The sequence below is a fragment of the Hordeum vulgare genome, chromosome 4H, assembly GCF_904849725.1.
Source record: "Hordeum vulgare subsp. vulgare chromosome 4H, MorexV3_pseudomolecules_assembly, whole genome shotgun sequence".
Lineage (NCBI taxonomy): Eukaryota > Viridiplantae > Streptophyta > Magnoliopsida > Poales > Poaceae > Hordeum > Hordeum vulgare.
In genome coordinates this window covers 68,050,865-68,122,953 of record NC_058521.1, presented here as the reverse complement: position 1 = coordinate 68,122,953, position 72,089 = coordinate 68,050,865, and the positions used below count along the sequence as shown (strand labels likewise).

The 72,089-nt window shown below is 45.1% G+C and overlaps 1 protein-coding gene across 1 annotated transcript; it reads right to left on the bottom strand.

The window, feature by feature from the left end:
* Positions 1-42,623: 42,623 nt before the first annotated feature.
* On the bottom strand, positions 42,624-44,268 carry LOC123447903 (putative pentatricopeptide repeat-containing protein At1g10330). Its single transcript, XM_045124617.1, has one exon. The coding sequence runs from the start codon at positions 44,192-44,194 to the stop codon at positions 42,773-42,775; it is 1,422 nt and encodes a 473-aa protein (XP_044980552.1). The 5' UTR covers positions 44,195-44,268; the 3' UTR covers positions 42,624-42,772.
* Positions 44,269-72,089: the final 27,821 nt, after the last annotated feature.

Here is a 72,089-nt window from a genome sequence, read left to right as displayed (position 1 = left end):
GGAACCAATAAGCATTGTAACCAATATCTTCTACCTTGACCCAAGGAAAAAGAAAACTATTTACACGGGAAAACTCCCAACAAGAAAAAGAAGAAATAAAAATCTTTTGGGGTTTTCTCAAAAGGACACAAAACAAGAAAACAAGAAAACGAAAAGAAACTAGCATGGATAATACAGTGGCAAAGTGTAAACATCGACTAACAAAATGAAAGCATAAGCATGAATGTAAAGTCGGTGAGAACACGTACTCCCCCAAGCTTAGGCTTTTGGCCTAGCTTGGTCTACTCCCAGGGTGGAAAATAACCACCTCCAGGATACTCTGGAGCAGACTGTGGATGCCACTGCTGTGTGAGCTCCTTTGCCTCCCAGTGATAAACTGGCGTCTGGTACTCGACTGGCGGCTCGGGCACGGGCGCCTGTGGTTGGGCCAAGCCCCAATATGCGTAGATGTCCGCGGGCATAATAGTGTACCTGCCTGCATGAAGATCGAACAAAGAAGGAGCGGGCAAAGTAATAGTCTCTCGAGTACCCTGACTAAACACCAGGTTATAAATCATCCGTCTACTAGCATCTCTATCCAGAAAATCATGGCGAACCATGCTGTCATAATCCAGATATCTCTCAGGGAGAAGCATCTCTCCTTCCTCTCCCAGTCTAATGGGTATCTCAAAGTGTCTCGCAAGACGGGTAGCATAGATACCTCCATAGACAACACCCTTGGAACGGTTCAGGTTCAACAGTTGAGCTGCTATAGCGCCCAAGCTATAAGTCTTATCATTATAAAGGCCTTCGTGCAAAACAGCAAGGTCTGAAGAACTAAGTGATCCAGCCTCCCCACGGCCAACCAAACAGTTTCCCACAAATAGTGAGAAGTACCGAAGCACAGGAAAATGTATGCTAGCAATTCTAGCGCGAGACACTCCTCTCTCCTCTCCAACAACAATAGAACCAATGAAATCCTCCAAGTCCCGTGGACGAGGGTCACGGATATCCCCAACATAAGGTAATTTGCATACATTGCAAAAATCATGCAACGTCATGCACTGGGGGACATCGTATATCATGAACTCAACCATGGGAGGATTCTTCCTCGGATAAAAGTTGAAGCTTTGAACGAAAATATTGGTGAGGAGGAGATATTGTGGGCACTTATCTTCAACGAACGCAGTAAGACCTGCATTCTCCACCAAGTAATAAGAGTCTTCATAAAGTCCGGCGGCGCGCAAAAATTCATCACTTGGCCACTTGCATGCTCGAACTTCTGTGACTCGAGGGACTACGTACTTGGGGTGGTTCTTCTCATCCTGCTTGGGGTTACGGCTTGAAGAGCCTCTCAAGAACCTCCTCATCTTTTCCTTTTTCTAGCTCTGAAATTTTTAGAGACTTCGAAAGAAAAGTGAATAAGGATTAACGCAACTTGTAGCAACTACTCCTACTAGTGCCTAGAGACCATATCACGCGCTAAAACTACTTGGGACCAGCTAAAATCAACTTTTATAGCTCAAGAACAGGGTCACCAAGGTAGCAAGAACTCGCGAAGGATAAAGCACTAGAGCAAAAACTAATTGGACCAATGGAAGAGTCACTTACCAAGGAGCAATTTCCCCAAAACAGTTCGGAGAATGGTGCTTTGAGCAAGGAGATCGAAAATCATAGCCAAATGAGCAAGAACACGGGTTTGAGCTACGAAACAATTTTTTCTGGAGGTGGAAGAAGAGGCTGGGAGCTGGAACGAGTGGAGGGGGTTCCTATGGCCCCCACAAGCTTGCACCCCGCCACCAGGGGGTAGGTGGTGGTGGGGCGGCTTGTGGCCCACTGGTCAGGCCCCCTGACCAGCTCTCAGGCTCAGAAATTTTCAAAAATTCCAGAAAAAATCATACTAAATTTTCAGGACCATCGGAGAACTTTTATTTTCGAGGTATTTTTCTCCGGGACGCTAAAACAGAAAACAGGAAAAGCTAAACTAATTCCATCATTTTTCTTCTAAGCAAAAGAAAATGAAGACTCAAAACAGAGGTATGTGACTCTCTGATTCATCCGTTTCATGGTCATCGGAAGAAGTTCGTCAATGGGGTTGATCAAGTCCTTATGACAAAACCTTCTCGAATTGCAAGAGAGAACGGAGAACTTTCGAATAGCCACTAAGTCACCTCAATGGGGATATGGATCTCCCATACAAGCAAATCATACTTCATCTTGACACGAGGAATAGGGCATTCAAAACTCCCAATGAGAATCGATGAAGTCTTTTCGATAGCATTGATGCAATGTGCTGGATATCGTTTCTTCGGAAAGTGCATTGTGTGCTCATTACCGTTGAGATGGAAAGTGACATTGCCTTTGTTGCAATCTATAACAGCCCTGCAGTGTTTAAAAAGGGTCTTCCGAGGATGATAGCCATGACATCGTCCTCGGGAATATCCAAGATAACAAAGTCTGTTAAGATAGTGGTATTAGCAACCACAAACAGGCACATCCTCGCAAATGCCGATAGGGAAAGCAGTTGATTTGTCGGCCATTTGCAGAGAAATTTCAGTGGGTGTCAACTTATCCAACTCAAGTCTACGATAAAGAGAAAGCGACATAACACTAACACCGGCTCCAAGGTCACATAAGGCAGTTCTTACGTAGTTTCCTTTAATGGAGCAAGGTATAGTGGGCACTCCAGGATCACCAAGTTTCTTAGGAGTTCCACCTTTAAAAGTGTAGTTGGCAAGCATGGTGGAGATCTCAAGATCTGGTATCTTCCGTTTATTAGTCACGATATCTTTCATGTACTTGGCATATGGAGACATCTTGAGCATATCAGTTAACCGCATCTGCAGAAAGACGGGTCTTATCATTTCAACGAAGCGCTCAAAATCCTCATCATCCTTTTTCTTGGATGACTTAGGAGGAAAGGGCATAGGTCTCTGAACCCATGGCTCTCTTTCTTTACCATGCTTCCTAGCAGTAAAGTCATTCTTGTCGTATCTCTTAGGTTGTGGATTATCAGGATTAACCGTAGGTTCAATCTCCACATCCTCATCATGGCTAGGTTGAGCATTATTATGAACATCACTGTCCATGTTGTCACCAGGTTCATGTTCATCACCAGATTGTGTTTCTGCATCAGACGCAGAGATATCATTAGGTTCTTCAGGTGTGACAGTATTTGGTGAACTGGCGTGCAGGTTTCTATCATCCTTCTTCTTCTCCTTAGGATGACCTTCAGGATACAAAGGTTCCTGAGTCATTTTTCCTCCTCTAGTAATGACTCTGATAGAGTTGTCATTTAATTCATTGAGCAGGTCATTCTGAGCTTTAAGTACTTGTTCTACCTGAGTAGTAATCATAGAGGCATGTTTACTCAGAAGCTTCAGAGCATTGACATTTCTGTCTACACAAGCACTTAGATGGCTAAGCATACGAGCACTTTGTTCCAAATGTCTCCTAACATAATCATTGAAACTCTATTGTTTGGCAACAAAGTTGTCAAATTCATCAAAGCATAGGCTAGCAGGTTTATCAAAAGGAATATCACTCTCGTCAAACCTACGCAGAGAATTCACTTCTACTACCTGTATCGGGTTATCGAGACCGTGGATCTCTTCGATAGGTGGTAGATTTTTGACATCTTCAGATCTAATGCCTTTCTCTTGCATAGATTTCTTGTCTTCTTGCATATCTTCGGGACTAAGGAATAGAATACCTCTCTTCTTAGGAGTTGTCTTAGGAGGTGGTTCGGGAATAGTCCAAGCATTATCGTTGATCAAGAGGTTATTCAGTAGGGTCTCAGCTTGTTCTACAGTTCGTTCCCTAAAAACACAACCTGAACAACTATCTAGGTAGTCTCTGGAGGCGTCGGTAAGTCTGTTATAGAGGGTATCAAGTATCTCGTTCTTCTTAAGAGGGTGATCAGGCAAAGCATTCTGTAGCTGGACGAGCCTCCCCCAAGCTTGTGGAAGACTCTCTTCTTGGAGTTGAGCAAAGTTGTATATTTCCTGCAAGGCAGCTTGCTTCTTATGGGCAGGGAAATATTTCTCACATAAGTAATATACCATCTCCTCGGGACTACGCACACGTTCAGGAGCAAGAGAGGTGAACTAGGCTTTAGCATCATCCTTTAGAGAGAAAGGAAACAGCTTAAGGATATAGTAGTGGCGGATCTTCTCCTCATTAGTGAAAAGGTTGGCTATCGGTGACAAAGATAGGCAAAGTGGCAAACTTCGGGTCATTTTTCATCCTAGCTTCCCGAGATTTTTCCTTCCACTTGAGAAGTAATTTCTCAGCGTCATAGGCATCCTTACACGCAAGAAAATCCTCAGCTATCTCTCCCTCCATAACGTAACCCTCAGGTATATCAGGCAATTCATATCTAGGAGAGCTAGATCTAGGAGGAGCAGAAGCAAGTTCTATCTCAATAGTATCGGTAGTTTTAGAAGCATCACGAGCATTGGCAGTAACTCTAGCAATATGAGCATCAAGGAACACTCCTAGTGGAACATCAGGCAAAGGAGTATCTCTAACAGTATCAAGCATAACATCATCAGGCATAGTAGCATCTCTAGCATCATCAGGCAAAGCAGTATCAAGCATAGCATCTCTAGCAGTATCAAGCATAGTATCTCTAGCAGTATCAGGCATAGTATCAAGCATAGTATCAGGCATAGCATCATCAGGCAAAGCAGTATCAAGCATAGCACCTCTAGCGGTAGTATCACAAGCATCATCAAGCACAGGCGACAAATCAAGATTTCTAGCAGGAGGTGAAGTCGCAAACTTAGTCATAACTGAAGGTGAATCAAGTGCAGAGCTAGATGGCAATTCCTTACCTCCCCTTGTAGTTGAGGGCAAGACTTTGTTCTTCGGATCCTTCAGATTCTTCATAGTGATCAGCAGATATAAATCCCAAGGGACTCAGAGAATATAGCAATACCTCCCCGGCAACGGCGCCAGAAAAATGTTGACGTCAGCTGTGCTTCCCTGGCAATAGCTCCAGAAAAGTGTTGATCCTGCAATCTCTATTGTTAGCTAGACGAATGCTTATAACAACTAACCTTCTCCTGCAACGGCACCAGAAGAATGCTGATAGCACTCCCCGACAATGAAATTGGAAGAATGTTGTTGATGGCTCACCAACGCGTGGGTTCGCAGCAGCTTTCGAGGGTAGAGTATTCAACCCAATTTGTAGGTACGCCAGTCAGGAGGTGAGAGTATACTCTCAAGTATTAGTACCTGAATTTGTCATATTCAACCACACCTGAAAGATTAGTATCTGCAAGCACAATAGTAATAGCTAAGTAGTAACAGCGAAGTAGCGGGTATCGGCAGTGTAACGAGCAATAGCAGTGGCAAGGAACAGTAGTAGTGACAGCAGTAGCAACTAGCAACAGTAGCAAGCGACAGTAGTAGCAACAGTAGCAGCAGAGCAAGACAAGTAACGGCGGTAGCAACAGTAGTAGCAGCAGATCAAGACAAGTAACAGCAGTAGCAACAGTAGTAGCAGCAGAGCAAGACAAGTAACGGTAGTAGCAACAGTAGGACAAACTCGTAGGCATTGGGTCGGTGATTTGTTTGGATGATATTCATCATGCAACAACTATAACACGGAGAGATAAGTGGCTAGCTCCCGTTCGTCAATGTGATGTAGGCATGCATTCCGTGTGTCGTCGTATTTGCTTAGGGAAAAGAACTTGCATGACATCTATTGTCCATCCCTCCCGTGGCAGCGGGGTCCAAAAGGAAACTACAGGATATTAAGGTTCTCCTTTTAATAAAGAACCGGAACAACGCATTAGCACTTGGTGAACACATGAACTCCTCAAAGTATGGTCATCACTGGGAGTGGTTCCGGTTAGTGTCACTCTGGGGTTGCCAGATCATAACACATAGTAGGTAACTACAACTTGCAAGATCGGATCTAAAACACACATATATTGGTGACAACATAATAATTTTAGATCTGAAATCATGGCACTCGGGCCCTAGTGACAAGCATTAAGCATGGCAAAGTAGTAGCAACATCAAATCTCAGAACATAGTGGATACTAGGGATCAATCCCCATCAAAACTAACTCCATTACATGATAGATCTCATCCTACTCATCACTGTCCAGCGAGCCTACGAATAGATTACTCACGAACGACAAACAACTTCATGGAATTGGAGAGGGGAGAAGGTTGATGATGACGATGGCGACGATTTCCCCTCTCCGGAGCCCAAGACGGACTCCAGATCTGCCCTCCAGATGAAGAACAGGTGGTGGCGGCGCCTCCGTATCGAAAACGCGACGAAAACTTCTCTTTTTACTTTTTCTAGGACGAAAGGCAACTTATAGAGCTGGAGTTGGGGGCGGCAGGTGCCTGTGGGCCCCACAAGCCTGCCCACCGCCACCAGGGGGTGGTGGTGGAGCAGGGGCTTGTGGCCCACTGGCCCACCCCTTGAGGTGGAACTTGGCGCAGATATTTTTGATATTCTCCAAAACTGCTCCCCGTAAATTTTCAGGACGTTTGGAGAACTTTGATTTCTGCACAAAAATAACACCAAGGCAATTGTGCTGAAAATAGCGTCAGTCCAGGTTAGTTCCATTCAAATCATGCAAAATAGAGTCCAAAACAAGGGCAAAAGAGTTTGGAAAAGTAGATACGATGGAGACGTATCAATACCCCACAACAAAATGGGGTAGTTGAAAGAAAGAAGCGCATTGTTGCGGAGATGGCAACATCCATGTTGGATGACTACAAGTCTCCCCACAGCTTTTGGGCTAAAGCCGTGAACACCGCATGTCATGCCTCAAATCGTATCTTCCTTCGCAAGATCTTGGAGAAGACCCCATACGAGCTCATTACAGGAAAAACGCCAAATATCAAGTATTTTCGGGTATTTGGCTGCAAATGTTTCATTCTCAACAAGAAAGAACGGTTAGGAAAATTTCAATCTAAAACAACCGAGGGTATATTTGTTGGATATGGATCAAACTCTCATGCCTATAGGATCTACAACAAATCCACCAGATGCGTTGTAGAAACTTGTGATGCGGTGTTTGATGAATTTAATGGCTCCCATGGGGAGGAAGTTGATCTAAGTGATGCGGGTGAAGAAGATCATTCGCAAGACATTTTGACCATGGGTGTAGGTGCTCTCCTTCCAATGGAAAATGTCTCCTATGCAAATGAAGATGAGGACACAAGCACCACTCATAGTCATACAACTACTACGCCTTTGCCACCATAAGATATCATCCCCCAAGTGGACTCCATAATTCAAGAACAAGAAGATGTTCAACTTCAAGTACAAGAACAAGAACAAGTCCATCATCAAGCACAAGACCAAGAACATGCATATGTCAACATTGATGAAACTGCTGATGGTGATAAACCTCAACAAATGATGCATGAAGATCTTCCTCCACACATTTTGGATCCTTATGTTGAGGATGCTAATGATGGGAACGAAGTTGAACCTCGTGAAACCTTCACCTCCATCATGCCTCGTGTGGCTGGTTGTGTTGACGTTAACCAAATTCTCACTAAGATATCGGAAGGTAGAGTCACTCGTTAACAATTTTCAAACTTTTGTGCTCACTTCTCCTTTGTCTCTAGTGTTGTGCCTCTCAATGCACAAGATGCGTTGATGGACCACGACCGGCTTGTTGCTATGCAAGAAGAGTTGAACATCTTCGAGCGCAACCAAGTGTGGTCTTTAGTCACAACTAAGGAGCACAATGTCATTGGAACAAAATGGATCTTCAAGAACAAACAAGATGAAAATGGTGTTATCATCAGAAATAAGGCAAGGTTAGTGGCACAAGGGTTCTCACAAGTTGAAGGTTTGGACTTTGATGAGACCTTTGCCCCCGTTGCCCGTCTTGAATCAATTCACATTTTACTTGCTTATGTTGCCTTCAGTGGTTTTACTTTACACAAAATGGACGTTAAGAGTGTTTTTCTTAACGATCCTCTACAAGAAGAAGTATATGTAGCACAACCACCTGGTTTTATTGACCCCGATCACAAAGACTATTTGTAGAAACTTCACAAGGCCTTATATGGTCTCAAACAAGCACCTCGTGCTTGGTATAATCATCTTAAGAAGTTTCTACTCGATGATGGTTTTGTGAGAGGGGTGATTGACCCTACTCTCTTCACTAAGAGGGAAAAAGGTGATTTGATCTTGTGTCAAATTTACGTAGATGATATCATTTTTGGTTCCCCTAACATCCATTTATTCAAGAAATTTGCGGATTTCATGACAAAGAACTTTGAGATGCCACTGAATACAGATTTGAAATTCTTTCTCGGTTTTAAAATCCTACAATGTCAAGAAGGAATTCTTATGTCTCAAACTAAGTATGTAAAGGATATTCTTGCAAAGTTCGGCATGAAAAACGCCAGTCCATGCAAGGTACCCATGCCAACCACAACTGCTCTTAACGAAGACACAAATAGTATTCCATTTGACCCATCTATTTACCGCTCTATGATTGGATCATTGCTTTAGCTTTGTGCATCTAGACCAGACATCACGTTAAGTGTAGGAATTTGTGCTAGATTTCAAGCTTCCCCTAAGGAAATACATCATAAGGTTGTTAAGGATATTCTCAGATACCTTGTTCACACCCCAAGGTTGGGTCTATGGTACCCCAAGGATGCCAAGTTTGATCTTATTGGGTACACTGATGCAGATTGGGCCGGAGACAAGGTGGGAAGAAAGTCCACCTCCGGGGCATGTCAGTTTCTTGGACGCTCCTTGGTAAGTTGGTCCTCGAAGAAGAAAAATTGTGTCTTCCTATCCACTACTGAAGCCGAATATATTGCAACCGCAAGCTTTGCAACACAATTGCTATGGATGAGGCAAACTTTGAAGGACTATGGTATGACCTACACACATGTGCCTCTACTATGCGACAATGAAATGGCCATCAAGATTGCTGAAAACCCAAGTGATCACTCTTGCACCAAGCACATTGACATTCGGTATCACTTCCTAAGAGACCATGTGCAAAAGGGTGATATTAACATTGCTCATGTTGGCACGGATATGATATTTTCACCAAACCACTGGATGAACGTATGTTCTATCAACTTAGGCGTGAACTTGGTATCTTGGAGCTTGACATCATGATGTGAAATTTTGCACACATGCATACAGTTATGTCATGTCATGTCTAGATGTAGGCATGTGTTTAGGGGGAGACACTCAATTCATGAGTTCTCTCACCCTATATGATGCATAAACAAACGAAACACTCTCAAAGTTACCATGTCTCACTTTCGTGACTTGGTACTTTAAATGATGGAGTTGTGATGTTAGTCTCAAGGTTAATATCTTCGCAGTGCCAAGTCACATATACTCAAACATGGTGGATCCGTCCACCGCCCTCTCTCTCCGAGAGGTTGGACTATCTTCATCTCTCATGTTTTGTTCGTTAATCTACATCTATATTTTCCCCTCATCTCTACACTCATAATTGGGGCTTTTTCACTCTGATTCGTTTTTCCGTTTTTGTAGTGTGAGTGTAGTCGATCTGTATGACCATATATCAGGTTCTACCTAAGCCTCTCTCATCTTAAAACCCTCTGATATTTCATTTGGTTCGCAAGCTTCTTCCATCCACATAAATGTTGTTGGGCTTGTGGTGGTCTTGGCAGCTTTCGGTCCCTCTCCCTCAAGTTATCGGGCTACCACAGAGATTGTGTTCTGTGTGGATAACCCGGAACTTCCGAGATGTAGCCCGGAACTTCCGGACTTGACCGGAACTTTCAGGCATCGTGGGTTTGAGGCACTTAACAGTGGGGAGGGGTTGCCAAAGGGGCATTCCCCCATTTGTTCCCCTGCCCCTATCCTCCTCTCTTCTTCCTGCGGCGCCCCCTCTCCCATAAATGACTTTCGGCGAGCCGCCGGCCCCCGGAACCTTTGGCCTTACTCCATCCATCGTGCTCGGAGGGCACCCCGTGTGCTCTTCACCATATCCATGGAGAAAGGTAACCTAAGAAATTTCTCTGCCTTCTCTCTGGATTCGCTCCTAGGGATTGTAGTCAAGCTTATGGTATTAGGATAAAAACAATCTCCATGTTTCCTGTACTGCATCCACCATAGATCTGCGACACTTCTTTCCTTTCAAATCCATTGCACGTATTATGCCCGTCCTCTCCTTGGATCCGGATGGAGTCCTGCGACCCGACTGGTGCCCGAAACTTCCGGCCTCACTAGGGTTTCCACGTATACGCATGGGGTGGTACTTCCACTGGTCGGAACTTCCGATCTCTTGAAACTTCCGTTCGCCGGACCTTCCGGCCCACACCAGAAACTTCCGGCCTAAGCAGAGTCCTGGCATATTTTCACGTGATGCGATTCCTTGATTTCCTTTTGAAGTTTATGCACTTATTCTATCCTCTTGCTATTTGTATCACCTCCTTTCAACAGGTGGTTCTGGCTCGCATGCACGACCATCCAAGATGTATGAACGGAAATCCGAAGAGAGGGTCAAGAAGACAAAGGTTGTTTGTGTTAGGTAATGAGAACATGTTTGACTTCCATCCCGAGCCTGATGTTGAGTCCGAAGACCATGACTCCCCTCCTCCTACAGCCTCTCACTCAATGAAGTGTAAGACTACTTCCAAAAAGGGCAAGCCAGTTCACGTTCATCCTCCTCCTCCCGTGCCCATCTCTATGAAATAGTTGCCGGCATCAGAGTGGGTTGCTCAACGCAGGATCAATCCCTTTAATGAAGAACGTGAAATTGTGGCTAACTCCAAGTTCTGGACTTTATTTCAGCAACTCACTTATGATGAGATTTTCAATCAGTTTGTCGACAAGTGTGTCATTCAGAAGAGTATGAACATCACTCATTTTTACAAGACTCCCACAAACACTCCATATTTTGCGGGGGTACAGAGTATGTGTGGCAAGCTCAACCTTCTTCCTCTCATGAATTTTCAGCATGATGTGTCCCCACCTCTTGTGGCTCGGTTTTATGCCACGATGCATTTTGGGACTGATATACAACATACTCTTACATGGATGTCTGGTGATGAGAAGTTCTCTGCCCCGTTCTCTATGTTGGCTCGTCTTTTGGACTATGTTGATCGTGGGTACAAGATCCATGACAAAGGGGTCCTTTAGGTTCATCACTTGGCCGAGTTGTACCCGACTGGTGGACATGTTGGCTTTGTTGGTGACCTTGTGCGCTTCTATGATATCATGCACCGGATCTTTCGTGAAGTGCTTGCTGTCAAGGTGGGTGACAAAAACAAGATTCGTGGTCATCTCATCAACCTCCTTCACTACACTTGTCACAACTTTGATAAGTTCTCCCTACTGATGTGATGGATTTCATATGGCATGAAATGTACAGTGTTGTGATGAACCTCAAGGTGCCGATTTATGCTCCCTATATCACTGCCTTGATTGCTGAGATTGCTCCTGATGCATATGCTGACCGGCGTCTGACTGTTCACTCCAGTGTTAACTTGTTGGTTAAGAAAGGCAAGGCTACCATTGATGAGGGTGATGGTGATGAGGAGGAGGATCTTCATGCTGGAGGTTCACATCACTTTGAACTTCGCTCTCACTCTCATGCTTATCATCGTGAGGAACCTAGTGATTCCGGGTCAAGGAAGAGCAACAAACTTTGGTGGCTTCTCAAGAACATGTTATGTCTCTAGCAAGACATGCACAAGAAGCAGTGGGAGGAGCACAAGTCTAGGAAGGAGTGCATGAAGACCTTAATGATGGCATGCGTGCATCTGGCATGACCCTTGCTCATGGTTCTGAGGCTAATGTGACTCCGTTTGTTAAATACTAGTCCAAGTATGCTCGGTTTGATGTCGATGTTGGAGATGAAGCCTCTTCTCATCGCCCTCACGGCCCAGTGTCTTCTGGAGAGTCGTCCTACGACTGATCTGATTCCCATAGCTAGGGTTGCAGTAGTGCATCCTTTGTTTTTCCTTTTTGCCATCTTGATGACAAAGGGGGAGATGTTGGATTGCTTGATAGGGGTGTTGACTCTTCGTTTTATCATTTGCCTATTTTTATTTGAACCCTTGCTCTTATTTGCTACTATTTGAACCTTAGCTCATTCTTGAACCTTACCGTTGTCTATTTGTTAACTATCTATCCATGTGTGAGCACTTTATGGGTTACAATATGTTGCATGGCATATTCCATATTCCCATCTCATATTGTGAGCGACATCTATCATGAGTGATATATCCACATATGTCTCGTCACATACAAAAATCAAGGTTAGTAAATTATTCTATGTCGCTATGTCTTTCTTGTGTGGGTATCTCAGTGTGAGGGGGGCTACTTCCAATCATGTCTTCGACATTCAAATACAAATCTAAAATAAGGTATAGGTTGCGGGGGAGTTATTTCCTTTCATCAAAACTGCTTTATAGCATGCATACTTTGTGTGTCTACCCTCTCAAGCATTATTTTCATCTATGTCAAAAAGGGGGAGATTGTAAGTGCATCATTGCCCTTAATAGTTTTTGACATCTATGAGAATTTCATTTGTGTTTCTAACCACATGCTCTAGTGTAAATAGCACTGTCAAAATTATAGTGGAGCATGGATGGTTCTTCCCCTCTACTCGGAAAAAGGAAAAAGGTGGAGTGTCATAATTATTTTCTTTCCTTCTTGACTCCCTAGGGCAGCCGCACTATTAAGAGGGGGTGCATCATGAAAACATCTGGAAATCAACTCCACATAAACATGTGATATGGCAAAATCAATTCTCAAAATTGGTTTGAATTAGACGGCGCAAAGTTTATGCCTATGCTGGAGCTTCCGGGACGGCCGGAACTTTCGAGGACCAGAAGGTCCGGGAAGCTTCCGGGCCACCCAGAGAAACTGCTCTTGTGTGCAATCTCTCTGTGTAGGTCAGACCCTGGCCAAAACTTTCATCCCCCGGAACTTCCGGGCCGGCCGGAACTTTCGTCCCCGTTCTAGCAGCTTCCGGGGTACTCCACAGAGGATGCAAACTCTGTGTGTAGCCCGGAACTTGGTCGGAACTTCCGGTGTACAGAACCTCCGGGCATGCCCGGAACTTACAGACTTGGCAGGAATCTGGTCCAACGGCTAAATTCCATCCCCACCTATAAATAGTCTTCTTCTTCCCCACGAAGACTATGACGACTCCATTTCTCTCTCCACCATTTTTAGACCTCGATTTCTTGGAGTTCTCCCTCCTTAGCCAACCAAAGCTCTTGATATTTTAAGGAGTGAAGGAGGAGTGCCTGATCTACACATTCACCAAAGCAAAAGTTGATTCCCCCTTGTTTTCGCGGTGCATCTTGTTACTCTTGGAGGTTGGAGACTCCTAGGCGGTAGGAGTACTCCAGCGAGGAATCGTTCATTGTGATTACCCCCGAAAAGTTTCTGAGGGTTTGGAGACCACCCCAAGGTCTACCACTAGTGGTTGAGAAACGCCTTCGTGGTGTTGCCTCAAGGAGAGAATAGGGTGAGCCTTCGTGGTGTTGGTGTGCCTTCGTGGTAACATCAACCTCTCTAAACGGTGATGTAGTTTCCCTCCAAGGAAGTGAACATCGGCATACATTCTCGCCTCTCGGAGTTGCGGTTATCCCTAACCCTAACTCCCTACTTGTGGTTATTTGTCTTTGTGGTATTAATTGTATTACTTGTATTACTTATGCTTATCTATCTACTTATTTGTTGCCTTGCTTAGTACACATAGCATGACTACCATATTTGCAATTTTTAGGCTCACTTTCATATTCTCCAATATTGCCTAAAATTGCTAAGTAACAATTAAAATTTGTAATTGTGCCTATTCACCCCCCCCCCTCTAGGTCCATCTCGATCCTTTCAGTAGTAGCCTCTCTAGATGCAGACCCTTTGTTTTCCTCTGTTGCAGGTATATCCTTAGTAGTCCTCTTGGGAGCTACTGGCTTCTTAGGCTTAGGTGCTGAAGGTTTGGGTGTAGTCTTTTTAGGCACAACATGAGACATGAGCTTCTTCTTCTTCTTAGCAGGAGGGTTCTCGGTAGGATTTTCTTCCTCCTCTTCATCAGCAACTTCTCATGGATCTTCATACATAGATGTTGGCCTTCCAACAATATGCACTACTCTGTTCCTGGCTCTTTTCTGCACTGGCTTCTTAGCTTGCGTGGAAGAAGGGCTTTCAAGGGTCAGCTTCATCCCTCTCTGAGAAGCGTCTGGAACTCTCACTGAATCTGGTTTGGCATACTCTTTTCTCACAGTCTTTCTGATAGTGACTCTCTATTTTTGCCCCTGGGGAATGCTCTCATCTGGGATAAAATCAGCATCCTCCTCATCAGAATTGAGCTTCTTCCTAGACCTAGTAGCTGCCTTTGGCATATCATGGGAACTAGGAGTACGTGGGTCAGAAGCTGTCCTCTCGGGACTAGTGCCTGAATCCATCTCAGCGCTCGGCTCTCTGAAATCATTCTGACTGTCCTCTGAACCTAACATACTGACAATCACCAAGCAAACAAACTCACCTTGTGAAAAGAATTAGAAAAGCTGGAGTGGATGAGCATCACAAAAATTCAAAAGTTTTTGCAAGTTTGAGATCTGAAAAATTTAAGTCCAACTTTCTGCAAAAAGGGATATTGGTTCCAGCAAGAAAAAAAATTTGAAGCCACCGAGAGTGACAATCTCCTTACCAGAAACATGGCAACCTTTTTGGTTTCACCTCAAAGGAAACTGGTTTCACCGAGACTGTTCTCACTAGCCCAAAACCAAAATCGGTAGGACCGATTTTTCTGACTCGATGACACCGAGATCCGGTTTTGCGGATTGTTAACCCTAAATTTTCCTTCGTTCTCTAATCTATTAGAAGTTTCTTCTGGATAGAGAGGTTTCAATCATGGACTGAAGATAGGCTAACCTATTTGTGCAAGATTTGGAATTTGGAGCGCAAAGAGGGGCCGAAACCTTACCCTAATGCGGTGAAGGTTCCGCTACGACAACGACGGCAGCGATGATTCCCGTCGATGGCGAGGATTCCTACGGCGAGGGCACGTTAGAGACAAAGTACATGTCCTGGGGACTAGGGCACGACGGCGAGGAGGTGCGGGGAGTCAAGTTTGAAGAAGTGATTTCAAATGTCGGGTCGGTAGAATATATACCCCCTGGCATTTTTTGGTGCCACCAAGTTCGATAATTGTGAGCTGACAGTGAAACTCGGTGAGGCCGAGAAGATCCTATCGATGGTACCGAGAATGAAAAACGAGATACCCTAGGCTTCGGTGGGATCAGGCTTTTGGGGTTGGTCACATTGAGATGCTTTTGGGAAGTTTTGGAAGTCAGCCTTGTCGAGATGGATCTCCGAGTGCTCCTCACAAAGAGTGTCCCTAAAATGCTTGCTCAAATTTTCATGATGTAGCATAAATATATTTGAGACAAGAATGCATAGATATATAGAGAGAGGTACTTAGGCATTCTTGTATATTCAATTGGCCAAATAAAATCGAAAGCCAAATATCAATAATTGGATATCCTCGAATGAGAAAAAATATGCATACCAACATGCTCACACAATAAGATGTCAAATAAAACATGGTGAACATGCACAAACACTCTAGTATCTACAAAGCACTTTGGCGATGACAAAGTCATCTATATATGAGTATATTGACTTAGGAGCTGATGTCAGCTGTGCTTCCCTGGCAACGGCGCCAGGAATAGTCGTGTCGACGCACCAGGAATCCTTCTGCTATGGCTACGCCTTAATGGACTTCCTAGGAAAATATGCAAAGGATTTCCCCCGTGGCCTTGGAGCCTCGCGTTGTTGTTCCCTTCAAGCGGAAAGGGTGATGTAGCATAGCGGTGGTAAGTATTTCCCTCAGTTTGAGAACCACGGTATCAATCCAGTGGAGGAGTATCACAAGATCCTGCACAAACACAAAAAGCTTGCTCCCAACGCTATGAAGGGGTTGTCAATCCCTTATATATTGTTTGCCAAGTGAGAACTGAAAACAACATAGTAACAAAGCAAAGTAAAAGCGAAAGTGGAAACGATAGATGTGAATAGACCCGGGGGCCATAGTGTTTACTAGTGGCTTCTCTCATGAAAGCAAGTAGACGGTGGGTGAACAAATTACCGTCGAGCAATTGATAGAACAGCGCAAAGTCGTGACGTCATCTATGGCCATGATTATATCTATAGGCATCACATCCAAAACAAGTAGACCGATACTGTCTGCATCTACTACTATTACTCCACACGTTGACCGCTATCCAGCATGCATCTAGTGTATTAAGTCCAAAAGAACAGAGTAACACCTTAAGCAAGATGACATGATGTAGATGGACAATCTCATATCAACGACAGAGCCCATCTTGTTACCCTTGATGGAAACTACTTAATGTGTGCCTTGCTGCCCTACTATCACTTGGAAAGGTCACCACATGGTAAGAACCCAAAACCAAGCACTTCTCCCATTGCAAGAATCATAGATCTAGTTGGCCAAACAAATCCCAAGACTCGGAGAGACTTACAAGGATATCAAATCATGCATATAAGAAATCAGCAAAGACTCAAATATATATCATAGATAATCTGATCACAAATCCACAATTCATCGGATCTCGACAAACACACCGCGAAAGAAGATTACATCGGATAGATCTCCATGAAGATCATGGAGAACTTTGTATTGAAGATCCAAGAGAGAGAAGAAGCTATCTAGCTACTAACTACGGACCCTTAGGTCTGAAGTGAACTACTCACGAGTCATTGGAGGGGTGATGATGATGATGAAGAAGCCCTCCAACTCCAAAGTCCCCTCCGGCAGGGCGCCGTGAAGGGTCTCCAGATGAGATCTCGTGGAAACGGAAGCTTGCGGTGGCGGAAAAGTATTTTCGTGGCTCCCTTGATTTTTTGCTGTATTTTAGGGAATATATAGGCCAAAGATCTAGGTCAAGGGGCGCTCAGGGAGGCCACAAGCCCTGCCACCGCCGCCTTCCCCTGGTGGCGGAGTGGGGGCTTGTGGGCTCCCTGGAGCCCTCCTGGCTTGGCTCACAGGCCCCCTGATCTTCTTCCGTTCGGGAAAAAATCATTTCGGGGATTTTATTCCGTTTGGCCTCCGTTCCAAAATCAGATCTGAAAAGAGCCAAAAACACACACAAAAACAGGAACTGGCACTTGGCGCTGAATTAATAAGTTAGTCCCAAAAAAGATATAAAAGGTACATAAAACATCCAAAGATGACAAGATAACAACATGAAACCATCAAAAATTATAGATACGTTTGAGACGTATCAAGCATCCCCAAGCTTAACTCCTGCTTGTCCTCGAGTAGGGAAGTGATAAAGAATGAATTTTTGATGCTTTCATGCTACCTAGCATATATGTGCTTTGTAACTCCTCTTATGTGACGTGAATGTTCAGATCCATTAGATTCAAAACAATAGTTTGCTATTGTCGTGGAAACAATAATAATTCAAGCAAACTAGCAAGGTAATCATGAACTTTCAAAATAACAAGGCCAAAAGGAAGTTATCCCTACAAAAGCATATAGTCTGGCTATGCTCTATCATCATTGAACAACGAATTTAAATCATGCAAAACCCTAGTATTGGCCAAGTAATTGTTTCACACCTTTACTTTCTCAAACCTTTTCAACTCTCACGCAATACATGAGCGTGAGCCAGGGTTATAGCACTATAGATGGTGTGGAGTGTGGTGGAGGTTGCAAGACAAAAAAGGAGAAGATAGTCACATTAACTAGGCATATCAATGAGCTGTGCAGATGCTCATCAATAGATATCAATGTGAATGAGTAGGGATTGCCATACAAATGATGCACTAGAGCTAAGAGTGTGTGAAAGCTCTTAAAGAAAACTAGTGGGTGTGCATCCAACTTGCTTGCTCACGAAGACCTAAGGCAATTTTGAGGAAGCCTATCATTGGAATATACAAGCCAAGTTATATAACGAAAATTTCCCACTAGCTATATGGTGGTGACAAAACGAGAGACTCTCAATCATAAAGATCATGGTGCTTAATATGCACAAGTGTGGAAAAAGTGGTAGCATTGTCCCTTCTCTCTTTTTCTCTCAATTTTTTTTGGTGGGCTCTTTGGCCTCTTTTTTTGGTGGGCTTCTTTGGCCTCTTTTATTTCCTCACATGGGACAATGCTTCATTAATGATGATCATCACACTTTCAACTCAAAACTTAGAGCAACGATGACTCTATATGGAATGCCTTCGGTAGTGTACTGTGACAATGATCTAGCATGGCATAGACATTAATAGAAACATCATGCTAGCTATATTACGATCATGCAATGGCAATGTAGACGTGGTGGCACATGTCATGGTGGTAGTTGCATGGCAATATATCTCGGAATGACTTTGAAAAAGCCATAGTAGGTAAGTATGGTGGCTGTTTTGAGGGAGGCTAATGGTGGGTTTTGTGCACCGGCAAAAGTTGCACGGCACTAAGAAAATAGTGATGGTGGAAGGTGAAAGTCCATCTAAACCATGGACTCAACATTAGTCATGAAGAACTCATATACTTGTTGCAAAAATTTTATTAGTAATTGAAACAAAGCATTCAACGCATACTCCTAGGGGAAGGGTTGGTAGGTATAAACCATTGCGCGATCCCGACCGCCACGCAAAGGATGACAATCAATAGACTAATCATGCTCAGATTTCATCACATAGCGGTTCACCATACGTGCATGCTACGAGAATCACTAACTTCAACACAAGTATTTCTAGATCCACAACACCTTACTAGCATGACTTCAATATTACCATAACCACAACTCAAAACTAATTGAGATGAATCAAACTTCTCTAACTATTCAATGCACATGAAGGTGGAAGTTTTCGTATCCCTTTGGATAACTACCCCTTTTGAGACTACTTTCAAAGCATAGATCAACTACCAAGCCACGCACCGCTGCGCTCTAAAAGATATAAGTGAAGCACATAGAGCAAAAGTATCTAGCTCAAAAGATATAAGTGAAGCACATGTGGGCTGAATTGTCTACCAAAAGATATAAGTGAAGCTCGACAAAATAACGGTGTGTGCATGTCTCTCTCTCTAGGTGTGCAGCAAGGATGATTGTGACACAACAAAAATAAAATACTCCTATGATACAAGACGCTCCAAGCAAAAACACATAACATGTGGTGAATAAAAATATAGCCCCAAGTAACGTTACCGATGGATTGAAGACGAGAGAGGGGATGCCTTCCCGGGGCATCCCCAAGCTTAGGGTTTTACGGCATCCTTGAATCTCTTGGGGTGCCTTGGGCATCCCCAAGCTTGAGCTCTTGCCACTCTTTATCTCTTTGTCCATAAGAACTTCACCCAAAACTTGAAAACTTCACAACACGAAACTTAAACAGAAACTCGTGATAACATTAGTATGAGAAAGCAAACCACCACTTCCTTAGGTACTGTAGCAAACTTAAATTCTAATTGTGCTGATGTTGGGTTACTGTATTTTCAATCTTCCATGGCTAATACCCCCCGATACTATCCATAGTTTCATCAAAATAAGCAACCAACACAACAAAAATAGAATATGTTAACAGCAGACCAGTCTGTAGCAATCTGTATATTTCGTATACCTATGTTACCTCAAAAATTCTGCAAAATTACGACAGTCTGAAGAATTTAGGTAGCAATTGGCAGCAAAAAGAATCAACTCAAAATCTCTTACAGAAAAAAAAATGGAAATTATTTTTGTGAGCAGAAAGTTTCTGTCTTTTCCAGCATTGCCAAACGATCATCCCCAAGACTAATCATAACGGTTTTGCTTGGCACAAAGGCAAAAAGAAACACAAAAAACACAATAATAACAGAATTATAAAAGTGTGGAAAACACAAAACAGAAAGAAAAATGATAGATTCGTTGGGTTCCCTCCCAACAAGCGCTTTTGTTTAACGCCCTTAGCTAGGCGAAAAGTGATGAAATCACGTATAGTCATATTTGGTGCTCAAACCATAAGTAGCTTGATCATTTATCATCTTAAGATCTTCATCTTTGTTGGATGACTCACCACTAGCTTTAGGAACAAAAACAGGCTTGACGGTCTTTTTGAGAGTGAGATTTGGAGTATTTTGCATAGCGGCAAAAGCGGAACCCAAGTTGGTTATGACATATTCTAATTTGCCAATTCTAGAAGAATCATTAACTCTAAGTTCCTTCTCCCGTAATTTTTTCAAAAAGTTTCCCACCTTGGATCCGTGCTGAGTAATTTGATTGTGGATCTTTCTATCCAAACCCTCAATAAGTTCAATTGTGGCAATTTTGTTTTCAATAGCGTCAAGCCTTTGCATCACGTGTTCCAAGGTCAAGATAGTTCCATTAACCATGAGCGGGGGTGAGCCTACCAAATTCATGATAGCTCTATAGGAGTCAACAGTATGGCTCCCCAAAAAGTTCCCCCTACAATGGTATCAAGGATATACCTATTCCAAGGAGAAATTCCAACATAGAAACTGCGAAGGAGGACGGTAGTGGATTTCTTACGAGTAGATCTACTTTGAGCATTGCAAATCCTATACCAAGCGTCCTTCAAATTTTCTTCCTCATTTTGCCTGAAATTGAGAACTTCATTTTCAGGGGTGTCGTTTGGAGTGGTGGGTCTAGCCATTCATGGACTATCTCACACACAAACGAGTGGGAAGAGAGAGTGAAACGGGCAAAAGAAAACGGCAAAAGAGAAAGGCAAATGAAAACGGCAAATGTGAAGTGGGGGAGAGGAAAACGAGAGGCAACTGGCAACAAAAGTAAATGCAAGAGATGAGTTTGTGAGACCTACTTGGATAGATCTTGATCTCTCCTCCCCGGCAACGGCGCCAGAAATACTTCTGATGTCAGTTGTGCTTCCCTGGCAACGGCGCCAGGAATAGTCGTGTCGACGGCACCAGGAATCCTTCTGCTACGGCTACGCCTTAAGGGACTTCCTAGGCAAATATGCAAAGGATTTCCCCCGTGGCCTTGGAGCCTTGCATTGATGTTCCCTCGAAGCGGAAAGGGTGATGTAGCACAGCGGTGGTAAGTATTTCCCTCAGTTTGAGAACCAAGGTATCAATCCAGTGGAGGAGTATCACAAGATCCTGCACAAACACAAAAAGCTTGCTCCCAACGCTATGAAGGGGTTGTCAATCCCTTATAGATTGTTTGCCAAGTGAGAACTGAAACCAACAAAGTAACAAAGCAAAGTAAAAGCGAAAGTGGAAACGATAGATGTGAATAGACCCGGGGGCCGTAGTGTTTACTAGTGGCTTCTCTCATGAAAGCAAGTAGACGGTGGGTGAACAAATTATTGTCGAGCAATTGATAGAACCGCGCAAAGTCGTGACGTCATCTATGGCAATGATTATATCTATAGGCATCACGTCCAAAACAAGTAGACCGATACTGTCTGCATCTACTACTATTACTCCACACGTCGACCGCTATCCAGCATGCATCTAGCGTATTAAGTCCAAAAGAACAGAGTAACGCCTTAAGCAAGATGACATGATGTAGATGGACAATCTCATATCAATGACAGAGCCCATCTTGTTACCCTTGATGGCAACTACTTAATGTGTGCCTTGCTGCCCCTACTGTCACTGGGAAAGGTCACCACATGGTAAGAACCCAAAACCAAGCACTTCTCCCATTGCAAGAATCATAGATCTAGTTGGCCAAACAAAACCCAAGACTCGGAGAGACATACAAGGATATCAAATCATGCATATAAGAAATCAGCAAAGACTCAAATATATATCATAGATAATCTGATCACAAATCCACAATTCATCGGATCTCGGCAAACACACCGCCAAAGAAGATTACATCGGATAGATCTCCATGAAAATCATGGAGAACTTTGTATTGAAGATCCAAGAGAGAGAAGAAGCCATCTAGCTACTAACTACGGACCCGTAGGTCTGAAGTGAACTACTCACGAGTCATTGGAGGGGTAATCATGATGATGAAGAAGCCCTCCAACTCCAAAGTCCCCTCCGGCAAGGCGCCGGGAAGGGTCTCCAGATGAGATCTCATGGAAACGAAAGCTTGCGGCGGCGGAAAAGTATTTTCGTGGCTCCCCTGATTTTTTGTTGTATTTTAGGGAATATATAGGCCAAAGATCTAGGTCAGGGGGCGCTCAGGGAGGCCACAAGCCCTGCCACCGCCGCCTCACCCCTGGTGGCGGAGTGGGGGCTTGTGGGCTCCCTGGAGCCCTCCTGGCTTGGCCCACAGGCCCGCTGATCTTCTTCCATTCGGGAAAAAATCATTTCTGGGATTTTATTCCGTTTGGACTCCGTTTCAAAATCAGATCTGAAAAGAGCCAAAAACACACACAAAAACAGGAAATGGCACTTGGCACTGAATTAATAAGTTAGTCCCAAAAAAGATATAAAAGGTACATAAAACATCCAAAGATGACAAGATAACAGCATGAAACCATCAAAAATTATAGATACGTTTGAGACATATCAGGAGCCAAGCAAGAATACTTGATCATAGGTCATACTCATTGTTTAAGAACAAGTGGGGTTTCCACTTTTACATAAGGCTTTCAATGTGTTCACATCATAAGAGATGCTTATACTCAAGTCTTAGAGTAAAGCTCCCCCTTGATGTGACATCCCCCTAAGAGGGATAAACTAACCTTGGGTTCAATCGTAGAAGACTTCATGTAGGTGTAGTACTGGTGGATGCTCATTATTGATGAAGATCATCTTGAGTTAGGAGCAATACTTGTTGTTTCTTACTATTCTCACCTACACGGATTAGTCCCAAAGCACAAGGAACATATGCAAGGATATTTGTCGTGGGTATAAGCCTGACAGTAGATGTGTAGGGTACGAAGAGGATGGGCAGAGTCCCGGCTACGGCGAGGTTGTATGAGTTCAGGCCCCTCTACGGTGGAGGTATTAGCCCTACGTCTTAGTGCTCTGGGAGCTTGTTGTCGAGTGGAATATGGAATACAATGATTTGCTAACCCCTGCACCAGCGGGGGAGGGTGGCTTATATAGAGTGCGCTGCCCTCCACAACGGTTCTGGTACAGGGGTGGAGTAGTGGCGATTGAATGCCTACGTTACAGGTAACGTACGTCCTAAATGCTAATAAATGCACCGGGAAACGTATGACCGTTTCCCTCCAGGGGGGTACGATGTACCGAGTGGCATCCAGTCGGTTAGTTTGATGTTCTCCGAATGCTAGTCTCCGACTGGATGGTCGAGGACCTGTTACCGACTGGACGATGGGGACTCCTTAATTCAGTCGGAACTGACTAAGGGCCTTGTCCCTTATGAGGGGTTGTCCTTGGCTAGGACTCACAGGGCAGGCCTATGACCCTACCCTAGGACTATAACCCCATCATTAGTCCCCGAATGGATTGGGGTTGGAACGACGAAGCGATGCTTGAAGTTTGGATCCGACTGGAACGGATGTGACTTTGGCGTTGCTTGCCTCGATCCATTTTATCTTCTCTGACCAACGATCCGAGTGGAAATCTTTGTGGAACAAACTGTCGAAAACCGAGTGCTTCCAGGGTATCTCTTGACGTGACCAGTCAACTGACAGCGGCGGATTTTCTAGGATCCTCAAATTTCGGTTTCCGCGCGCTCAGAGGGGATGACGCCAGCGCCCTCGAGTAGCGCCTGACGCCTCGATTCTCGCACCTTCATCTTCTCCACTGATATCACCGCGGTCGGTCGGGGGATAAGGTTTCGGGGCCACCTGCCAGCGACCCAGTCGGAACCTTACTTAAATCCCAGCGGCAAGGGTTCTTCGTTACGCCCGCCGGATCTTTTGCCTTTGCTTCGTCCTTCTCGCCGCCTCCAGCGCACCTAACCTCTCCACTCCTCCTTCCCTTTCGTGGATACGCAGCTTCCGCCATGACCAAGGGTCAGACCAGCAAGATGGAGGCGAGGAAGAAGAAGGGGAAGGCGGCGGCTCCTGCTCAGCGGCGGCAGCGGCCGTTGCCGGCGGGGTGGATCCAAGGCGACTTCCTCCCCTCCACGGTGACGGAGGGGGATCTGCTGCAGCTGGTGGAGCACGGGATGATCGTGCACAAGTCTTGGAGGCTGCCGGCGGAGAATGAGGTCGAGCCGGCGCCCCGGGAGGGGGAGCGCGTCCTGCTGCTCAGCCATGTCTATCGAGGTTTCTCTCTGCCCCCGCATCCTTTCTTCAAGGGCATTATGAACCACTTCGGGGCACAGCTTCACCACTTTCCCCCGAATGCTATTTCCCATCTCTCTGCTTTCATAGTTATGTGCGAGTGCTTCATCGGCTGCCCTCCCCATTGGGGGTTGTTCAAACATATATTCTCTGCTAGATCTCAAACTATCAAACGACTCAGCCAGTCGGATGATAAAACACATCTTCTCCAACTCTGCGGAGGCTTAGGTTTCCAGAAAAAGAGTCGGAGTAGTTATCCTGCTCTTCAGCTGAGTGAGTCGGTTAGGAACTGGCAGTCGACGTGGTTCTACTGCCAAGACGTTGCCGGCCCGAATGCCTCGACAGGGTTGCCTCCTTTTAGCTTAGATCGTCCTGCTCCACCTAAGCAGCTTGCGCTCACGAAGGCGGTGAAGATCGACATCCAGCCCCTGGTCGACGCACTCGTAGACGTCGTCAGAAGGGGAGTCACCGGCATGGATTTGCTGGAGACTTTCCTTGGTCGGCGCATACAACCCCTGCAGGCTCGCGACCACGCCATGTGGCACTACACGGGGCCCGAAGACTCCACTCGGACCAACGTCTTGAGCGTGACCGAGGAGAAGGTGGCGTCGTGGGTGCTCCAGATCACAGGCGCCTCTGAGAACCCCAGAGGGTCTCGGCGAGTGAGGGCTTTCAGCGCGGACAATCCTCCTCCGAACCAGGTGAGTACCATTTGTCGAGTACACGTATTTGTTTAAGTTTTATCGCTTTCTTGAATCTCTGCCTGTCGTTTGATGTCGCCGACTGTATTTTACGCAGAAGTGGACCAACTGGTTTTCTCCTGTCTCGAACGGGAACCCGGCCGAGGAGGAGGAAGAAGGCAGCCAGGAGGGCAGTGTGGAGAGCGGCGAGTATGTCTCCGACAGTGGGGAGACGGAGGAGGAGTCTGGTGAAGAAGAGGAGGAAGACGAAGAGCAGGACTCGCCGCCTCCGCTGCCAGAGCACCGGACCAAGCGCCGACATGAACCTGTGATTCCCTCGGCCCCTCCGGCATCTTCGAGTGCTCCGCCTGCTGCTCCCGTGGTTCCGAGTGCCCGGAGCACCAAGAGGGCCAGGGACGTTGCTGTCGAGTCCGTGGGTCAGCCTTCCAAGGTGGCCAAACCGAGTGGGTCTAAACCTCGGAAGGCTTTGCCGCGGATAAGGGTCATCGTTCCCGTCACCTCGACGTAAGTGTACTGTTCCTCTAACTTCCTCTGATATCCGATTGGACTGTTGTTTTATTGGTCGAATGAATTTCACTCGACAGGGTTGCCACCTCTGCCACCTCTCCGGCGCGCCAGGAGGATGATCCCATGGACGCGGACAACGTCGTCTCGTCCCAGCCAGGTGCGTTGTAGCGATTCCGAGAGTTTTATATTATCGCATCGCGGATTCTGTCTTTGGTCTTGCCCCTTTCTTTTTCTGAGATCACGCGCCGTTCGGTCCGGCAGGGGCGATTTATGTGGATGAGGGTGACCAGGGGAGACGTGAGAAAGCTGCGGAGCCTGTCCTTGAGGCTGCTCCGCCAGTTACTGCTCTCGCCGCAGTTGTGCCGACGACTGAGGCGATGCCGCCGACTGAGGAGGCGCTGGTGGCTGCTGAACCGACTGGAACGGGCCTTGGGATGCCTAAGGAGCCTCCAACGATGCCAGGCCCGTCAAATGTCGAGTTCAACATCGAACACCTCCCGGAGGATCAGGTGGGAGCGGCCAAGGGAGCCATGGTGCAGGCAGAGCTGATGGCGGGAGAAGCCAAGAAGGCGTACGACTCCATCGCCTCTCTGTACCAGCGAAGCTTGGAGCTGCAGGACGATATCCGAGTAAGTAGTCCAGTAAGTACTTGTTTTTCTCTTGTTTCTCTTGTAACCCAGTGGGTGTGCTCGGATATCGTATGATGTGTGCAATGGGTTCACTCTGAGTGAACCCAGTGGGTGTAGTCCCCAAGACTTTTGTCGAGTGCTTGCACCGGCAGTTGTCTTTATGCATATTGTCTCTGACTTAGTCATATTCGTAAATAATATGGTCGACTGCTAACAGTTGGGGCACTCGGAGTGCACCTACTGTAAGAGTCTCCGAGAGTAATTTTACTCAGGTCGGGTGGTATTAGCCTTGTAGGCGTAGGTGTTGTCATGAATCTCAATAGGGCGGACCTGTTTGAGTTGCATGCCAGTGGGTTCACTCTCAGTGAACCCACTGGGTGTAGTCCCCGAGACCGCTGTCGGCTGCTTGCGTCGGCAGGGGTCTGAAGAACTTAGACTTGGTATTGTTGGATTTTTCTGATCGTCTCTTGGCGCTGACTGGCAGAAAACTTGCGAGATGGGGACAGCATATGAGACTCTGAGGGCAGAAAAGGTGCAATTTGCTGGTGAGCTAGATGCGGCACTGATTGCAATGGCTGGAATGGAGGAAGTGCTAGCGGAACGAGAGAAGTCGTTGGAGCAGGCTCGTGAAGAGAACAAAGCGCTGACTGCCGAAGTTGAGAAGATGGGGAAGCAAAGGTCCACCCTGATGGGACAAATGGATGTGCTGAACAAACGGTGTATAGCGCAGGAGAAATACGTCAGTGACTGGGCTCGGCAGATGATGACGCGTCTGGGCGGTAAGTCCTGTTTTTTCGAGTGCTTGTGGTACGTGCGTTACACTTGGCGCTGATTGTTTGCTTGCCCTGTGTTTGCAGATTTTTGCGTGGACGCTGAAGCTGAAGCAGCTGACGTGGAGCGATTGATTCGCGAGAACATTCCACTCGGCGAGGACGCCAATCGAGACCTGCTCGCAGCGCACATTCGCGTGGGCAAAGTTGGTCCTTTCATCTGCCGACTGAGAGAAGTCGTCGGCCGGATCGACAAGGAGCTTTGGCCGGAAGATGAGTCGCGGCAGGAGATGGAAAACTTGATGAGTCGACTGGAGGAGGTCCCCAACCGAGTGTAGTCATGGAAGAAATCTGCGGCTCGCTGTGGTGCAGACGTTGCTCTGTCCTTGGTCCGAGTGCATTGCAAGGAGGTGCGCGAGGAGAAGCTGAAAGCGTTGAAGGTCGCCAACACAAAGAAACTTCGATTCGAAGACTTCATGGAAACCTTCCTTGAAAGTGCCACCCGCATCGCCGACGGAATCGACCTGGACACCTTCGTGGAGCCCTCCAGTCCTGGCGCCAATCCAGACGACGCGTAAGAAAACTTTATCCTCGGTATGCCGAGTGTTGATTTGTAAGAAACTTTGGCCACTTCTGTTGGCCGTCACATTCTTGTTTCGGTGTGGGTAAGCTTGATCCACACCGAGCCACTATCTTTGTTTGAACTTTGAATCGAATCCTTTGCTCTTCTGTTGCAATTTTGACTCGAGTTTTTGTTTGGCGTTTCTTGGTGAAGCCAAAGGCAAACATTCGGAACATGTCAGTTGTCTTAACATCTGCATGAGCCTCATTGAGGGTCCGTAGAATTTCCGATTGGATCTGTATGATCACCGAGTGGATCGGTAGGATCGCAGAGTGGATCGGTAGGACGTACTCGGAGGTCAAAGAGTACTTGGCCGATACGGGATCGCAGCTAGGTTGCCGAGTGCGACTATCAGATCGCACTCGGGGCGAGTTGGTACTGATGTAGTTGTCAGTTGTTTTGACGTCCACATGAGCCTCAACGAGGGTCTGCAACTCATGTAGTTGTCAGTTGTTTTGACCTCCACATGAGCCTCAATGAGGGTCTGCAACTCATGTAGTTGTCAGTTGTTTTGACATCCACATCAACCTCAATGAGGGTCTGCAACTCATGTAGTTGTCAGTTGTTTTGACATCCACATGAGCCTCAATGAGGGTCTGTTACTCATGTAGTTGTCAGTTGTTTTGTCCTCCACATGAGCCTCAATGAGGGTCTGTTGAGTTCCCGAGTGTACCTGTAGGATACAGTCGAGGGCATGCGGGTGCTTAGGCGATTCTGGATCGCAGCTAAGTCCCCGAGTGTGACGTTAAGTGCACACTCGGAGAAAGTTAATACTTAGGCGATTCTGGATCGCAGCTAAGTCTGCCAGTGTGACGTTAAGTGCACACTCGGAGAAAGTTAATACTTAGGCGATTCTGGATCGCAGCTAAGTCCCCGAGTGTGACGTTAAGTGCACACTCGGAGAAAGTTAATACTTAGGCGATTCTGGATCGCAGCTAAGTCCCTGAGTGTGACGTTAAGTGCACACTCGGAGAAAGTTAATACTTAGGCGATTCTGGATCGCAGCTAAGTCCCCGAGTGTGACGTTAAGTGCACACTCGGAGAAAGTTAATACTCAGGCGATTCTGGATCGCAGCTAAGTTTTTTTTTGAGACCGGAGTCTGCGACCGCGGAAGAACTTTGAACCTGCAAAAAACTCAATCTGCTTTATATTATTTCACCAATACTTGTTCTTTACATTGCTTCAGTCGACGGTCACGTGTAGAAGCGCTTCAGGAGATCTCCGTTCCATGCTCGCGGCTCGTCTGTCTCCCTGTAGACGTTGTAGAGTCTGTATGCTCCATTGTTCAGCACCTTGGAGATGATGAAGGGTCCTTCCCAGGCAGGAGCCAACTTGTGAGGTCTTTGCTGATCCACTCGGAGCACCAGGTCGCCTGCTTGAAACGTACGACTCCTGATGTGTCGCGCGTGAAAACGCCGCAGATCTTGTTGATAAATGGTTGAGCGAGTTAGTGCCATCTCGCGCTCCTCCTCTAGAAGGCCCACTCCGTCTTGCCTTGCTTGTTCTGCTTCAGCTTCGGAGAAGAGTTCGACTCGTGGAGCATTGTGAAGTAAGTCACTCGGAAGGACTGCTTCTGCTCCGTAGACGAGGAAGAACGGTGATTGCCCTGTAGATCTATTCGGGGTTGTGCGAAGACCCCAAAGCACTCAAGGTAGCTCGGTGACCCATGCGCCAGCGGCATGTCCCACCTCTCGTAGGAGTCGGGGCTTCAAACCTTGCAGAATAAGTCCATTCGCCCGCTCTGCTTGTCCATTGGATTGAGGATGTGCCACGGAAGCAAAATCCACTCGAATACCTTGGCTTGCACAGAAACCTTTGAATCTGTCCGAGTCGAAGTTTGTTCCTTGTCCGTGATTATGCTGTGAGGCACACCGAATCTGGAGATGATGTCCCTGAAAAACTTGATGGCTGTTAGGGCGTCGAGCTTCTTGATGGGCTTGGCTTCAATCCATTTTGTGAACTTGTCGACTGCCACCAACAGATGTGTGTATCCTCCTTGGCCTGTCTTGAATGGACCGACTGTATCTAATCCCCATACTGCAAACGGCCAAACAAGAGGGATTGTCTTCAACGCAGATGTCGCTTGTGGGACTTGTTGGAGTAGAACTGACAGTCCTCACATCGGTCGACCATATCTTTAGCCATCTCGTTTGCCTGCAGCCAGAAGAAACCAGCCCTGAATGCCTTGGCGACGATTGCTCTCGAAGATGCGTGATGACCGCAGGTTCCTGAGTGAATATCTTCCAGGATTAGCTGCCCCTCCTCTGGGGAGATGCATCGTTGAAGAACGCCTGAAACGCTTTCCTTGTACAATTGGCCATCAATGACAGTGAATGACTTCGACCTGCGGACTATCTGCCTGTCCTGGACTTCATCTTCTGGTAGTTCCTGCCTCAGGATATATGCAATGATCGGCACAGTCCAATCGGGGATGACAACAAGAATCTCCATGACCAGATCAACCACGGCAGGTACATCGACTTCAGTCGGATCTGTTGAACTCTTTGGTTGTACTGGTTCCTCTGTAAAAGGATCTTCTTTGACTGAGGGAAGGTGAAGGTGCTCGAGGCAGACGTAACTCGGGACTGGTCTCCGAGTGGATCCGAGTTTTGCCAACTCATCAGCTGCTTGGTTCTTCAGTCTCGGAACATGGTGAAGTTCTAGACCTTCAAACTTCTTCTCAAGCTTCCTCACTGCATTGCAGTATGTGGTCATGGTAGGGTTCCTGACGTCCCACTCTTTCATCACTTGATTGACCACCAAATCCGAATCGCCGTAGACCATTAGGCGACGGACGCCGAGTGAGATGGCCATGCGCAATCCGTAGAGGAGAGCTTCATACTCTACCTCGTTGTTGGAGGAATCGAAGTGTATCTGTAGCACGTACTTGAGTTTGTCGCCCTTTGGCGATATGATCACAACGCCAGCGCCGGAGCCATTCAACATCTTGGACCCATCGAAGAACATTGTCCAATGGGCCGAGTAGATGTGGGTCAGTTGCTGTTGTTCTACCCATTCTGCTATGAAGTCAGCCAGAGCTTGAGACTTAATAGCTTTCTTGGCCTCGAACTTGATATCGCAGTACAGCATCTCCATTGCCCACTTCGCCACTCGGCCTGACGCGTCTCGATTGTGGAGAATTTCCGACAACGGAGCATCAGAAACGACAGACACCAAGTGGTCTTGGAAATAATGGGCCACCTTCTTCGCAGTCATGTAGATCCCGTAGATAAGTTTTTGATAGTGGGGATACCTCTGCTTGGAAGGAGTCAGGACTTCGGAGACGTAGTACACTGGCCTCTGAACTTTGTATGCTTTGCCTTCTTCTTCTCGTTCGACTGTAAGAACAGTACTGACGACTTGATTTGTAGCCGTGATATACAGAAGAAGGGGCTCTTTACTGAGCGGAGCAGTAAGAACCGGCTGGGTGGAAAGTAGGACTTTGAGGTCGTCGAATGCGACTTGGGCTTCGTCTGTCCACTCGAAGGTATCTGATTTCTTCATGAGTCGGTACAGAGGAAGTGCTTTCTCGCCAAGTCGACTGATGAACCTGCTCAAAGCCGCTAGGCAACCTGTGAGCCGTTGAACATCGTGTATTCTGACCGGCCTCTCCATTCGGACGATGGTCCCGATCTTTTCGGGGTTGACATCGATCCCTCGTTCGGAAACGAAGAAATCGAGTAACTTCCCGCTGGGAGCGCCGAATGAACATTTGGCGGGGTTGAGCTTGATATCGTACCTACGAAGGTTGGCGAATGTTTCCGCCAAGTCAGTCAGCAGGTCGGAACCTTTGCGTGACTTGGCTACGATATCGTCCATATATGCCTCCACATTCCGACCGATCTGGTCGAGAAGGCATTTTTGGATCATGCGCATAAAGGTAGCTCCTGCATTCTTCAAACCGAATGGCATAGTGATGTAGCAGAAGCACCCGAATGGGGTGATGAAGGCTGTTTTTGATTCATCGGGGCCATACAGACAGATCTGATGATAGCCCGAGTAGGCATCAAGAAATGACAAGCGCTCGCAACTCGCAGCCGAGTCGATAATTTGATCTATGCGGGGGAGCGGAAAATGGTCTTTCGGGCAGACCTTATTGAGATGCTTGAAGTCGATGCACATTCGGAGTGACTTGTCCTTCTTGGGCACCATGACAACATTGGCGAGCCACTCGGAGTGGTGAACCTCGCGAATGAAGTTGGCTGCCAGCAGCTTGGCCACCTCTTCCCCGATTGCCTTCCTCTTGTGCGCGGCGGACCGGCGCAGGCGCTCTCGGACGGGCCGAGCGGTGGAATCCACATGCAGTCGGTGCTCAGCCAACTCCCTGGGTGCACCTGGCATGTCAGAGGGTTTCCATGCGAAGATGTCCCAGTTCTCACGGAGGAATTGGGTGAGCTCAGCTTCCTATTTAGGATCGAGGGTGGTGGAGATGTTCGTCGGGGCAGCAGTGTCGTTCGTCGGGTGGATGCCGACCTTCTTCGTTTCTCCCGCCGACTGGAACGCGGACTCTGAAGCTGGCTTCTTCGAGCGCATCAGGTCGGCGGGGTCGACTGTTTTCTTGTACTCGTCGAGCTCAAGGACGGTCATCTGCTGATCGGCGATTCTTGATCCCTTCTGCAGACACTCTTCAGCTCGCTGTCGATTGCCCGTGATGGTGATCACGCCTTTCGGGCCTGGCATCTTCAGCTTCAGGTATACGTAACATGGACGGGCCATAAAACGCGCATACGCTGGGCGGCCCAGAATTGCGTGGTAAGCGCTCTGGAAGTCCACCACTTCGAACGTCAGCTTTTCCTTGCGGAAGTTCTTGTCGGAGCCGAAAGCGACGTCCAACGCGATCTGGCCGAGTGACTTGGCCTTCCGTCCAGGGACGACTCCACGGAACTGCATGCTGCTCTCGCTAAGTTTGGACATCGGGATGCCCATCCCCTTGAGAGTGTCAGCGTACATGATGTTCAAGCCGCTGCCGCCGTCCATGAGGACTTTGCGCAGTCGGACTCCTTCCGCCACCGCGTCGACAACCAGAGCCTGTCTCCCCGGGGTGGGTACATGTGCCGGATGATCCGACTGGTCGAAGGTGATCGCAGTTTGAGACCATTTGAGGAACTTGGGGTTGGTAGGGGTGGCCATGTTCACCTCCCTGTTCACCTGCTTCAGTCGACTCTTGCTCTCAACGTCAGCAAAAATCATGAGTGTTGCATGGACTTGGGGGAACGGATCCTCCTTATCCTCTTCATCCTGTTCATGGTCCTTCTCACTCGGTTGCCCTTCGCTGAACCCCTGGATCAGGAGGCGACACTGTCGAGTGGTATGCTTCGCATATATGGGGTTGCCCTCTTCATCCATCTTCGTATGAACCGGACATGGCTGGTCCAGGATGGGGTTATTGAACTGCTTCTTCTTGGGGGTGAACTGAGCCTTCCCTTTGCCCTTGAACTTGGCATTGCTTACGGTTGCAGCTTCTGCTTGCGGAGCGGTCGGAGCTTTCTGCTTCTGCTTCCGAGTGTTGCCCCCATCTCCATCAGCGACTATTTTGTGCTTGCCGCTTCGGATGCGATCTTCTTCTTCGCCATTTGCATAGCGTGTTGCTATCTCCATCATCTTGCTCATGGAGATGTCGCCTGTTCGGCCGAACTTCAGGTACAGATCCCTGTACCGCACGCCTGCCTTGAAGGCGCAGACTGCTTGATGCTCCGTGACGTTATCCACCGTGTGGTAGAGAGTTGTCCAACGCTGAATGAAATCTCGCAGGGGCTCATTCTGTTTCTGGACGCAGTGCTGGAGCTCCACGAGGCCAGCAGGGCGCTTGCACGTCCCTTCGAAGGTCCTGATGAACACTCGGGCCAGATCTGCCCAGCTGTAGATGCTTGAGGGGGCCAACTGGTTCAGCCACGCTCGCGCCGAGCCGTCGAGCATCAGAGGGAGGTGCTTCATGGCGACATGGTCGTCTCCTCTTCCGATCTGGACTACTACTCGGTAATCATCCAGCCACGTTTCTGGCTTGGACTCCCCTGTAAACTTGCTAATTCCCGTCGCCAATCGGAAGTTGGGAGGGATGTCAGCCGAACGGATGGCTCGACTGAAACACTCGAGACCAGAGACGATCGCCCTGCTTCCACTCGGACGGTCAATATCGTAACCATCGCGGTGGGCTCGGCCCCTATCGACCCTCCGCTGGGTGATATGCCCTCTTGCGTCGGGCCTTGGGTCGTAAGTGCCGCCGACTGAACGCCGATCATCATGATGTCGGGGCCCGTAGGGCCCACCCCGCGGAGGGGTGAGTGAACGGCGACGATCCTCGGGATTTATGGAACGACTGCCTCCTCTATGTCGCTGATGAGAACCAGGGCTATGAACTGACCGATGCGTATTCGCATGAACAGAACTATTGTAGATCCTGTTGTGTGACTGGGAGACCGCCGAATTTTGCTGCTGCGCCGTGTGCAACAGGGCGCGGATTTGCTCGATTCCCCTGCCAGCCTCTGAATTAGCCGGCTGAAGGGAATCGGCTATCTTGGCAGCCGCGGCCAAGTTGAGGAGAGGTGTGCGGAACAGCTACACGTTGCTTCGTCGAGTGTGCCGACTGGCAGAACGGCGAGGCGGACGACGCGCGCCGGACGTTTCGCCGATCTCGTGCTCGTTCCGGCCAGCTTGACGGGGATCTTCATGGGAATTGGCCATGTGTACTTCTGCTGCAGGCCCGCGACCCGCGTACTCGGAAGGAAACTCAGTCGGAACCGAGCCCGAGCGCTGGGACGGCGGGGCAACCACAACTGACTCTAGAACCGCCACTTGTCAAGACGCGTTCTGGCGCGCCTGGGCGTGTTGCACCCAACGCTGGATCCGCGGACGACGGGACCGCTTGTTGCGGCGCGTGACGGCGGTGTAGGTCGACACCGGAGCTGACTGCTAGAGAAGAAGATTGTCGCGGGCGCCGGCATGGAAGTGCGTAGCCCCGCGACGGGGAAGCGCCTCGACGTCGAGAGGGGCGTCCCGAAGCCATGCCGAATCGTCGACGATGAAGGAGAGAGCGCCGAAGAGGATCTCGCGACCCATGCTCGAATCTCCACCGGACGACGTGACGAAGTGATGTAGTCGCAAACTCGCCGGAAGTCGCTTAGACGCCTGCCCCACGGTGGGCGCCAACTGTCGTGGGTATAAGCCTGACAGTAGATGTGTAGGGTACGAAGAGGATGGGCAGAGTCCCAGCTACGGCGAGGTTGTATGAGTTCAAGCCCCTCTACGGTGGAGGTAATAGCCCTACGTCTCAGTGCTCTGGGAGCTTGTTGTCGAGTGGAATATGGAATACAATGATTTGCTAACCCCTGCACCAGCGGGGGAGGGTGGCTTATATAGAGTGCGCTGCCCTCCACAACGGTTCCGGTACAGGGGTGGAGTAGTGGCGATTGAATGCCTACGTTACAGGTAACGTACGTCCTAAATGCTAATAAATGCACCGGGAAACGTATGACCGTTTCCCTCCAGGGGGGTTACGATGTACCGAGTGGCATCCAGTCGGTTAGTTTGATGTTCTCAGAATGCTAGTCTCCGACTGGATGGTCGAGGACCTGTTACCGACTGGACGATGGGGACTCCTTAATTCAGTCGGAACTGACTAAGGGCCTTGTCCCTTATGAGGGGTTGTCCTTGGGTAGGACTCACAGGGCAGGCCTATGACCCTACCCTAGGACTATAACCCCATCAATATCTATAGACATGGAATGAAATGCATGTGAGATAATGTCCAAAGATACATTAATTACCTTGTACATTGCTTACCTTTAAGGAAATGTGTAACTCCTTGAACTAATGCATATGGTTAGAGTTGGTTGCATATAGTTCTTTCCAAAATGAATAAGAGTGAATATCATTGGCGGAGTCACCCCTCAAGAATTTCTCTAGTTCTTCGTTTTGGGGACCCACATCAACTTGATGGAGATCCTTGAAGTTGCGGTAGCAGTAGATGAAGTAGAGCTAGTAGTTCCCTTGGGAATCCACTTGGCCTTGGCTTGGGGTTCTTCCTTAAATGAATCAATTTTCTCCTGAAGCTTGCCCTTGCCCTTGTGGTCTTGTGGTAGAAAGTCATCTTAAGAGCTTGTTCCCTTGGGGAGAGTAGGATCATACTTCTCCTTTTGGGGAACAAACTTCGAGATGGGATATTAACCTTCTTCCTATTCAACTACGTTGGCATTGAAGTAGCCAACACCTTGCTTCTTTCGATGTCCTCCTTGCTCGCGTACAATTTCCTCGAATTGCTTACTTCCGGCAAGACTCTTGACGACACCTCTCTATAATTCCTTTCAATAAATCGTTTTCTTGCTCAAGTGTAACTTGGCTAAGAGAATCATTAGTGAAATCAAGAGAGCTACTAGCAACACCATCATTTGATTTAACTTTAGCATTGTTGTTACTAGATGAAGAATTTTCTTGCCTTTGTTACTAGTGTTATTAGGTTTAACTTGTGGAACAAAAATAGACAAGAGTAATCGTTTGGCTACATAAGAAGAACTCTTCTTTTAAAGATCATCATTGATTGCTTTTAGAAACTTATGCTCTTGCTCTAAATTTAGTAGTTGTAGGCCGTGGTGGACTTGGTCTGAACAATGAGTACTAAATTAAGACTGAACGGAGAATACAAACTAACCTCACTATGTGGTAGCACACATAACTACACAAAATGACACCAAAATGATAACATAACTGAAGAAAATGAGCAAGGCCTTGCACTGAAACTATTGACGAAACTGAAGAAGCAAATCCTCGTGTCAGGAACAATAATAATGACAAAGTTGTGGTGATGTTATCTAAGAAAATACAAACAATCCTAGATACCGACAGAACGTCAAAAACCAAACATTGAAAAAATCATTCCCCAAACATGGCCTGATCGCATAGCCTTGATGTTCAAAGAATATTGAAGATGATTGAGAAGTACTCCCACCGTCCCATAATATAAGAGCGTTTTTGACCCGAGTGTAGTGTCAAAAACGCTCTTATATTATGTACGGAGGGAGTAGGGCTGAAAGACTGGAGAATGAGTGATTTTAAAATTTAAGGACAAAATACAGAAATCTAGAACTGAAGAAAACTAAGGACTTATATACTGAAGGACAGGAATACAAAATAATAAACCTGATAGACTGAGTATTGAGTAAGCGCTAGGGACTTAGATTGATAGACTAATGGACTGAACAATGATGCAAGCTCACAAACTAAGAAACAAACTGAAGAAGGTGAGGAAGGATCACAATTGACAAAAACTAAAAAGAAACCGAGAACTGAATCACTAATTATACAAAATTGACAAAATTTAGTGCGACTTAACAATGATGCAACCTCACAGATTAAGGGAATACTAGCACGGGTACCAATTAAAGAGAATGAGCTAAGGTCTAATTATTAGGTAATGAAAACTAAAACAATAACAGAAACACTAATGACTGAAACAAAATAGTAGGAAGGTACTGAAAACCGAAGACTAGACTACAGAAACACTGAAAACAAAGATTCTAGAGACACAGAAAACTGAAGAACTAGATATAGAGAGAAAATTGGGCTGAATAAACACGACAAAAAGGTGTTTCAATAGTAAGATGACTCAAAAAACACTGAAAATTGAAGGATTAAAGACAGAGAAAAGTAGAGTGAAGAAACAAACAATTACTAAAGACTGAAGAAAGAAGACTGAAAAAATATATGAAATAGTTACCGATGACTGAAGAAGAAAAAACACTTAAGTAGGATACTCTTGTTGAGAGACTAATAAATGAAGATAGATCCAGAAACTGAAGAAAAAGAATGAATACTGAAAAATAGTTAAGCTCATAGATGATCACCGCTATGTGATTAATCACAAAACTGAAATAAAATTACAACTATAAGAAAAGAAAAATAAATAAAAGAGACATGATCTGCAATTTCCATGCTTGATGCTTGTTGCTCACATATTTGTTTTGAGTTCATATTGTATTAAAAAGATACCGGATTTTTCAGGTGAATGAGAGTGCCAGTGAGGATATCCAGGATTGGTGGCTTGGAAGCCAAGAAGCTCTATTCATGCAGGTGGAAAAAATAGATGAAAAAAATGCTTCTTACGTTTTCTGCCTTGCAAATTGCGCATGGAAACTGACAGAAATATTGACGATGATGAAACAACCAAACTTCTCTTATGTTGCGCTATTGCGGGGTTATATTTGACCTAAATGGAGGCTCTCATAGCATCGATGCCCAGTTGCACAAATATTTCAAAATTATCTTAGAAAAATGAAAAAAACATAGGCTAAGGAAAAAAATGAGACAAACTTTGTGCAAACTCGTGTGCACGCAGAGGAGTCATGCTCGTATGTTACTGACATCGGTCAAACAAGATGGGGGTGAAGCTCTCGTACATTTACAGCAAATAAGGGTGGCTCGGGTATTGGAGAACACGGACGCGTCAACCAACACACTAAGACTTGAGGTAGAGTGATAAGAATAAAATAAAACGAGAAAAGGAAAAAAGATATGGAACTTAAAACAGGTGATGAAATTATGAAAAAGTAGGTGATAGGTTCCAATGTTCCCCTTTTGAGGATTTAGGCATGATGAGCGATTTTGTTGACATCCAAAAATATTCTCCTGTGCAAACGGATGATCTAGTTTTAGAAACAACAAAATTTGATTTATGCAAAGAAGTGGATGATATGTAGTTTGATGACCATCAAGGAGAACCATGCAGGCCAAACTTCTTTGATGATATTGTCCTGGATCAGGTGAGTCGGTGTTTTTTTAATAAAAATTGGGGGGGGGGGGAGATGGCGGCAACAACAAAAAGATATCAATTTTACTGCTCGTAAAAACAAAAAAGAATGAGATAATAACACTAGTAGTCACAAAACTTGCGTCTGATGTTCAATTTAGTGCTAAAACTTGTAAAATACGTCGTTGCAGTCATATAACTTGCATTTACATGCACATACTGTCAGAAATCTTGTATCGCTTCGTATGATCTGCTGACATGGCATACCTGGCCCTTTGTTAGTCTCTGATTCCGCCCGGCGAGCGTGCGTGCTTTTTTCAGAAAACACCCTAGGCCATTTACTAAGTACGGAAAAGAGACCCTGATGATCCATTTACTATTTATGAAAAATAGCCCGCTCCTCCTCAGCTTCTTCCTGCTCGTTCTCCCGGCGGTTACGCGACGGCTCCGAAGGCGTCGGCTGGATGTCGGAGCCTGCGTTGGAGCTGCCTGCACGGTACAACGAGCCTGAGGAGCTGCCCGCATGGAGGAGGCGCGCGAGGTCGAGCCCGATGACTAGGACCCGCTGGACCTCGAGCGACCGCCGCCGGAGTCTGCACTGACATTTCCTGGCAGCAAAGCAAAGTCGTCATTGTTGCACGGAGTGCAATGAAAATCCACGCGGCCAAGAACTTGCGAACTATGTCGTCGTGGATTGATTGCAGGTAACAGAGTAGGTGGTGCTATGTGTCAGTGACAACAGACCGGCGTGTTTATGAAGGGAGCGGGCAATGGCGGGAAGCACCTTTGACGGGAAAGTACCAATGGCGTGTCACCACTCACCACCTTTGAATGTCAGTACAGGCGGCGGAACATAGGAAAGAGATCATACAGCGGTGTTAGCTGATTTACCTAAAAAAGGTGTTAGCTGATTTACCTAAAAAAAGATGGATTACATGTTGAGAAGTTTGTCCTTATCCCACTGGGTATGCACACATTGCTGCGTGCCCATCAGGTCCTGGGTTTAAGCCGCAGGCAACAACATTTTTTTTATTTTCAGTTCTAATTTTCTCAAAATGTATCATCAAAAAGAGCTGAAACCATACTTATGAATAATTTTGTGTGTAAATTTCAATTTTTGGTGATAACTTTGAAAATAATTTGGTCCATAAGGGTCTATTTTCTGGGTCATCAAGGTCTATTTTCTGTAAATATTAAATGGTCCAGGGTGTTTTCTGCAAAAAAAAAGGCACGGGCATGCCGCACCGGGCGGAATCAGAGGCTGACAGTGGGCCAGGTATGCCACGCCAGCAAGTCATACGAAGTCAGACGGGATTTCTAACCGTATGTGCACGAAAATACAAGTTATGTGACTGCAACGACATATTTTGCAAGTTTTAGCATTAAACGGAACATTAGACGCAAGTTTTGTGACTGACAGTGTTATTACCTCAAAAAGAAACTACAAAAATTGCACACTTTTTATGATTGACCCACACCCCTCTCCAACCACCTCCAGGTTGGTACAAACAATGAAAACAGAGAAGCCACTGTTGAGAGTATACCTGGGCATCTCCGGCCTGCCCAGGCCCGACCCCAAAATCCAGGGCCTGGGCCCTATGGGCTTGCCCGTGGGCCGGGCTTGGGCCTAAGTTTTGAGCCCACCAGCAGGGCTGGGCCGGGCTTGGGCTTGACATATTGGGCTTGACCCCAAGCCCGACAGGCTTTTCAACAGATGGGTCGGGCTTGGGCTTCAAAGTAGGTCCGATGCCAGGGCCTGGGCCTCAACTTTCTGCCGTGGGCTTTTTAGGGCCTGGCCCAAGCCCGGCCCGGCCCGACCCATGGCCAGATATAGTTGAGAGGGAACAAAATCATACCTGGAATCTGGATTCGCCGATGCTTGTTCGTGCTAGTTCCTCAGGTCAGTCTCGAGAGGTGGGGACATCAACTAATGTAGACCACTTACAAGTGCAGAGCACTAAATGAAAAAGGCAGTGAGATCAATGAAGAAACGATAGAAACTTTTGTTGGAATTGAGATCAATGAGATCAGTGATCAATGAAGAAAATGAGGATGAGCTTGACCACAATGCATTGCACAAAAAAGTTTCCTGGAAATCCTTCTCAACTAAGTATTACATCGGGAGACAAGCACATGGCCTGTACAACATCAGCATCTTCAGAAAATTTCAGCTCATTCTCAATGACGCAACAAGACTCCAAAATCAGGGAAGAGGAGCAAAAGAAGTTGTACATAGTATTCCAGGCAAAGAGTGACCACAAGAAAGAACATAAGAGAAGGTTTGATGTGTTGCAAGTGGATACTGAGAAAGAGGATTACTCCTGCATTTTTTGCAAGTTCGAAAAAGATGGCATTTTGTGCTCTCGTATTCTTAAAGTGATGCTGCACTTGGAGGTAGATAAGGTACCAGATAAATACATAATAGACAGGATCATGGAAAGAAGACAAGAAAATGAATAAACCCAAAGAAATTTCACTCTGATCAGCTCAGATAAAATGCCCTAGGAATGAAGCTAATGCAGCTGGCCTCGAAAGGATCAAAAAGTCAAAAGAAAATATGAATACCTGCTAGCAGTAATAGAAAAAAATCAACAACATTTCAATACTGTGCACAGGGATGAAGACGAAGAGATGGATGGGCAAGGTATGCAAACAGAGGAATGCAGCAATTCCAACAGGACAATAGGGACCCTGACCACTATGGCGCAGATTGGAGGCGACAATTCGACTGTTGAGCTATTGAATCCTGACAAGTCACACACAAAAACTACTACAGGTTGACAATTTGTCTAACCTCCCTGATTGGATAAGTGATTTTCAGGCATTGTAGTTAAAAAAATATGAACTTAAGTTTGCAGCAGTTGAACTTCATTTTAAACTATAGCCAATGCGAGAAGAACTAAACAAAAGTAGGCCCTTTCGTCTTTGAGACACATCGATCTTTCACAACTGGTGTGTAACCTAGCCGACCCTGTCTCCTGGTAGATATCGATTTCTTCACGTGTGTTCAGAGAAACTAATTCAGGGCTGCTCTGATTTTTGTACTGTTCGACTGACCCCTGAAAAAACTGACTTCAAACGCACCTTAATTGAAGGCACTGCAATGCAACAAAAAAAAATCACTGTCTACTGAAAAATGAACACCCGTGAACCTGCACTACAGCAAAAAAGAAAACTACACCAAAAAACAACCAGTGTTCATGCAGAAAAAAAAGCCTGAACCTAGAAAAAATACATTAAAAATTATAATGGCCAATACATAACAGGTCACAGGAAAAATTCAGGTCCGTCCGTTTTAACGTGAAAAAATCACACCATAAAATAACCGTGAGTTTGCTCCCAAAACTCGATCCTGGGAAGCAAAACCATCTCCATAACGAAGGAATTACTTAATAAGCTGAATAATGTACAGAACATGCTTAAAAACTGAATAATCTAGTACCAAAAACTAGCTCTCGTTCACTAAACTGAAAAATGATAAGTACAGAAAACATAGATTGTGTGCATGTTTTCATGATGGAAGATTCTGACTAAGAAAAAGGATTCAGAACATTCCTTCGTCCATGCTTACATCAACAGAACGCAGCCGAAAAATGCCGCCTGAATCATTACTGAATATTGCATAGACCATCCAACAAAAAATCGAATCACCAGCAAATGCGCAGAAATCTCAAATACCTACTACCACACCATCTTCTTAGTGGTGAAATTGACACTCAAACACTTCGTAGAACCGGCGATCTACATCCAGAAAAACAACAAGGATAGGTGGCTGCAAAATATTCAGGATCGTTTCGCATGAACAACTCAAAATCGCAGGGGTGAAGTAAGCTATCACAAAACGTTCCTACCAAAAAACCAGCTAACTGAACACCCTGCGATATGGCTCTATGCCCGGCAACCATGACGATGAACTGAATCAAACACGGAAAAAGGCAGATCAGATAGAACAAATAAAAAATTGGACAGAGCTAGGACAGCAGGGAGACGGAAGTATACCTTGTACCGCACCGGCGCCGGTGAATAGCACCTCCCCCACCGCAGGCGCTTGCTGGCGGCGAGCACGACGAGGGAGCTCTGCTGAGATCCTCTCCTGCCTGCCTGCCCCACCGACTGAATAGAAAATTCGAAAAACACCATATGCGCACGGATTGAAATAGTAAGACCCAATGAAAACCCGCGAACCCGAAAGCCCAACAAAAAATAGTTCACGACACATCGACCCGGTTCACGCAAGACTGAGGGCGTACGACGCGTGGAGATTAGTGTGGATCAGACGAACAGAAAAATGACCTGAGAAGAACTTAAAAACAGATGACTGAAAAAATAGTAAAACTGTTTTTCTAAAAATCCATAGCACTACATTTAATAGGAAATTTTCCATTCACTCAAACCTCTTGCAAAAAATCTTTGTTTTTTCCAGTAGTAAAATCAAATACATTTTGGTGCAAACAAAATTCTATGGTGCCACTACAATCCTGCAATTTTCTTATTACTGCCTTTTTGCAAGCTTGCGAATCAAAAGTACCCCGTCCAATTCAGTGAATAAAAATCTGATTCTTCATTTATGTCAAATAAATGTTATAAGCTTGAACATGATGTGGTTTAGTATTTTCCCAAAGGTACAAGTCATGAGAAACAAACAGTAGTCCCAGAAGAGCAATATTTGCAACAAACAAACTCTAGTCAAGGAATGGCAGAGCTGTGAAACACAACACTACTTTGCCCCGCTGTCTTCTTGATCCCAGCCTCATGCATCACCTCACCCATTCTCGTTGCAGCATACCAATTCCCATGTTCTAGATAAATATTCCTAATAGTCACATACCAATCGGATTGCTGAGGACCAAGAGCCACCAGTTTCCGCCCAATCTCAGCAACAAGCTCTGCATTTCCATGGAGCTTGCAAGCACCAAGAAGCGCGCCCCACACAGAAGCATCAGGCAGAAAGGGCATCCGCTCTAACCTCTCAATGGCCTCCGTAAAACGGCCAGCACGGCTTAACAGGTCCACAACACATCCATAATGGGCCATCACTGGAGTCACCTTGTATTCAGTCACCATCGTCTCAAACCAGTATAACCCAATCTCCACCAATCCTGCTCGAGCACAGCCTGTCAGTAGAGCAAGAAATGTGATCTGATTCGGCAAGAACCCTCCAACTATCATCATGTTAAACTTAACCAGTGCTTCAGTCTCTTTTCCATGATTAGCCAGTGCAGACAGCAGTGCATTCCACGTACAGACCTGCTTCTCGCATACAATCTGAAAGGCTCTCCTGCAACAGTCAAGCTTCCCATACTTCCCATACATGTCGATCAACGCCGTTCCCAAGAATGCTGTAGAGTCAACCTCATGCCGAAAAACATACGCATGAACAGCCGTCCCGAACACAAGCCCCCCGGCACCGTCCAAGTTTGCACAAGCCGAGAGCACGCTGACCAATGTGGCCTCCCCGAGCCGCCCGATGTTGTCCAGCAAAAATCTCCTGAAGGCATCAACAGCATCCCAGTGGCACCCATTCCTGGATAACCCAGAGATGAGCGTCGTCCATGACACCACATCCCTCACCACCATCCGCTCAAAGAATTCTCTAGCCGCAGCCACGTCCCCGGCGAGGTACAGCACATCAAGCATGGCATTAGAGGAGGCCAGATCCGGACTGGCCATTTCGTCAAACACCTTAGATGCGTCACACCCGAGACGGCCAGCTCGGCCATAGGAGCTGACCAGCGAGCATGCAACGAAGCGATCGGCCGTAAGCCCGCGGCGGAGGCACTGCGCGTGGAGGGCCCTGGTGGCTGGTCCGGAGGCGGAGGCGGACCGGACGAGGGAAGGGAACGTGTGGCCGTTGGGGCGCGCCCCGGCGGCGAGCATGGCCGAGAAAAGGCGGAGGGGGGCGCATAGCGGGGTGATGGTGGAAGCGGGGAGGCGGAGGTGGGCATGGATGAGGCAGTTGTAGGGGAAGGTGGCGGCGGCGTGGGAGGTGGAGAGCGCGCCGGAGGTGAGGAGGAGGGCATGGACCTGGAGGAGCCGGCGAGGGGCGGAGAAGTGCTTCTGGAGGAGGCGCTCGAGGACGGCCAAGGAGTACGGGGAGCCCGTCCACATATGCTAGCCGGAGGCCGGCGGCGTAGGACGGGATAGCCGGCGGCAAAATCAAATCAAGGATGCATGCGTTTGGGATTTGGATGCACTTGCGCTCGATGTTGAGTTTGATGCTAAAATTTTAAAAATACGGATTCGTGCTCACTTAACTTACTAATAAAATGTATGTGCGTTATTACACGGGGTTGCTACGCGTCCATCGGCAGATGTTTAGTAAACATCCGCCACCTCGACGGCCGTTCGATTTATACGCACAGTCGTCTGATCCACGCGCGGGGCTTAGGTCGGCACCGAGTGATTCCTGAAACGGCCGCCGAGTTGCAGAAACAATCGCTTCATTGCAAAAAATAAACTTTGGACCAATTAATTTCTGAAACAAAGGTCGAGTTTTAGAAACAATCACTTTGTTGCAGAAAATTTATTCCTTCGTCTTTCTGCAATAGCGATCGTGTTGCAGAAACAATTTCTAAAACAACGAATGGGTTGCATAAACAATTTCTCCAACTCCTAAAACGACCGCGTTGCAGAAACTGGTAAGAGAATGAACGGATGCAAGGTTAGAGAAGAGGAAGAGGAAGCAGAGGGAAAGAGACACGAAGTGGCAGCTACGGAGCGAGGGCTGACCCAAGGCGACGCGGGGCGAGCCCGCGCAGCGGCCGCCGGCAGGCATGCAGCACCGCGGTGGCCGGCTTCCAGCAGGCAGGCAGCGCATGGCATCAAGGCATGATGTGGCTATAGAGCAAGATGTAGAGGATGAATGAGGGGAAAAAGGAACGAATGGCTCACGATGACTAGCTATGAAGATAAGAATGAAAAAAAGCTTGACGATGGTCCATATAGGACGCGTGGCGTGCGCCTGAGGCGGTGGACGGTGCGCTATTATCCGTCGGTTGAAAGGGAGATTTTCCCTTTAAAATATCTTTGTAAGTTATGCAATTATAATGCATGTGGACTTTTCTCTACTATTAAAGAGGATCTGCCGTCGTGATGGTTCAACCTCGATCACCTCCCACGTACGATTGACACCCGCGCGTAAAACAGGGAGCCCACCCGGCGTTCGACGTGGCCCAGAAATCAGCCAAACGAAAAAAAAAATCGTTAACACGCGCACACGTCTCCGCCTCCCCCACTCCCAACTCCCTCCCCATCCCGATCCCGTTCCTCGCTGCCGCCGCCGGTTGTGCTCGTCGCCCCGTCACCTCTCCATCCGCTGCCGCGATCCAGAAAAATCCCTCCCCATCCCGATCCCGATCCTCGCTGCCGCCGCCGGTTGTGCTCGTCTCCCCGTCACCTCTCCATCCGTTGTCGCGCGCCTTCTGGATCGGTGAGGGGTGCCTCCCGTCCCTTGCGCCCGCCTTGGTAGAGAGAGGGGGAGAGAAAGAGATAAGAGAGAGGGAGGAGCGGATAGCAGCGGGAGGAGGGAGGGCCCCTCCATGTGGTTGTCGCCGTTGCCGTGCTCGGTTAGGAGGAGGAGGCTGCCTCCATCTGGCCACCGTGGGCGCCGTGCTTGGACCGGGAGGAGGCAGGCCGCCTCCATCTGGGCAGCGCTGGCCGTCGTGCTCACGTTGGAGGAGGGAGGCCATCTTCGCCCCCTTCGCCCCATCGGGATTCGGAGGATGTGAAGGCCATGGCTCCTCCGCCCAAGCCCGAGTACTCCGTCCCCCCTAATTGGCATCGCACCGCGTACAGACTCCGCAACCACGTCGTCAGGGATACCGGCAACCGCAAGCCCGCCCCCAGTCGCTACAACAACGGGTAATCTATTCTCTCCACACCCACGACGCAATCACTTCCCTACTTATATAATCTCCCTACTGTGTTGCATGCTTTGGATTGATTTCATTGATCGATGTATGTATTGTATATACTGAACTGAATCTCCCTAATGTGCTGCAGGCATGCTGTGATTAATTTGGTCGATGGATAGTACTGAACCGAGCCCATTGTCCGTGATGCTACACCGTTTCTGTGAAGTTTGGTCACATTGATTTTGCTACTATGCTGACCACATGAGCCAAGCATCAGAGATCGGATCCCCTGCCCTTGCCGTTAGCTTTGTTGAACAGACCAGCAGTAGCATTTAGTGATAATAGTTGGTGTAAATGGGAGTTGACATAGGAGTAATTTCAACTATGCAATCAAGTACTACAAATGTTACCTGTATATATGCTTCCTAGTGATAGGTTCTGTCTTTTATCTATATGTAATTATGTATTCTTGAACACTTGGTTCAGTTGTTTCTACATACCCTGCTTCCCGTGGCACAATGTACAGTGCTTCTCCGTCAAGATCTCCTACTACGAGGTGTACATGGAACGGTGCTATGACTTGCTCGAGCCCAAAGCAAAGGAGATCATGGCGTTGGACAACAACCTTGGCAACCTGCAGCTCAAGGGCTTGGCTTGGGTAATGCGTTGGCGCTTGGTCATCCTCGAATGTCCGTGTTTGCTGATATGTAGCTTCTACAACACACTTACTGTTGTCTTTTCGTGGTTTCAGGCCCCTGTGCGATCAGCGGAGGAAATTCAGGAGGTCTACTCGATAGGTGTGCAGAGTAGAAAAGCCGCCCACACAGGCCTGAATGATGTCTCATGTAGGAGCCATGTTGTGCTCTCTCTCTCTCAAGGTCACTAATTATAATGTCAAAGGGAAGCTTAACTTCATCGACTTGGCTGGTATGACTCCCTATAATAAGGTGCATAGAACGTATGAAAGCTTTACATTTCCAGTTTAAGATCATGCCATGTTTAATATAAAAACATTTATGGAATGTGCATGCAGAGTCATCATTGTTGCTGTAAAAAGTGCAATGTCTTTTGAAGATTAATAACATATAATGTATTATATATTAACTAGAGTCTTTATATTTGGTAGAAGCATGTTATATTCAGCAAGTTATTTGTAAAACCGAAGTGAGAGAGAAGTGATATGGTAGTAAGGAGAAATTAGCAATAAGAAATCAAGTATTGCAACTTCTTTCAATTATATTATGCTTTGATAACTTGCAAAAAATATATTATGCTTTGATAAATAAATTTCTAGCAATTTGGTTTCTACTAGAGCAAGTATGGTTTCGCCAAGGAAATTGTGGAGTATCCAAGCAAGTTCTGATTTATACTGGATCTGACTAATTTAATGTCATTAGTTGTTTGCACTCTATTCATGGAATGAGAATTTGTTAATACTGGTGTTCATAATATAATGCAAGGATATTGGCCCTCAAGTATCGATGCTTTTTCAGTTTTTGTTTATTCATGTGGCCTTGCAATATTCTTGTGATAAATGCGTGGAGTTGTTGTCTGTAATGTCGATCTCCCTTTCCTGTCCCTATCGATACGACCTCCCACCCTTACGTGCATCCCATAGATTTTTTTTCTCCTGTGGCTGTAGGTTCGACTCCCACGTCCGGTTTACACCGATTTAAATAAACCAAAAAACTAAAACAACCTACCCACGACGCGCAGTCTCCCCTATGCAACACCAACCGTTGAACCTAGCCCCAACATAGGCACTCACGTCTCCTCTTACCATTCCCACTCGATCGGGCGGCAAGACGGCGAAGCACCGATTTGCTAGCCCGAAGGCGCATCCCACTCCACCAGCAGGGCATGCCATGGCTTCTTCGCCGCTGTCGCCGCCAACTAGCAGTTCGTGCACCGGTTTCTTGAACAGGATTGGCGCACCACGATTCGTGTTGAGCTCCAATGGTTCGGTGCCGTGATGGACCCGACCTCAGCCCAACGCAGATCGCGCCTCCCCCACCCAACCAACGCCGCCCATGTGCCACACGAAGACAAGCCTCCCCAGCTCGGCCAGTACCACCCGAAACTTCCTTCACCATCAGGCTTCGTTTGGTTAAGGGGGATTGGGGAGGTTTTGAGAGGGAGGGATTTCAGGGGATTGGATGAATCCCTTTGTTTCACCCAATCCTCTCAAATCCCCGGGGTTTTGCTTCCACTAGTCCCCCGAGGAGGGTTTTGAAACACATGGATAGGAAGGGATTGAAGGGGAACGGAGGGGATTGGGCTAAGAAAACCCCTCCTATCAAATGGGCGCGTGAGGATCTGTGGGGTTTCTGGGCCCACCGGGGATTTTTCTCTCAAACCCTCCCCAATCCCCCTTAACAAAACGAGGCCTCACGAGCCTGTAGATCCACGGGCTCATCTATCATTCCATCTGCAACCAATAAGATGCCGGCGGCGACTGTCTTGGTGCACGCCCACATGACCAGTGAGGCCACGCCCTATATCTCTCCTCTCTCTCGTCTACCGGAAGTTCATCTCCTAGCGATGCAACGGTGCATGTGCTGTTTTGCACCATCCATTTTTAGCTTGAGGCCACACCGCCGGTGATTCTTTAGCAAACCACCTTGGTATTCTTCTTGTTGCAACCACTCCGGTAGTCTGGTCAGTATTTCTCTCGCCCGTATGCTTGTCAGATCCCAGTGAGATGGATCCCACTAGAAATCCCTTTTTAATTCAGTTATAAAAACTCACATGGTGACACCTAAGAGATATACTTTTGGAAATTTTCTTGTTACTTATATTTACTGAATTGAGATATGAATGTACTGTGTCATCGCAGATTGTATAGATATATAATGTCGAGGATCAGATGGGTATTCTTCTACATGGTAACAGCTGATGCGGCAATGTTGTTGTTTATAGTGACGAAAAGGATGGCACTTTGATCGCATCCATTATGTGGTTACTCAGTTGTAAGTTATAAGGCATATTCAGTATCATCAAACTTGTCCTTTCTTTTGTTTATTCAGTTGTAAGTTATATGGCATATTTAGTGTCATCATACTTGTACTTTCTTTTGTTTACTAAGTTGTAAGCTGTAGGGCATATTTAGTATCATCAAACTTTTGTTGTTATAGAGGTACGAAGAAACCTATGAATTGTTAAGAGCACATGATCTTCTCCTATTTTCCCCCACCCTTTTGGCAGCCAATGATATTTTCTTTATCTCTATCTGTAATCCATATTATTTGTGCCAAACAAATTTCGACTATATAGCGGCACCCTTAAAAGCTCACAACCAGTCCTTGGAATGATAAAGTTACTACTTCTATAGGAACTTCTGTACCGTCACATACAACTGATTGGTGGCATACTGTCATGTTTATATCAATGATACTTTATGGACAGGTAAGCCATAGATGCTACCATATTTTCCATACAAGAAGATGCCATCTGCGTGCCCTTCCAAGTCCTTGAAGTCCAAAACTTGTGAGCTTTCTTTCTATAATTTTTTGGTATTTGCCGCTAAATGTGTATGGACTGAATTTATATTTCAAAGTTTATGAAATGATTTAGAGTATGTTGACCCCTGAGTTCTGAAGCCTTTTGATGTATGTTTCTATCCCGAAAGAATCGAGGCTAATTTTCCTCTAGGAGAGAAATAACATTGTTCATGCTCAAACAATAGGAAACACCATTACACTTCTTATTCACCAATGAAAACATGTGTGTGTAATACACAGTTATTATGCGTGGGCATGACGTTGTTCAGGGACGTGGTTGGTGGGCAACGACCGACGGGTCCATTCCAACACGGCAGCCTTCCGGCTTGGTGGCTGCGCTGCAGGAGATGAGTGGCAGCGGAGGTGCATGACCAGCCGCTTCACATCTTCCTGAATCATGGAGCAGTCATCCTCTGCTCCTAGGTACCTTAGCCATCTATGTATGTCCACCAATTCATCTTTTTATCATTTAATTCCAATTTAATTCTACTCTGATATCTTTCTGCAAATTAAAAGTGCACTCCCCCCGAGTAAAACATATTTTACCGTCAGAACTGAAACACACACACATCTACTATATGATCCACGACTGATTAGACGTTATGAACTATTATTTTAAATAGTGCAAAGTGCATACAGATTCTTTTTGCACACAAACTAAGCCTCCCAATACTACATCATGGTGTTGTTAATTGTGATTTCTGTAGCTTGCCGCTTGTATTTACTCAAACTACATCTCATTGTTTTTGCCTTTGCATTGCCCCTACTGCTGCTTGGAATGTCCTAACTTGATGTTACTATTCTACTACTTGGCTTGTATTGTTGTCTGATGTGCTCCTATGCTAGAACATGTTTCTGAGGGATGGATCTTTGCTTGTTCCAAGACCGTATAGTCTGTATAGATGTTGTGATTCGCAAATAATAAATCTTGTAATCTGAGTATTGTGTTATCCATGCAAGTTACACAGTTAAATGTTTGTAGTCGGCTTCAAGAATTATCCATCTTCTTGATAGCTATACTCAGGAGTTTACCTTCTCACCTAACATATGTGCCAATAGTTTGAGCATTATTTCACATCATAGCCATTAACAGAGGAGAAAATAAAACAACTTAATTAGTTTTATTATTGGTGTCATTTATATTGTTAGCAGTTTTTGTATTGTGTTTGATGCCAATAAATGCCGAAGAACAAATAAATGAGTCAGTAGTAATATATAAGTCAAATATATTTGTTCGACCCTATATATTTGAGAATAAACATATATTCGGCTTATGATCATTTATTGGTATTGTGATATCTCCCTTTGTTTGATCTTTGTTTGAGCCTAGAAGATATAAGCATAAGCACATAATTTGTTTTTTTGTTTGTACTTTTGGAAATTCTTCAATGATGCTTGTTAGATGCACGGGCGGTGCTTCCCCAAGCTCCCGTCGGGGCAAGGCGCTGGCGGCCTCCACCCTCCCTGGTTTTTCTTCCAAAAGTCGTGTGCTCATCCCCAGGATCCGCTCTCACGTGCGCCGCGGTTTTGGATTTGCCGACGACATGCTCGAGGTGCAGCCTCTCCCCCTCACCCCCTCTCTTCGTCCTGGTTTCATGATCTGGTCATGATTGGCATCGAGGGAGTGATGTTGGGATGGAAGGTGAGCGATGTTGGGATGGAAGGAGAGGGATCAATGTTGGGCTTACTCTCTTGTGAATTTCCTTTGTTGACCTTACTCTCTTGTGAATTTATTCATATATGTTGCCCATAATTCAAGTTTTGTAGAAGGCCAAATCTTTCTATATGGCCTTGCTGAACTTTATTATTCTCTATTGAACATTGTAGGTGAGGATGAAAGCTTAGTCGGTAGACTATTTGGTACAAAATGTGTTAGGGCCTTGCTGTGTGAATCAGAGAGAGACAATCATGCTGAACTTGAGACAGTTAATTCTTGGAACAAGTGAATTATTAGAAAAGTAAATTGTCAGTCCGTTACATGTGGGAAGAGGCCTTCTGGAACAAGTGAATTATTTGAAAACTAATTTTTTTTAAAGTGAAGTTACTCTCCAACTACAATTTTATGCAAGCACTGATCTTTAAACTGAAGGTGGTTATTCTTTTTAAGAAGGGAGAATGATTATCTTCAGATAACCTTGTTTGGAGGTAGGATATGTTGTGGAACGTCGCATGGGAAACAAAAAATTTCCTACGCGCACGAAGACCTATCATGGTGATGTCCATCTACGAGAGGGGATGAGTGATCTACGTACCGTTGTATGTGAACGTTGAGTCTATCACACCCGATCATCTACGCATGAACCTAGCTCATGATGCCACTGTTGGGGAACGTCGCATGGGAAACAAAAAATTTCCTACGCGCACGAAGACCTATCATGGTGATGTCCATCTACGAGAGGGGATGAGTGATCTACGTACCCTTGTAGATCGTACAGCAGAAGCGTTAATGAACGCGGTTGATGTAGTGGAACGTCCTCACGTCCCTCGATCCGCCCCGCGAACAATCCCGCGATCAGTCCCACGATCTAGTACCGAACGGACGGCACCTCCGCGTTCAGCACACATACAGCTCGACGATGATCTCGGCATTCTCGATCCAGCAAGAGAGACAAAGAGGTAGAAGAGTTCTCCGGCAGCGTGACGGCGCTCCGGATGTTGGTGATGACCTTGTCTCAGCAGGGCTCCGCCCGAGCTCCGTAGAAACGCGATCTAGAGGAAAAACCGTGGAGGTATGTGGTCGGGCTGCCGTGGAAAAGTCGTCTCAAATCAGCCCCAATACCTCCGTATATATAGGTGGGAGGGAGGGGACCTTGCCTTGGGGCTCAAGGAGCCCCAAGGGGGTCGGCCGAGTCGAAGGGGGGAAGGCTCCCCCCCCCAAACCGAGTTGGACTTGGTTTGGTGGGTGGGAGTCCTTCCCTTCCTTCCCACCTCCCTTTTTTTCTTCTTTCTCTTTGATTTTCCTTTGTATGGCGCATAGGGCCCTTTTCGGCTGTCCCACCAGCCCACTAAGGGCTGATGCGCCACCCTTATGGCCTATGGGCTTCCCCGGGGTGGGTTGCCCCCCGGTGAACTCCCGGAACCCATTCGTCATTCCCGGTACATTCCCGGTAACTCCGAAAACCTTCCGGTAATCAAATGAGGTCATCCTATATATCAATCTTCGTTTCCGGACTATTCCGGAAACCCTCGTGACGTTCGTGATCTCATCCGGGACTCCGAACAACATTCGGTAACCAACCATATAACTCAAATACGCATAAAACAACGTCGAACCTTAAGTGTGCACACCCTGCGGGTTCGAGAACTATGTAGACATGACCCGAGAGACTCCTCGGTCAATATCCAATAGCGGGACCTGGATGCCCATATTGGTCCTACATATTCTACGAAGATCTTATCGTTTGAACCTCAGTGCCAAGGATTCATATAATCCCGTATGTCATTCCCTTTGTCCTTCGGTATGTTACTTGCCCGAGATTCGATCGTCAGTATCCGCATACCTATTTCAATCTCGTTTACCGGCAAGTCTCTTTACTCGTTCCGTAATACAAGATCCCGCAACTTACACTAAGTCACATTGCTTGGAAGGCTTGTGTGTGATGTTGTATTACCGAGTGGGCCCCGAGATACCTCTCCGTCACACGGAGTGACAAATCCGAGTCTTGATCCATACTAACTCAACTAACACCTTCGGAGATACCTGTAGAGCATCTTTATAGTCACCCAGTTACGTTGCGACGTTTGATACACACAAAGTATTCCTCCGGTGTCAGTGAGTTATATGATCTCATGGTCATAGGAACAAATACTTGACACGCAGAAAACAGTAGCAACAAAATGACACGATCAACATGCTACGTCTATTAGTTTGGGTCTAGTCCATCACATGATTCTCCTAATGATGTGATCCCGTTATCAAGTGACAACACTTGCCTATGGCCAGGAAACCTTGACCATCTTTGATCAACGAGCCAGTGAACTAGAGGCTTACTAGGGACAGTGTTTTGTCTATGTATCCACACAAGTATTGTGTTTCCAATCAATACAATTATAGCATGGATAATAAACGATTATCATGAACAAAGAAATATAATAATAACTAATTTATTATTGCCTCTAGGGCATATTTCCAACAGGATAGTCTTATTATGAGAATCAAGTATGATTTGATGATATTCTATGAGGACTATGTTTTCGCACATAAAATTATGAATCATTTATTCCTTCTTGAGAGGCACTGTTTTTCTAGAAAAATACTACCATGAGTTCAGAATTTTAGCAAAGCATGAAAGTTGTCATCTTGAGATTAGGCGTTAACTAGCATTTGAGTGCATGCGATGAACAAAGTGAACAAAGAGACCAGTGGGTATGTATTGTGTTTTTATATAAAATAATAAATATCACCTGCTATGCATGTGGAATCTATCTAAATATACAGTTTACCCATGATCTGTGTTGATCGATCGGAATTTGTATGTCCCCGTTGCAACGCATGGGCGGCTAACTAGTACACTTAGAAGCGATATAAGATTATCTCTAGCAGACCCCATATAACGCGCGAAGCCATATAATTCCGGCGAGTATACGGGCTCGACCCAATTTTCTGGTTAGAATAGAGCCTGTATACTCGTCCGGCCCACAATTTTTTTTACCGCGACCCGCAAACCTTACCCCCGAAGCCGTTGTTTACGGGTTTGCGGGGCAGATACGGGTCGAAAACCTATCCCCCGTCACTGCATTTTGCCGCGATTCCCCACTCTCTCCCTCGCATTTCTCGTCGTCAGTGAGCCCTCTTCCGCCTCCAAACGCCATGTGGGGTCGTATGTGGAGCTCGGGCCGCAGCTCCGGTGGGGGCGGCGACCCCGAACGTGAGTGGTGTGTCCGCGCGGATGGCGCCAGGAAGCGTGCGGCGAGGAGGTGGACGAACCAAAGCCTCGAGCCACCGTCATGCCTCCTCTGTCGCGAGACGGAGGAGTACATCCTCCGGCACGGGCGGACGCCCTCCTCGGCCGCGGACTCTTCCTCTGCCATGGGGTGATACATCCATTTTGCATCATGCTTTTATATCAATATTTATTGCATTATGGGCTGTTAATACACATTATGGTACAATACTTATGCCTTTTCTATCTTATTTTACAAGATTTACATGAAGATGGAGAATGCCGGCAGTTGGAGTTCTGGACTGGAAAATGAGCAAATCTGAGAGACCTATTCTGCACACCTCCAAAAGTGCTGAAAAGTTACGGAGAGCAGTTTTTGAATTTATAAAAAATAACTTGCGAAAGAAATACCGGAGGGGACCCACCAGGTGGCCACAAGCCAGGGCACGACCTATCCCCTGGCCGCGCCTTGCAGGCTTGTGGGCCCCCTAGCAGGCCTTCGACGTCCATCTTCCGCTATATGAAGGGTTTTGACATGGAAAAATCATATCAGACCTTTCTAGATGCGACCCCGCCATTTCGAGGCGGAACTTCGACAGAGCCAATCTAGAGCTGTGGAGGAGCTATTCCGCCACGGAAACTTCCCTTCCGGAGGGGGAAATCGAAGCCATCGTCATCACCAACGACCCTCTCATCGAAAGGGGGTCAATCTCCATCAACATCTTCATCAGCACCATCTCCTCTCCAAACCCTAGTTCATCTCTTGTATCCGATCTTTGTCTCAAAACCTCAGATTGGTACGTGTGGGTTGCTAGTAGTGTTGATTACTCCTTGTAGTTGATGCTAGTTGGTTTATTTGGTGGAAGATTATATATTTAGATCATTAATGATCATTAATACTCCTCTAATCATGAATATGAATATGCTTTGTGAGTTGTTACGTTTGTTCTTGAGGACATGTGATAAGTCTGGTTATAAATAATCATGTGAATTTTGTATTCGTTCGATATTTTGATAAGTTATATGTTGTCTCTCCTCTAGTGGTGTCATGTGAACGTCGACTATATGACACATCATCATTATTTGGGCCTAGAGGAAGGCATTAGAAAGTAATAAGTAGATGATGGGTTGCTAGAGTGACAGAAGCTTAAACCCTAGTTTATGCGTTGCTTCGTAAGGGGCTGATTTGGATCCATATGTTTAATGCTATGGTTAGATTTATCTTAATTCCTATTTTGTAGTTGCGGATGCTTGCGAGAGAGGTTAATCATAAGTGGGAGGTTTGTTCAAGTAAGGGCAGCACCCAAGCGCCGGTCCACCCACATATCAAATTATCAAAGTAACGAACGCAAATCATATGAGCATGATGAAAACTAGCTTGACATAAATTCGTATGTGTCCTCGGGAGCTCTTTTCGTTATATAAGAGTTTGTCCAGGCTTGTCTTTGCTACAAAAAGGATTGGGCCACATTGCTGCACCTTTGTTACATTTGTTACTTAATACCCGTTACGAATTACCTTATCATAAAACTATGTGTCACCTATAATTTGAGTGCTTGCAGAGAATACCTAACTGAAAACCGCTTGTCATTTCCTTCCGCTCCTCGTTGGGTTCGACACTCTTACTTATCGGAAGGACTACGATAGACCCCCTACACTTGTGGGTCATCACGGGGGCCCCGTCCGATGCGACACTTCTCCCCGTGAAGAGGAAGTGGACGGATGAGTTGGAGGACCGAAGCTCATCGCCGTCAAGCCGGAGCTGGAGGAGGTCGTGCGCCGAGGCGTCGTCGGGCACGAAGATTACGTCGGCGACGATGTCGACACTTCCACGACCGCCATTTCCGAATGGAGCTTTTGTGCGAGGAGTCGGAGCGCCACCGCAACGACGAGGAGCTCAAAGACCTCCTGTTCAAGCAGGCGGTCACTGCCAACTTCGCCACGAAGGACAAGGACGACGAGTGGCAGCACATCCGCGAGGAGCAGAGGGAGAAGTTCATCGACCTCATCAGCTCCGACAAGCAGGGTTGAGTTCTTCCACTGCATCGTCCTTGGCCGTGAGCTCGTTCATTTTGGTACATCAACCTCGGCCTCGCCGCCGCGAGATCCCCCACCCCCTCTAGTAGTAGTAGTAGTAGAATATAGTATGTATGATCATATAGTATGTGATGAACTATGAATGATCAGTGTGGTTGTAATTTATTCCACGAAAGTTTTTTTAAAATTATATAGTTTCATATAAAGGATCTATTCGGCAGCGCACGATTTCATCCCACAAAACATACCTTCGTCGAACTGTAAACACCTTATGCGGGTCGGCATTATACGGGGTCTGCTAGAGATGCTCTAACATGGGAACAATTGCTTCACTTGCAATGTAAATCCATAATAAAAAACAAATTTACGACATGCCCGTGTAACAATTTGAGCAATGGTCCAACTAAATCCATTACAAATAATTAAGATCTACTTGATGCGCTGAAGAAATTCTCTCACAATATCAGGAAAGTTGTCTTTAGCTTCATTCCCATGATGTTTTAGCAAGTACAATAAAAAATTTCTTCCTCAACTCATACCCATCCTACACAAGCAATATATGTAGTTAGCGCGAATATTTCACATCGAATCTCTTAAAATGTGTAGTGGACAATACTCGCCATGCATACCGGTTTGGCCAGTTCTTTACCATTCCACCAGTGCCTAAAATGAAAACCAAAAAACCCAAACACATCCATGCAATTTCGTAAATTTATATTATATACAATACATTGATAAAAAAATAACTGTTTGTATTATGAATTTATTACCCGTCTATATGCTCGTTGGAATATTAGACGGAAATAAACGTTGCCATTTAGATATATCAAAATTTTAGTCGGGTTGCTTTATTTAGAGTGCTTCTTTGAATTCCCTCGCAAAACATTTTAATTTCACTACATGCCTCAAATTTTTATTCTCTATCAATTGTGTTGTATAAATAGGGTCCATAATGTATACACGATGTGCCTCTTTGTCGACGATGTACAAGATGTATCGGTTGATGCATGCATAGAGAAGATAAATCTACAATTGGTAGCAATTAGCAACAACAATAAACCATGACAACAATAGCTGAAATACCTACTTACTATGTTGCACGATGAGATGTTGTTGTCTATCCCAGGCCAGTCATCAAACAATGTTGCCAACGTCTGAATAGTTTCCTTCTCGCAGAACTTTTGACCTCGTGTTGACTCTAGCATCATGGACTGGGTAAAACAAGAATTATTATTTCACCATATTGATACTAAGGGCACTGAACATAGAATTGTGATAACTTACACAAAAACGCATATCCATGTACTGTATAGGAGGGTTTGTGAACAATACTCCCTCATTACATGCGAGTATAGGCACGACAATGTAGAAGCAATCATTGTCCATATTTGCTCCATGTTAAGTATGTTCTAAAGTTTTTTGAGACTTAAGCACATTGGATAGGGTGTCGAGGTTCGGACCCATTCCTTCCTGCAAAATGAATGGTAATAATAATAATAATAATATATACTTTTATATTACATAATTATAAATATAAATGATGCTTACTCCAAACATTCAGCATCATCAATCAACATGATGTAGTTGCATAGGCTGGCAAGTAAATCACGTTGATTAGATGGCATGATGGGGATTGGGGTCGGACATTTGCCTTCAATTCCGTGAGGTGGATTATCAAGGATCTCAAGATCAAAATTAGGTAAGACAACTTCATCGTCAGATTGGCAGTATAAGAGGCATCCTTTTAGCTTATTCAATTCTGAATCAAGCAAAATAACAACAAGTTTTGGTCGAAAGTGTTTCGTATCCTCTTGAAAAATATTAAAAAATCAAACTTGATATAATATATTGAGATTATTTCATGGGATAATGTATTAAAATGAAATACCTGGTTAACTAATGAGATAGTGCATCTTTTATCCAATATTCCATATAATTTAGCATGAATAGTCTACATGACGTGCTATAAAATTATAAAATAATGCTTCAGAATATCACCCAGAGGAATAAAATAATCTTGTATCAACTAATTGATACAACACATTATTTTACTATCAATACTTTTTATTACATGATATCTTTGTGTTCATGAGTATCTAACATAATAATTTTCAGTTTGTAGAAAATGCTTACCCATCCGTTTGTATTGCCTCGTGGAACTGTTCTACGACCTTCCATTTTGTAACATTGAGATCGAGCCACTTATGATCTGTGTTAAACTTCCAACTTTGTTCTTCAAGTTTCAGACGCTTCTCAAGTCCTACTAACTTTTTTATGTATGAAAATAACATTTGGGATTAAGGCAATCAAAACATGTTTCAAGAGGACCAAGAACAACAGATAGTTACCATAATGGCAAGTTCACTCTGTTTTTCCTGAGCACCAAGTGAGTCCAATATTTGAATCTCATGTTTTTTGGCATTGACGATACTAGATACCAATGGCATCTTGGGGTGTTAATCCAAATGAATAGCTAGTGTAAACATCATATAAGTTGCATGCACAATTAGATATAAATTATAATAGAAATAGATTAATTAAAAATAATACATCATTATATGCATGGATAATGAGCGTGAGACTAACCATATTTTGTTGTAGATAAGTATGACCATGTTGTACGATGTGACGATATTTTAATGGGTCAATGTCTTTTTCTCCATCTTCTTTTATCTGACAAGATACAAACGGGCTAATAATATGTACCTTTTCACTTGCCCTGTCTTGTATGAGCAAGCATACAATATATATAATCATTTATCATGTGTAATTCCAAGTTTAGAATTTATTATGGTAATGGATATTATGCATGGTTTATATTACTAAGTACAGGGTGATGCAATTGGCTTTACACCATCGTGCAATAACATATCATCTCTCATAAGGCATTCTAAATCATCATTTGATAACAAGGCATCTCCAATGTCCACCAACTTTGGTTATCTTGGTGGCGGACATGATTGATTCGATGACTGTAATATCTTTATGGGTACAAAGATAGTATGATATAAAAAATGAACAAAATGAACCAAATCAGTATAAAATAAGAGCCAAATTACTTGAATACAAAAGGCAATACGTCAAAGGAAAAATCGACAAATACATTGAAAAATACCTTGTGTGGTAACATTCAAATTTGCATTATTCTTTGTTTTTTTATGATTTATCATCGGTTCCGCGTGAATGTATTTTAAACAATTGGGTCGATTTTCGGCCCCTTTAGCAATGCCACACCGAAAACCATGTCGATAAATTCTTTTTGTGCATCTCCAAAATCCATATCTATGTCTCTTATATTCTGAAAAGTAATAGCATAAAATAATAAACCTTTTGTATTATCAGGTGTAACATACATACAAATAAGGATTAACTATATGCTCGTGATGTTTCAGTCCAGTCCATCATCGCTACATTAGTGCGTATGTTGAAACCCATCACTTTCTATCTCTCATGAAATATAAACGATATTTTATATTGCATCATATAAACATATATAAGATATGATAAAAGTGAAACTAACACAATTGTTTATCTTGTAAAAACAAAAAACCTTTTTTTATATTATTGAAAAACATGTTTCATTTATCTCGTAGCAAACAACCAACTATAATGTTCATATTTAAATAAGCAGTATTCTCAAATTTCTTAAATCATTTTAGTATATTTATATAGGCTAAGAAATATTTCCCGACAAAACTTAAAAACATGCACGCGATCCAACATAACCCAAGTATATTCAGTTTTTTGTTTCAAAATAGTGAATTTTTGTGATACTCTGAATATATGTAATAAATATAAAAAATATTTATTTGTATGATCCATGCTTTATTAATATATACTTTAATATATATGTTTTTTAGACAACTTTTAATATATATGTTTTTTGTAGAGATTTTTTAGGCATTTTTCATATGCCAAACGTTGCTGATTCAAGACCCAAATTGGCTATCCAGGCCCAACCAACATCCAATATACCCCTAAAAAATGAAAAAACAAATATCACGGACGGTCCAACAGCCCGGTCTCCCTCACCCTCACTCTCTCCGCTCCGTGTCTCACTTTCTCCACTCCCCAATCTCTCTCACTCGCACAGAAAATCCTAGATCTGGGCAGACTCACCCACTCCAGTCCCTCCGTTCTCGCCCCACAGCCGGCGACCTCGTCTCCCACCACCCATCCACCTCTCATCCCTTCCCCTCCACCCATCTGTTGGCGGCTAGCTGTGCACACAACCAGCCCCTTCATCTCTCCTCCCCTCTAATCCTCTCTCGTACGGTGGCATTGGCTGCGACGAAGAGGCCCTTGTTCTTATGTTTGCTCATCTTTTTTTTCCTAGTAAGTCGCTCGTCTCCTTGCGTTTATCTCATCCCTTTGTTCTTCGGTTAAGGCATCAACCGAGTGTCTTTCCCCTTATTTTTTCTTCTTATAAGCTGCTCTTTGCTGTGTGTTTTTAATATCCCTTTGTTCTTTTGATAAGACCTTTTTGCGTCCTGCAGCACGTTCCCTAGTAGTAGCCAGACCATCTATAATCAGAGTATACAAATGAAAATCTCCAGCACTTTAATTATTTAAATCTATAACAAGAACATGGATGATAATTTTCCTAAAGTATATGGCATTGTATATTTTTTTTTTACAAATGCAAATGGCCAAAATAATTAATTAACTTAAATATAGAAACAGATCAAGCACCATAAATTTACTAAAGTATGTTATTGAAAAATGATTAATAATGATGAACCTGATTTACTGTTTGGGACATCTACGAGATTGTTGAGGGAACAAATGTTGGCATATTTTAAGGGTGTCATGTTGGTGGTTGAGTCATGTATGAATAGGCCAGTTGATGGCTCTGGAACAGATCCTATGCGTGGTGAATGTTCTTGTTGAACATTATTTGTTCAAATAAGTAGGAATGCGAATCATATCACCAGGCATTGTAGAGAATATAATTCCTTACAAATGCAAATGTCCTTCATAATTAAATTACTTAAATCCAGAAGCAAATCAAGCACCATGAAGTTACTGAAGTATGTGAGCGAAACACTATTAATAATGCCAAACCTGATTCAACGTTTGAAGAATTTGTGAGATTGCTCAGGGAACAAATGTTGGCATCCTATAAGGGTGCAATGTTCATGATAGAGGGACCATGACCTGGATGAACAATCCCTGTAAAGATAATTAGAGACCCCGATCTTATCGTTAGCCATTGTGGACAGTAAATTAGATGTTAAAAAACCATTTCACTATTGTCACTGGGCTATACCTGGACCCCCTTTGTAGAGTTGATCAATATTTGTGATATCATGAAGATTTAGACTCACAACCATTTGCTCAGTTCTTTTGCGTTCTCGTAGTTGTTTAGAAAGGTTTACCCGTTCCCATCGAGATCCAAACGGGGTTAAGTTTTCTGAGCTCACTAATTTTGCACTAAATTTCAATGCAAAACAAGGTAAACCATATGACCCAATGCGATAAAGCATTCGTGATAATTGGGAATTACTTGGCACTGAAGACACATTAAAATGATGATCAACATTAGAGATATCACGTAGAGGAGGTTGGCGCCGATTTGGCGGGTCCATATCATAAAGTATCATGGTTTGTCAGCGCAACGAGAGTGCTCTTGTGTTGTCCACTTGATGCTGATTGCCTCTCCGAGCAGCGAGCGCTCGTACTGAGAGAGGGGTATAGATATGCATTGCATGCACTACTTACTGCTGCTACTAACATTTTACTAAAGAAACAGGTGCATTGTTTGCTCGTTCTGAACTTTTAGTTCTCCTGAGAGTTTCTTCAATTATGTTGAATGCGCACAAAAAGCTTTCAATATACTTTATCTTGCATGCATTGCACTAAATATATGGGGATAAAATATTAGTTTGTGTTCCTCGTAAGACTTGATGATTCATTAGTGGACACTGCTAGGCATCAGACCACTGATAGTTTACATCCTATCAGACTAGTTGTAGGCCGTCGGATCGGAAGCAGGACATACGTCCGATCTACTACTAGTTTAGCCCTGAAAGTCCTGCATGGGATTAGCTATAGCCGCTAATTGAGTGCTTCGTAACTACTCCCGCAACTACCGCTTGGGCTATTTCTCTCTCCATGCGATACTACCTTCCTCAACGTTGTTTCCTAGTACTAGTAGTTGCATGCTTCCTTAAATCACGTCAGATTACCTGATTTAGGCACTCATGGGGTGAAAGCATTATTTGTGAGAAGAAAACACATATGTTTGTTTAGAAGAAAGATCTCCAAATTCTAGGGATAAATCTCGTAAATGATTATTCGATTCTAGGGGATAAATCTCCAACACACTACCATATTGTTTCTATTCCATCAACATACCACCTCATAGGGAAGCCTTTTCTCAATCTATGTCGATCACATGCCACGGAAGCATCACTTGTCCTCAATGCAAATTCTTTTTTAAACAAATGGACACATATTTATGTTATGTGATGGAAACATTTTTAGTGAAAGACTTTTTCAAGTTGGTGGAAACACGTTCCATGTGAGACACTTCATACAGTTTTTTTTTGAAAAAATGCCCATATTTTTTTAAAATAACAAAGCTTCATTGGTTATCATCGGATTCCTTATATTGCTTCCAACAAAACAAATATATTTTCCAAATATAACTCTTTATTACTATTTTAACAGTGTTGGTCTGAACAGATTGGAATTTTGCTTCCAATTATATTAGAATAGGCATCCAAAGCAAGTCCCCTCTGCTTCCATATAAAACTAGCCATCTAGGCATAATGCACCATCGGCCGGTGATCGCATGATGGCACTTGTCCTTCCTATATATGATGGTTGTGCTTCCTTTCTATGGCGTCCGTCCATCCTGGCGATGGTGTCCATCCAATGGCGACGGTGCTTCCTTCCAGTGGTAGGCATGCTTCCCACGTTATAATGGTGGATGTGCTTTCTTTGTTGTCTGACAGCCTAGGGGATCGCAGAGGAGCGGCATGAATGGAGCGACTCTGGTGCACTGTTAACCGAGGGTCGTGCTTTCTTCAAATGGTGGGTGTGCTTTTTTCAAATGGTGGATGTGTTCTCTTCTGCTACTGGTCCAAGAGATAGGAACAATGTCAATATGGGTACGTGCTTCCTTGTGATGGTGGTCGTGCATCCTTCTTGATGATCCTCCTGCTCCCTTGTGATAAAGCATGCATTGGATATACATGAAGCATCGAATATCAGTAGCAAAAAACATGGTGATGAAGCACGTATTGGATATATATGAAGCATCGAATCTGTGTAGAAAAAAGAAGAAGAAAGAAAACTTGCATATAATCGATCAGTACATAAGAACTATACGAGACCTTGAAAGCGTGGATGCTCTTAAGCATCCTTTAATTGGTATAACAACATATATGATACTGACTGGTAGCGTTGAAATTTGAAAACCCAAAACAACAAGATTGCACGAAAGATATGGATACAAAAAATTGTGAAGGCAACATAGTTCACCACCATTATAATGCGGGAACATAAAACAAAAGCACGAAACGACATGAAATTAAAATAGTTTCAACTTAACCCAACCAACAGAGTTCAGTTTAAATAACAATGCACCAAAACATGAAAAAATTTAAACTTCAATGTTGCGCGATCATGTGCTATGTTTCTGGATATGTATTACTAGATGGCAAAGAAACAAAAGCATAGAACAAGTTGAGGATGCAGCACGGCTTGGTGGAGTCATACATGCCTACCGTTAACGGGGCTACGAAGTGAGCCGTCAGTGTGGGGGTGGAATGCACACACGCATGATGCAATTCCGTTTAAATTTAGAAGATTATCTATGATCTAGAAACCAAAGTATGAATTAAGAAGCAGAATATTAATGTAAGGTGGAAGCATCAAATTTTGAAACATAAAACAAAAAATATTTTCAGTAACTAGGGATGCATATTTTTGGAACCTTTATATACAGAAGCAATGAAAGAAAACTTTCCAACATTAATCATATTAATTGGAAGCACTGACTATTGAAACCGTAGAATAGGCATGTTTATGCGTACGTAGCTATGGGCGATTGAATCATGTAAAAACTTCATCAAGACATGAAGGACCTAACACAAGATCTTCATGAATACTAGGCAGAGGATGAGCATAAATTACAATGAGTACTCGGCTGTTGGATGAATTACAAAGGAAATTGCATAGGAAAAAATAGAAATCATCAAATCAAGGGCGATTGAAGCACTGCAATACCTTGAATTTGGCGATGGGCGCTTCGAATAGGAGGTGGGTTGCAACCCACTGCCAGTTCTCCAGCCGGCCACGGCTACTCCGTCAGCTGATTTCTAACCAGCCGATCCATGAATTGATGTTGAGGATGAGGCCTCGAATCACTATTGTCAAGATGGTAAACCACCAATCTGTGCGATGACGAGGAGAGAAGGAGGAGCAGAGGGTCCACGAGCAGGAGATAAGGAGGAGCGGGATGGATGGGAGGAGCTGGCCAGCTGGTCGACGACGAGGAGCAAAGGAGGATCACGGGGCCCGAAAGGATATCGGGTGAGATGAGCGAACTGGGATGAGCACGAGATGGAGGAGGAGTTGCAGACGCCGTGTCCCGAATTGAAAAGAGGGGAATAGTGGAGAAAATTACGCACATACGTTGCCAGGGTCTTTTTAAAGTATTTCCTTATTTATTACGAAAGTAGGTATAATATCCAGCGTCAGATTTGGAATAGATCGACGACCTTCCACAGGTCTGACGTTGGATTCTTCTCAGACTATAGATGCAAAGCGTTTTCCTTCATTAGTTGCTGGTAAGACCACAACTTTTATCTTTGGCACGAGCAGGGTCAATATTGCTGACTATTAATGAAGCTCCATATCTTCTTTCTCTACTCTCTTCAGTTTATTGGGTATTACATTTATATTATTTATTACCTAGTGCTTGATCTATAAAAATAAGTATTGTTTTAGTTTTTACATGGCAATTCGAGCTTTCATTTCAAAACTGATACATTATGCACCAATCAGTTACTTTTTTGTACATATGTAAATATCTTATACTCGTATTACTTTTAAGTAGAAACTATACTTAAGACTGTTTGAAAATACTCCAGTGTTCTTTTTGTTGTGCACGAGCAGCATCTATTTGTTTGCTTGATGCTGAACTTATTTTATCTATTTCTCAAGCATACATAGTTAGTGGCAAGCAAATGCTGGCTACCGAAGCAACTTGGAGCCATCAGAGGTATTTTTGGTTCCCCTAGAAACGATTTTCAAGAGAGCACACACCGCAACCATTATACCCCTGTCTACTATAGCTGCATCTCGGATGAAATTCCTCCTCTGCATGTAAATTATTAGGTTGTGGAGAAAACAAGGGATCCACAGCCACAGGCACAAGTGGTGGTGCTAATTCAAGTTCACTCAGTTAGTAGAATGTTGACACCGTATCAGAAACATACTTTGAGGGACACATGTTGAGTGAAGCAGAAAATGGAAGTTAGAGAACATAACATCTATTTGCACATCTCCAAGGCATCTGCCCTTTTATTTGGTTTAAATTCAAAGTATGCAAAATAGAGTACTGCTCACCTAATTATTCAATCTCCTTTTGGTGCAGTAAGTTCACTTTAGACGCGAGAGCTTCTCAACTTTGCTTCACGTATAAACAATGGCAATTACATGAACAGGGCAATGAACCTATGCGTCCTTCTCCACTGTGCCTCCTGTTGGGTAACGTAGTAGTAATTCAAAAGTTTCCTACGTTATACCTTGATCTATCTAGGAGAAACCAACAACGACAGAGGTTGTAGAGCATTTTCATACCTTTGAAGATCACTAAGCGGAAGCGTTACTACGAACGTGGTTGATGGAGTCGTACTCGTAGCGATTCAGATTGTGGAAGATTCCGATCTAAGCGCCGAACAACGGCGCCTCCGCGTTCAACACACATGCAGCCCGGTGACGTCTCTTTTACCTTGATCCAGCAAGGAGAAAGGAAAAGTTGAGGGAGAGCTCCGGCAGCACGACGGCGTGGTGACGGTGGAGCTATGCAGTTCTCCGGCAGGGCTTCGCCAAGCACTGCGGAGGAGGAGAAGAGGGAGAGGTAGGGTTGCGCCGAGACATGGTGTTTCAGGTGTATGCAGCCCTCCCAAACCCTCCACTATATATAGGAGGGAGGGAGAGGGGGTGCAGCACCCCTAGGGAAACAGCGACCAAGATGGAGGAGGGGGCGGGGCCCTAGGGGTGGCTTGCCACCCAAGGCAGCCCCCACGCCTAGGGTTTTGCCTCTCTTGCCTCCTTGTGCGCCTTGGGCCTTGGTGGGTGGCGCACCAGCCCACCTAGGGGTTGGTTCCCATCCACTTTTCGCCCACGTATCCCTTCGGGGCTGGTGGCCCCTCCCGGTGGTCCCAGTACAATACCGACGATCCCCGAAACATTTCCAGCGATAAAATCTCCACTTTCTATATATGAATCTTTACCTCCGGACCATTTCGAAGCTCCTCGTGACGTTCGGGATCGCATCCGGGACTCCGAACAACCTTTGGTAACCACATACTATTCCCATTACAACTCTAGCGTCATCGAACCTTAAGTGTGTAGACCCTACGAGTTCGGGAAACATGCAGACATGACTGAGAACCTCTCCGGTCAATAACCAACAGCAGGGTCTGGATACCCATATTGGCTCCCACATGTTCTACGATGATCTCATCGGATGAACCACGATGTCGGGATTCAATCAACCCTGTATGCAATTCCCTTTGTCTACCTGTATGATACTTGCCCGAGATTCGATCGCCGGTATCCCTTACCTTGTTCAATCTCGTTATCGGCAAGTCTCTTTACTCGTTCCGTAACTCATCATCCCATGGCTAACTCCTTAGTCACATTGAGCTCATTATGATGATGGATTGCCGAGTGGGTCCAGAGATACCTCTCCGTCACACGTAGTGACAAATCTCAGTCTCGACTTATACCAACCCAATAAGTACTTTCGGAGATACATGTAGTGCACCTTTGTAATCACCCAGTTACGTTGTGACGTTTGATACACCCAAAGTACTCCTACGGTATCCGGGAGTTGCACAATCTCATGGTCTAAGGAAATGGTACTTGACATTAGAAAAGCTTTAGCAGACGAACAAATCTAGTGCTATGCTTAGGATTGGGTCTTTGTCCATCACATCATTCTCCTAATGATGTGATCCCGTTATCAATGACATCCAATGTCCATGATCAGGAAACCATGACCATCTATTGATCAACGAGCTAGCCAACTAGAGGCTCACTAGGGACACATTGTGGTCTATGTATTCACACATGTATTACGGTTTCCAGTTAATACAATTATAGCATGAATAATAGACAATTATCATGAACTTTGAAATATAATAATAACCATTTTATTATTGCCTCTAGGGCATGTTTCCAACAGTCTCCCACTTGCACTAGTGTCAATAATCTAGTTTCATTGTGATGAATCTAACACCCATAGAGTTCTGGTGCTGATCATGTTTCGCTCGTGGAAGAGGTTTAGTTAACGGATATGCGACATTCAGATCCGTATGCACTTTACAAATATCTATATCTCCATCCTGGATGTATCCACGAATGGAGTTGAAGCGGCGCTTGATGTGCTTGGTCGTCTTGTGAAACCTGGGCTCCTTGGCAATGGCAATAGCTCCAGTGTTGTCACAAAAGAGAGTCATCGGGCCTGACGCACTTGGAATCACTCCTAGGTCCGTGATGAACTCCTTCATCCAGACTCCTTCTCGTGCTGCTTTGGAAGCAGCTTTGTACTCCGCTTCACATGTATATTCCGCCACGACGCTTTGCTTGCAATTGCACCAGCTGACTGCCTCACCATTCAATATATACACGTATCCAGTTTGTGACTTGGAGTCATCCAGATCTGTGTCGAAGCTAGAATCGACGTAACCCTTTACGACGAGCTCTTCGGCACCTCCATAGACGAGAAACATATCTTTAGTCCTTTTCAGGTACTTAAGGATATTCTTGACCGCTGTCCAGTGATCCACGCCTGGATACTTTTGGTACGTCCCTACCAAACTTTTGGCAAGGTTCACATCAAGTCTGGTACACGACATGGCATACATAATAGAGCCTATGACCGAAGCATAGGGGACGGTACTCATCTTTTCTCTATCTTCTACCGTGGTCGGGCATTGAGCTGTGCTTAACCTCAAACCTTGTAATACAGGCAAGCACCCCTTCTTGGCCTTATTCATATTGAACTTCTTTAATATCTTGTCAAGGTATGTGCTTTGTGAAAGACCTATGTGGCATATCGATCTATCTCTATAGATCTTGATGCCTAATATGTAAGCAACTTCTTCAAGGTAATTCATTGAAAAACTCTTATTCAAATAGGCCTTTATGCTTTCCAAAAGTTCTATATCATTTCCCATCAACAATATGTCATCCAAATATAATATCAGAAATGCTACAGAGCTCCCACTCACTTTCTAGTAAATACAGGCTTCTCCATAAGTCTGTACAAACCCAAACGCTTTGATCACCTCATCAAAGTGAATGTTCCAACTCCGAGATGCTTGCACCAGCCCATGGATGGAGCATTGGAGCTTGCATACCTTGTCAGCATTATTAGGATCGACAAAACCTTCCGGCTGTATAATATACAATTCTTCCTTAAGAAAGCCGTCCAGGAATGCCGTTTTGACATCCATTTTCTAGATTTCATAATCATAAAATGCGGCAACTACTAACATGATTCGGACCGACTTCAGCATCGCTACGGGTGAGAAAGTCTCATCGTAGTCAATTCCTTGAACTTTTCGATAACCCTTAGCGACAAGTCGAGCCATATAGATGGTCACATTACCATCCGCGTCAGTCTTCTTCTTAAAGATCCATTTATTTTCTATGGCTCGCCAATCATCGGGCAAGTCCACCAAAGTCCATACTTTGTTCTCATACATGGATCCTATCTTAGATTTCATGGCTTCAAGCCATTTGTTGGAATCCGGGCCCACCATCGCTTCTTCATAGTTCGAAGGTTCACTATTGTCCAACAACATGATTTCCAGGACAGGATTGCCGTACCACTCTGGTGCGGAACGTGTCCTTGTGGACCTTCGAGGTTCAGTAGGAACTTGATATGAAGATTCATAATCATGATCATTATCTTCTTCTCTAGTCGGTGCAGGCTCCACAAAAATATTTTCCTGCGCTACGCTACTCTCCGGTTCGAGAGGAGGTACAATTACATCATGGAGTTCTACTTTCCTCCCACTTACTTCTTCCGAGAGAAACTCTTTCTCTAGAAAGGATCCGTTCTTGGAAAAAAAGATTTTGCCTTCGGATCTAAGATAGAAGGTATACCCAATAGTTTCCTTAGGGTATCTTATGAAGACGCATTTTTCCGCTTTGGGTTCGAGCTTCTGTGGTTGAAGTTTCTTCACATAAGCATCGCAACCCCAAACTTTCAGAAACGACAACTTAGGTTTCTTTTCAAACCATAATTCATACGGTGTTGTCTCAATGGATTTAGACGGTGCCCTATTTAAAGTGAATGCGGCAGTTTTCAATGCATATCCCCAAAATGACAACGGTAGATCAATAAGAGACATCATATATCACACCATATCTGTGACGCCCTCGATTTAATCGTACGCTAATCATACACACAAATGCGTACGATCAAACTCAAGGACTCACGGGAAGATATCACAACACAACTCTAGACATAAATAAAGCAAATATCAGCTTCATATTACAAGCCATGGACCTCGAGGGTGATGACCCACAATTATAGGGGATCTATCGTAGTCCTTTCGATAAGTAAGAGTGTCGAACCCAACGAGGAGCAGAAGGATCTGACAAGTGGTTTTCAGCAAGGTAATATCTGCAAGCACTGAAATTACCGGAAACAAGTAGTTATGTGGTGAGATGATTCGTAGCAAGTAGCAAGTAACAAAAGTAGCAACGGTGCAGCAAAGTGGCCCAAACCCTTTTGTAGCAAGGGACAAGCCTGGAAAAAGTCTTATAGAAGGAAAAACGCTCCCGAGGACACATAGGAATTTCTGTCAAGCTAGTTTTCATCATGTTCATATGATTCACGTTCGTTACTTTGATAGTTTGATATGTGGGTGGAACGGTGCTTGGGTACTGCCCGTACTTGGAGAAGCATCCCACTTATGATTAACCCCTCTCGCAAGCATCCACAACTACGAAAGAAGAATTAAGACAAAGTCTAACCATAGCATTAAACTAGTGGATCCAAATCAACCCCTTACAAAGCAACACATAAACTAGGGTTTAAGCTTCTGTCACTCTAGCAACCCATCATCTACTTACTACTTCCCAATGCCTTCCTCTAGGCCCAAATAATGGTGAAGTGTTATGTAGTCGACGTTCACATAACACCACTAGAGAAAAACAACATACAACACATCAAAATATGGAATGAATACCAAATTCACATGACTACTCATAGCATGACTTATCCCATGTCCTCAGGAACAAAAGTAACTACTCACAAAGCATAATCATATTCATGGCCAGAGAGGTAATGAGTAGCATCAAAGATCTGAACATAAACTCTTCCACAAAGTAATCCAACTAGCATCAACTACAAAGAGTAATTAACACTACTAGCAATCTTACAAGTACCAATCGGAGTCGCCAGATGGAGATTGGTTAGAAGAAATGAACTAGGGTTTGGAGATGAGATGGTGCTGATGAAGATATTGATGGTGATGAGTCCCCTCCGATGAGAGGAGTGTTGGTGATGACGATGGCGACGATTTCCCCCTACGGGAGGGAAGTTTCCCCGGCAGGATCGTCCTGCCGGAGCTCTAGATTGGTTCTGCTCAAGTTCCGCCTCATGGCGGCGACGAATCCTTCGAAAAGCCTCCTCCTGATTTTTTCCAGACCGAAACCCTTCTTATAGCAAAAGAGGGGGCCAGTGGGCCAGCAGGGAGCTCACAAGCCCCCTAGGCGTGGGCAGGGGGGTGGCCACGCCTAGTAGGCTTGTGGCCACCTGCTGGCGCCCCTCTGGCACTTCTTTGGCCCAGTATTTTTTATATATCTCCAAAAAAATCCACGTTGATTTTTACGGCTTTTGGAGTTGCACAGAATAGGCATCTCAAACTTGCTCCTTTTTCTGGTCAGAATTCCAGCTGTCGGCATTCTCCCTCTTCATGTAAACCTTGCAAAATAAGAGAGTAAAGGCATAAGGATTGTACCGTGAAGTGTAATAACAACCCAAAAAGCGATAAATATCAACATGAAAGCATTATGCAAAATGGACGTATCAACTCCCCCAAGCTTAGACCTCGCTTGTCCTCAAGCGAAAGCCTAGATCAATAAACATGCCCACATGTTTAGGGAGAGAGGTGTCGACAAAACAAGATACAAACATGCAGGCATCATGATCATGATCAGAACAACAATACCATCATATCAACTCTTATGCTAAAGTGACAACTCCTTCACAAAGTAAAGAATTGATCAAGGGCCTTACCGAGAATTAACAACCGATAGCCTGTAGTCATTGAAGCAATTGCAATTTATCACAACATCGGAAAGAGTCAAATAAGAGCTTGTAAAGCAAATCCACATACTCAATCATCTTTTCGTTCTCTACAATTGCTACAACTCACGTGGTACTCATGAGATCAAAGTTTCAGTTGGACACAGAGCTAGATAGGGGCTTATAGTTTCGCCTCCCAACCATTTACCTTAAGGGTAATGTCAA

Bases quoted from the DNA above. Each gene is read 5' to 3' on its own strand.
- LOC123447903 (XM_045124617.1), bottom strand. From the start codon at position 44,194: ATGTGGACGGGCTCCCCGTACTCCTTGGCCGTCCTCGAGCGCCTCCTC.